This window comes from Tyto alba, unplaced genomic scaffold, assembly GCF_018691265.1.
Source record: "Tyto alba isolate M040663 unplaced genomic scaffold, T.alba_DEE_v4.0 Super-Scaffold_2, whole genome shotgun sequence".
NCBI lineage: Eukaryota > Metazoa > Chordata > Aves > Strigiformes > Tytonidae > Tyto > Tyto alba.
Window position 1 is genome coordinate 36,351,725 of NW_024881282.1, and position 69,964 is coordinate 36,421,688.

Genomic DNA, 69,964 nt, shown 5'->3' on the forward strand with positions numbered 1-69,964 from the left:
TGTCTCAAGAACCACAGAAGCATTTTCATGCCAGGGATACTTTCCTATTTGCTTTCCCCCAAGGTGGCCCCTTTCACCTTGGAGACAGTGTGGCACCTGAAACCATGGGCCACATGACCATGAGGTTAGTTGCAGCTGCAAAGTCAGGAGCAGAAGACATATTTTGCAGGTCAGAATCCCACTTGGGGGAGATTGAGGAGCTGGGGTGTATCAGAATTGGATATCAGTGTAACATCCTGGCTCAGAGATCCTGTGGTTTGGCAGAGGAGAGTGGAGGGTGTGCTGTACCCACACTTGGCCCACTGATCTGTTTTCTGATCCATCCCACTCTTAATGGATGGCTCAGGCAGAATCCTTCTGTGTGCAGGCTTGTTCACAGCTGGTGGAAACTTGCCCAAGGCATCCTTCCCTTCCATCACCAGCCTCACAGAGAATGGACATATCAGGAATGATCCAAGTCAAGGCAGGGGAGGAGTTGCAGTGGGATGGTGCAGATCTGCACCCTATCCTCCACTGATGTGAAGAGTCCCAACCTTTCCCATGCAGTAACTCTATTTTTCCCATGCAGCCCTCACATCCCCTGGAACAAAACCAGCAAGTATCTGCATCCAGTTTCTTCCATCCCTGGATTTGCTAGATTTAAGGTCTAGACCATTAAAGCAATTAGGTCTAGTTATCACAGAGAGTGTCCACACATACCTGCTGTCTGAGCACACTACACCTGTAAAAGGATGGTGCCAGGCAGTCCTGTGTGCTGGACCACTCTCAAAGTTGAGCCTTGGCTGTGGAGAGCTCTGCCAAATGGGATCACAAGTAAGAAAACAAGCATCAACCTGAGCACTTCAAATGGTCAGTCTCGACAAAGAGCTCATCAGAAGGACCTTACAGGGCTCTGTGCTAACACTAGTGCTATTCAACACACTTGTCATGATCTGGAGAGGAACGTGAACAGCAGATTAACAGTTTACTTGTTGCCCACAGTTATTCTGGAGAGACAATATAAAGCTGACTGCAAAGGGTTGCAAAAAATCTCCTGCCACTGAGTGGCTGGGCACTCACTGACAGATGAAATTCAGTGGCAGCAAATGCAAGGGAATTCCACGAGGAAGAAAACAGCCTGGCTGTACGGATACACTGAATGGCTCTAAGTCAGCTGCTGCCAGCAGAGAAAGAGATCTTGGATTCATTGCAGATAGCCTGCTGAAAAGACTCTCTCAAGGCTCTTTAGAGGTCAAAAAGCCAAACAGAAATGTTAAGAATGAGTACAGAAGAAACAAAGAACGTGATTACGCCTCTGTGTACTTCATGGTCTACTGAAAGTTTGAAAGTTGTGAGTGCTTCTGGTTACTCATTTGAAGAGCATAGAGAAACACTAGTGAGAATACAGAGGACATCGGCAATGATCAGAAGTAGTAGATAGTTTCTGGGCAAGCACAGATTGCTAATCTTGGAAAAGAGATGCCTGAAGGGGGAGTCACAAATGGTATGATGAGTATCAACAGAGAACTAACATTCATACAGACCCATATCACAAAAACTAATGGCACCTGATAAAATGGTTAGGCAACAGGTTTAAAACAAACAAGCTATGGACTTTTCCACGTAAGCATTAAGGAATAATGGAACTCATTGCCACAGACTGTTGGTGGAAGACAGTGCATGAATGGGTTGGGCACATCTATGTAGCATATTTCCTTTGATGACTGTTGAATGCAGCAGCACAGATGCTACCTTTGCATCAGAAGCGTCCTAAACAACAGGCTGATGGAAGGTGAGCAGGTGTACTATGATGTAGTTTGTTTCTCTGTTTCTTATACTTCTTTCCTTAATACCTGGTGCCTGCTAGAGAAGAGATACTGGTTCTTCAGTCTGGACTAGTAAAGGTCTTACATTTTAGTAAACCTTTTCTTAATTTTTTTTTTTTTTGCTACAGTAATTTCCCAAATTATTATCTGACAGCTGGTGAGATATTACAGGAGAAGTGGAAAGTGAACCAATGAGCTGGAGAAAACCACAAACTTCCGGATGGAGAGCTGACATCTCTTATGGACATTCCTAATGTTCTTTGCACTGGTGTTCTAGGCCATGCCATAAACAAGAAATAGAGACTTTTGAGTGAAAGTAAGCAAAGATTGTGGTCATGTTTTTAAAATGAGAAAAGCATTGGTTTTCCTATTAACTTTGCCAGGACAGTCCGTAGACATTTAGGAGGTAGAAGAGAGACATAGTCTTCCCTTACTGGATGAGCACTAAATATGTTCCAGCTGTCTGATCCAAACAGTTACACCTGTCCAAGGAGGAAATGCCAAGTTCCGTATCAGCAATGAAATTTGGGTTCTGCATATTTGCAACCACGAGTAGAACATTTGCAGAAATAACAGAATAAAATTTGTCCCCTGGGATGCCAATATTTTCAGCTTGAATAGATTCATTGCTTGGGGACAAATTTCAGTTGAGGAGAATAATTTTGCATGAATAAGCTGGAAGGAGGTATAAGCTGTCCACAGGCAATATTTGCAGAGGAAGATAACTAGCTACAAGTCTAGGACTGTGGGGTGCTGGTAAAAGAAACGTGTTGGTTGTGGCTTAGCACAGTTTCAACCAGCAAGCAGTCCTGGCCACAGTCTCTCTGGGGGCGTTTCACAATGTAAGATCCTGTCACAGCTCTGGGAGGGGGAGAATGTACTTTCTGCAAACAAAACTATGTTTTGGTTTATTTGGTGCTTTCCATTTCAAATGCCTCTATTGCTGATGTCTGCCATGTCATCTAATGATCAACCTCTACTCAAAGACTACAGCTTTTACGATGGTATGTGTCCTCAGCCATTTCATCTGTGGTTCTGTTTTTTTGTTTTTTTTTTTTTTTTTTCCTGTTCTGTTCTGGCCAATTTCTGACTCCACCTTCTCTGCTGGCCCACCCTCCTTGGTAGACAATGTTTTTCCATTTAATTTTATGAGACAAATGCAAGGCACTCTCATCCCCTCCCCCAGGCCTGGAGAAGAAAAACCCACATCTGGAGGCCATTCACAGCTGGAAGATCTCTTCTGACATTCCTTTCTTTGAAATCCAACCCATGCAACCTTCTGTCTAAATACTCTGTGCAGGCATAGCAGAAAGGGGCTTTGTGAGGGGAGTCCATGAAGAAGCCTGTGACCCCTACATCCTTTTGCAAGTGCCAGACTTCAAGATTACAGACTTTCTTCCCCACAAGGCAATTATTATTTGGGTTTGGGGCTCCCTAGTTTTGAGGTGTCCAAATACCCACTTTGAAAGCAATTCAAATGGGGGACTTTATTCTTCTGAGGTGTTAAACATACACACCAGCAGTTAAATGAATCTGTCTGAAACATTGTGTAGGTTCCAACATCCACAACTCATTTTGTTCAAAAGGTCCATCCAGTGGCCTGTGGCCTGCATTTTGTCTGTAGAGTAGTTCACCCAGGCTCCTAGTGACTTTTCCAACACCAAAGAATAAAACTTTATGTTTCTTGCATCCTCCTTGCCCACTTAGACTAAATTGCTGTAATCTGACCCCTGCTTGTCAGGAAGGTGGATAATTTGTAATTCCATTTTAAATACCTTCGAACAGAGACTTATTTGTTACCTCTGCATTTGCTTAGCCTGTGTATGCTTTCATCAATGACTGAATTACTGAGTGGTTTACAATGCTAGCAACCACACTCATCATTGTCATAAATGCCCCTGTCATGACTAATAGGACAAAGAACATTGAGCTGCTGGTCTGGTATTTTAGGCCTAGCACAGAGGAAGCAGGTGTGTCTTTTCCCTAGGAAAAAAACAAAACAAAACAAAACAAAACAAAACAAAAAAACCAAACCAAACCAAAACAAAACAAAAAAAAAAAAACAAAAAAACAAACAAACAAAAACAACAGTGAGAGGGGTGTCTTGTTTGTTTCCCAGTGGGATTCTGCCAGCTTTTATGTTCTGATAATGGCCAGCAGCTGCCTGCACCCCATAACACGTCCCTCCCCTGGGGGAGCTCACCGGTCTGGCTGCGCAATAGCCTCGGGTGTTTCATACTGTATTTGGCCTTTCGGATCAGAATGGGTCCAAGTACCTTAACTTTTGGCATGACACCAAGGTACTGTTGCACTCGTATTGTACGCCTGCTTGCCCAGAAACATCTACCTTGATGTTCTTTCTTGTATTGCAAATCTGAGCAGACTAGAGAGGCTATATTGTTCTATGTTAGCATAATTTTGGAACTGTTTGTGGCTGGCTGGTTGAAATTTTCTCTTAAAGTAAGAGAGCCTTATTCTGAGAAGAATAGATGTATGTGTATGTACATGGACCCAAGAAGTGGAGGGTTATAAAAGACCTGTATCCATTTTCTAGTTCTTAACCCCTGAAAGATTAAAGGCATCTATTCACCTTTTTGAAAGTTAATTATTGCAGGATACGATTTATGTTGTCCTGTTTTACTTCATACTACTACAGGCACTGTTCAGCTCATGTGTCTTAGCGGAGAGGGTAGTAATAAACGGCTGAACAAGAGTGACTTGAACCACAACACATTTTATAGGGACTCGACCAACCCAATTTAGCTTTCTAGGCTGCCTCGTATAATGTAATGTAATATAATGGTCTGCACATATCTGAGCCATATTCAGCCTACATTCTACCTCAGTTTGACTCACAAGTTGTAACTATTTTCCCAAGATGATTTCTGAGCGAACAGGGGTGAATAGCTCTGGAGAATAAGTGACTTTTTGTTCTTTTATCAAGCTAGAATTGTTCTTTGTGTACTACAATCACCAGAACATCTGGAATAGACAAGTATTTTGGAGAATATGGCTGCTTGTGCCTAGAGCTAAAGTGTCCCTAAGGCTTCACATGCCCAAAGGAATACCTTTGTAGCACTGGGATTAAATTTGCACTGGTATGAAAGAGAAGCACAGTGCTCAATACTCTTACTGACACTTATTCTAACAGTTTGAGGAAACAAACAACAGCATATTATTACTAATGATGATTACTGTTATCTGTTCCATGGCCATTCTGAGAAGCTATGGCCCCAATGTGCTCAGTGCTGGTCAGAAATATAATGAGCCATCACTGTCCTTAGAGGTTAATGTGATGCTGAAATACAATAGTGATGACTAATGTGGCCATCACAGAGATCTGGGTCCCTGTTTCATAGTGTAACAGTTGGCCTGAAAGGAAGACATTTTATTTTCATGTGCTCTTAAGTTTGGATACTTTGGGGAATATTTCTAGACATGCGATGCTGACCTTTCCACCTCAGCTATTCTGTTGCTGGTGACCACATGGTTGTCATCAAAAGCGATGAGACCTGGCTCTGGAGACAACCAGTCCTGTCACACCAGGATTGTAGGCTCTTCGTCTGTAGTGGGCAGCTGGAGATGGACACAGCTGCTTCTCCCACAGACTGCTTGGGAATTGTGGTTTCTTGTCACTTCTGAAAAATCTGGCTCTTGCTCCTAGCACTGCAAGCGTGTGCTTCCTTTTGACAGGGGGGTGAACCAGGGCAGGGCTGGGCTGGGACAGGCAGTTCTGAAAAGCTGGGCTTGCACACACAGTGATGAAACTTCATCTTGGAAGGATGGAGGCAAGTAGAATACGCTGCTTAAGGGAGAAGATCCAAAAGAAAAATAGCTGGAGTAATGGAAAGAGTTTGAGTGAAAGGAAATTTTCAGTTGAATATCAGGAAATCTTTGCTAGCAACTGACTTTTGTTGGTGTGTGGAATAGCTTCCCAAGGGAAACCCGGTAATGGAAGCCTAGCCTATCAGTTCTGGTCTCCAACACTGGACTGGACACAGAAGAACATGCTGTAGGCCAGGAAATGAACTTGCTTTGGCTGGGACAAAGAGTATGGGTGTGACCCTGCACCATAAAAAACCAATGTGAGTGTTGCCAGTGACCTCAGGGAACACAAGTTCCTTCTAAACAGTAATCCAGTGCTGATTTTCCATCTCTCTTCTGCTCTTGAAGGTGTTTCTTGTCAGTGCAGTGGTGGTGACAGTCACCAGGATATTCAAAACCATGCCTTTCCATTCAATTCTGCTGCTTGTTCCCTTCAGGTAGCTATTAAGGAACAGTGCAAGAATCTGTGAGACACACAGAGCATTAAGACGAGAAAGCCAGATCTACTTCTCATCAGCAGGGATGGGAGGGAGCACATCCATACCGTGCGTGAGGCCTGTAAAGCTGTTTATCTGATTAATTGAAACTCACCCCAGCCCTTGATCTGGCAGAGGCAGGGAAAGGGGAAGGAATAGATGTCTTTCTACCAGGCTTGGTCTTACTTCACTTGTTCCCTCTTCTCCCCTGGGACTCCTCTGCCCAGTAGTCCTTACAGCAGAGGCAGGTGACACTTTTTTGCTCTCCTGTGCTAATGACTGGTCCCAGTGGACATCTCTGTCTCTTGCCAGATGTATCTCCAAGAACCCATCCTCCTAGTGCTCTTTACAGTCCTTCCAAGCGTTCCCCAGTTATGCTAAGGTGTGTAGTGCTGGGGTGCACAGTGCAACATGAAAAGGGTGGAGGCAAATAACTATGGTTTTAAAAGTAAATAATTTAAGCAACAATAACCTCTCCACCCAGGTAATCACGGTGAACAAACATTCTGCATGTCAAAGGTGTTTCTGGAGATAAGGGTTAGCACAATAAGTCTCCTGCTTTCTTAGCTTTACTGCTCAGCACTTAATGCCATCTAGCTCTCCGCTGAAGGGAAAGTCTTGTCCCTCTAAGCAGTAGTGCCCCAGTAAAGGTTACCAGTCATTTTTGAAGGGGAAGTCTTTGTGCTGACAATAACCTTCCAGTGTGGCAGGTATGATGTTTTCCAAGGGGGCTGGATATAAGCCCTAAAACATTGCCCTTGATTCAGTGCAGTATTTGTCCAGGGCAAAAGACAAAAGGGACAGATAGAGAAAAAATCTTTCTGATGCCTGGGAGATTCAGCTTCATAGTTGCAAACTGCATTTTTGCTTGCAAAGCAGGCCGACGCTTTTATTTTCACTTTTTTCTTTGTTGAATTACCCATGCAATTACCACTTGCTGGAGAAAATCTGTATCCTCAGCTACCCAGCCAAGGAGAGCTCTACAAAAGAAGTCCTAGAGATTGATGCTGTAGGTTTGGCCTTGTGACCTTCCTGCTGTATATTGACAGGCCATTACCATGTTGTAATGGTTGCCTAGGAAGGTGGTGACAATTGTGCTGAGGCACAGTGACATCTGTGTCATACCAGAGGGCTGGTGAGGCTGAAACTCTGTAGTATTTGTTTTGCAACAGTGCAGTGCTTGCATCAGTGTATCCCCAAGTCATGAGTGCGGGCGTAGTGACAGGGCGACTGTCTACGTGCTCACCTAGCTTCCATCACCCAGTGCCCTGCAGTGGTTTGGTGTTAATGTCCCTGTGAACAGAAATGACCGAGCCTTGCTGTGCTCATAGAGATGACAGGTAGAGTGGCAGTTCTGTAGACCTGTACAGCTGAGCTTGGAACTGGGTTCACGAGCAATGCCTTACATACAAAACTATCCTGCCTTACATAGAAAAACATCTTTTGTAGTACAGTTATTTTTGCATTGTGACATAACGATCAAGACCTGACATGTAAGAGTCCGTGGGCTGTGATACAGAAACCTTCCTGTGGATGGCAGGGTTAGGGCCAAAGATAGCCAACACCACGTCTGTTGCATTGCTTGAAAGCTAATCAAAAGTACTTTCCAGGGGAGGATCCTGTTGTCAGCAAGTACTTCTAGTGGGGTTCCTACAGGGAAGAACTTTTAACCTGATGGTGCTGAACTTATTTATCAGGAAAATTTAATTGCTGGCATATTTGCATGTCACGTAAATAATAGTGGGGAGGGCAACAACAGCAAGGTCAGCTCTAATTGCACAGGCAGAGATGGGTCTCTGAGTGCATTTCAACAATGAAATGCCATGGCTGCCTTCTTGTAGCAAAGTGTGTACGTGGGATGTGCCAGGGAGATTGGAGGCACTACCCTGGAACACAGAGACACTATAGAGGGTATGGGCATCATGGTAAATAATTTTTAAGCTGAAAACCTCAACAGTTTAGGAAGGACATCATGCCTAAATGTATGAGTGGAATAGCAAGTGGGACAATTTCATTTTTTCAGTCCCACTAATCTCTGTGTCCAAGTGGAGCAGAAGAAGTATAACTTGGCACCCCTTAAACTCTTGTTCCCCTGAGAGCTCATGTCAGGGATCAGACTAATGTATTGTCCAGTTGGCCCACACCTGTGGGATTCTTGACCCTGTAAATGAGGTACACAGGTGAGGAAAGGAGGACTTGTGCCTTGTGCTATGCTCATAAGGGGAAGGGAAGCTTGGAAGGACCTGAAGTACAGGCATGGCTGGTGAGATCATATTGGAGAGTAGTCTTCTGTTTTCCTGTTTGTATTTTTCAAACGATGCTGAAAACTGGAAAGGACTCAAAATGTAGTTTATATAAGAGAAAGTTAAGAATTGACTTAATCACAGTCTACAAATACTTCACTTGGGAGAGAGATTTCTAATAGTAAACAACACTGGCAGAAAAGGTCTTGTCGAAATCTAGGTTACACCTACACTAGTAAATAAAGCGATCCAGGGCCAGTTCTCTGAACCTTCAGGCAAGCGGCACAGCATCCCTCTGAATGAAATTTCTTCTACCCCAAAGAAGGTAGTCTTGCCCAAATAACTTGTTGGGAGCAGTGCCCTGACCTGTGGTGTCAGACTCAGCCCTGCTGTTGTTAGGAGAGTACTAGCTGCCACAAGACAAAACCTGCCATGAAGCATGCTAACAGTTTAGAAATGCAGAAAATTTCCTGTCAGGGCTTGAGTGCATGGCCTGAACTGCTTAGGTTACTAATACAGAAGTCACCTCACTGGCTGGCAGTTGGAGGCCATCTAGAAACAGGGTGTGCACTACGAACTGTGCGGCTGGTTAGCCGGTGGGACAGTTTAGGGTCAGTAAGTTCCTTATCATTTGAAGTCCTTCAGTCCAGCTTGGATGTTATCCTAAAAAGATAGAAAAGTAAGAGAAACCATGGCCTTAGTGTGGTCAGGAGAAACCTGTGCTATGCACAGGGTCAGAACAGGTATCTGCAGTGTCCAGCAGATGCACTTGTATCCCTGATGGGTGTGATCACTACAAGGAAATCCTCTGTGAGAATATCCTAATGATTGGAAAGAGACTCATTCTCCATCATCACTGCTAGAAATCCTAAGCTCTTCGGAAAGCAGTTGATTAAATCTCTCTGCCTCCAGGATAGGAGATGGAAGCGGCACTCCCTGTGCTCCCTGCTGCTCTATTCTGTGGGAAGTCTCAGTGCCTACACATAACCTAGTAGCTGAGAGGGGCTGTGGGGGTTCAGAAAAAGAGAGAGAAGCTTTTTGGGGGTGGACACAGACATTCCAAGCCATGGCCATTTTCCAAGCAGTGATGGAATAAACTGGCTGAGATCCTGCAGACATCAAATCACTTTCCCTGGATGCACATTTTGGTTATGTGCTAGCGAGCCGGGTATCTGAGTCAGGGCCCCAGTGAAAGCCTGGGAGTGAGGAGGTGGGGAAAGAATAGTACAGGAATCTTCCCTTCAGGAAACAGAGTAAAGAAGGCCAGATTGGAGGTATGGCTCCCCTGACATCCCTGCCTCCACTCACCATGATACATCCCCAAGACAGAAATTGGTGCTGTCTGGGACACCTTGTGCCTTACTACACTTGATCTGCAACTGACAGGTCTTTTCTTTAGCAACGACAAAAAGACTTTAGTAGGTCTTCTGTCCTAGAGGTTCTCAAAGCCTCTTGAGAACCACATCTGAGTTTTTAAAAGAACAGTCTCCAAATCCTCAGTGCAGAGGTTAAACCAGCAGTAAAAATGGTTATGAAGAGTAGTGGGGAGGTTCAATCACTCTATATTTTAATTTTCAATTAATAATTATTAAATGCATTTTAATCTATGAAGAAAGGGGAACAGCAGATCTGCTCCAGCAAAGCTGTGAAGCACACATTCAAGGTCTGTAACAGACTGTGGGTGGAAAGAAACACCAGTAAATTCCAGAATGGTTTTGTTGAGAAACTTAGCAATATTGCACTTCAAATATCTCTGTCGTCCCAAACCTGGAGCATGATGATTGCAGAGGGAGGTGTTATCCTGACTGCTGTGTTAACCCAAACCAGGAGGTGTTCCAAGTCTGGAATAGTAAAACATGTGATACAGTAGGACAGACTTTCCTAGGACTGACTGAGGATTGGTCAATACAGGTTGGACTTCAGGTGCCCATAGCAGAGCCCTAGGGCATCCTTAGAATTGCAACACAGACGGATTTACCAGGAGTGGTAAAGGGCTGCAGCACAGGCCAGTGACCTGCTTTGAGTCTCACGAGAAGGGAGCGGCTGACCTGTGTCTGCATCCAGTCATGAACTGAAATGCTAGGGATTTTGAAAGTCAGGATTGCAGTGCATTTGTAAAACTGTGTGTGAGGCTTCAGGACTGATGGGAGTAATTAAGGATGTTTGTTGTGATCAGCACTAGATTAATGAAGGAGTGAAAGACCAACTCTGCAATCTTTGTTTTAATCCAACCCTCTAAAAGCTGATTTCAAACCAAAGCAAAACAGAAAATTCTTGCTTTAAAAGGAAGGAGGATGGGAGAGAAGCTTCTAATCGAATATTCTGCTAACTCAAAAATCCTTTTGTGAAAACTAGCAGGGGAGAGTCATTCAGAAAGCTAGAGCTGAGCATTCCCACTTCTTGCCCAGTGCTGAAGACTGATCATGAGTGACTGCAGCAAGCTTAAGTAGGGTCATGGCTCGCTCAAAGCCACCCTCTTTGCCATTGGCCTAACCCCTAATCCTCACCCACAGTGTCCTCAGCGTAGCTCACCTGCACATGCATCAGCCCGATGGGAGCAGCCCCTCCAACCTGTGTTCCCTCCTATTTTCTCCAGCCAGTCTTTCTAGTTTCACAGCCTCTGCAAGGCTGCAGGCTGCTTTTATTTTTCTGTCATCCAGGAAACACACCCACCTCTCTCTCTCCAGCCCCATCTTCTGCCTCGCTCAGAGATTCTGTAACTTGTGTGAAGGAATTTCAAGCAATGCAAACTACAGCCAATTTCAAAAAAAAAAAAAAAAGAAAATCATAGAAATTAGAGATGGGAAAATCTTGCTGGCTCATCCAGTCCATCTTCTCACATTCTAGCCCAGCCCAGTTCCTGCACGATTCTTGCCTACAGTACATTTTCCAATGCATTATCCAGTCTGGTTGTGTATGATTTAAGCAATGGGCATCATTTACTTCCCATGAGAGACTGTTCCACAGTCAACTACTTTTTGCTGTTTGGAAGAGGTTTCTGAAGTTTTCTTTCCATTCTGCCTGACCTAATTTCTCTAAGCTCTGCCCATTATAACACACTAGCCAAATGTTCTCCTTCCTTCACGCTCACCCTGTTCAGGTGATGGCAAATAATTCTTGTTCAGTCAAGCTGTTTAGCCACGACGCTTAATACTTAGTTGTAAAGCTCAGCAATTATAATCCATGACTACCTGAGAAAGATTAATGTTGAGACTAGCATGTTAATGGGTGTGCAGAACATAGAAGACATTGCTAGTAGCATTGCCTCTTTATTATAATAGTCACTTGACACATCTCATCACAAGGTTTGGCTTCGGTTGCTTTTGCCTTTGCCAGACTTGGAGCCAACATCTTCTAGCTCACGTCTGCTTCAGCTGTTTTATTGGGTTCTTTTTGGTTTTGTTTTTAATTTCAGTCAAAACCACTTAGCTGTTTCTGAGAACAAGGCTGGCAGGGGAATATTCTGTTTTATCCACATTTAAAAAAAAATCTTGATGACTTTTTCTTTTGAAAAAACACCCTCTGAGCAATGTCTTACTTTAAAATAAATCACAATTTTTCTGTCAGGAGCACGCCTTTTGCCATCTATGACAAAATCCCCCCTGAATTTGGCTAAATAATGATCCTTTGAGTAATTGCAGCTTGAGCCTGCTCAGAAAAAAATAATGGGGGCCAAAAGGACATTTGTTTGTTTGGTTGTTTTGGTTTTTTTTTTTTTTTTTTTTTTAACTGGGGGCCTGATGAAAATAATAGCACATGATTTAAGGCCCAGGTTACAGAGCACTTGCACAAAGGGCCCTGGCTATGGCTGCAGGGTCACCTAGCTCTGTCCTCCCCTGCCCCAGAATGGTGTCACCACCCTTGGACTCCTCCTGCCCACGCTTGGGGCCACCCTGGGGAAGTGATATCCCTGCCCTGTGTGTGGGCCCGGGGTTGCTCAGGCAAGCAGAAACCTGGCTGCAAGGAAACAGGGCAGTACAGAGAGAGAAGGAGGAGCGAGAAAACAAAAAAAAAAAAAAAAAAAAAACAAGGAAAAACCAAACCAAACCAAAACAACAACAACAACAAAAAAAACCAGCAGAAGAGCGGGAGACGCCCAAGTTCTCTGCCGGCTGTCTCCAAAATATTTCTTGCTTCCGTTTCCACCAGCGGGGCCCTCCCTTCCCCCAGGACATGTGGGGAAGCCTGGGCACCCCAGCTCCCCAGCCATGGCACACACACGTGCTGCATCTGCTCTGTGCTCATGGAGGCGACTCGTCCCGCTCCTGGCACCGCCTGCTCCCTCCAGGCCTCCAAGGGGGCCCAAACTTGTGTCACTGCTTCCCTGTCCTGACTTGTCCCCTCCCTGGTGCACAGGCAGCCTCGCTGTGCTGCCCTGCAGTGTGCAAGGGCACGGGAGGCATGAGCACTGGGGATGGAGCTTGTCAGCAGGACTGTCTGTGAAGCCACAGCTCCAAAATGCTGTGAAGGAATGGAAAGGGATTTGAAATCCTCATTAAATCTCGGAAAAAAGGAGATGCCCTCAGTCCTGGATAGTTACCGGTACATTAAAAAAAAAAAAATTAAAAGGAGGAATTATAATATCTAGCACTGTTGCTTTTGGAAGTACCCAGTGTAACATAACCCCACTGCTCAGCACTGTAAAGAAAGCTGGTTTTATTATTCCCTTTAGACCAGGATATTAGACCTTGACTCCTCTGACCTGTGCTTGCTACCATCTCTGCTCCATCAGGGAAGCCAGCCTGAGAAAGTCACTTGTGCCTTCTGGCCACCCTGGTTGCGTACTTCTTGTCATGCTGCCTTTTTATTCATGAATCCTTCCCCTCCCAGTTTTCTCTCCCCCTTTTTTTTTTCTTGCCAAAGCAAAGAGTTTTTAATAGCTAAGGAACGAAAACACCTCCCACGCCTCACCTCAAAAAAGCTAACTCTCTGTCTTACTCACTCTTTTTGATTTCCAAACCTCTCCTGCTAGCTTAGAGTCTTCCTTTGAAGCACTGCTTCCTCAAATACTAGCGCGTGAGTATACCTTTAGTAAACCGTTTAGTTCCAATGGCCTCAAGGGGACAATCCATCTGAGTAAATAATTCAGATGTGGGATGGAGACCATGGCATTTAGCAGAAATGGAATAATTTTCTGTTGTATATTGTGATTTGGTATGAATCAAGATATTACAAGGGAGTATACTGACTTCAATCTAGGATGGAGTGGTATCTTCCTTGCAGAAAAATTTAACAGTAGGCTTGAAGGTCCTCAGGGTGCCTAGGTCATATTGATGCAGGTGGATTGACTAGATAATCTTTGGAGGCTTCCTCTAGCTCGGCTTACTCTGATTCACCATAGTGAAATGGAGGAAAAGATAACTTGAAGCAAAGAACAACTGCTCTGACTTACTCATTTCCATACATGAAATCAAAGTGCAGTGTGGTTCAACTGTACTGTTTCAAATTGGTTTTGCTTTAAAACTGATATTAAACATTTCTTTGACTCCAAGATCACTTGCATGTGTGATGTACTCTTTGCACAGATTAATTTTAGATCCTCGAGTTTTGTCATTACCAAAACAGAGTGTCTCTTTCCCTACGACTTTTTGCTGATTCCAACATCTACAAGGATCAGCTGTGCTGTAAATTTATGTCTGTGAGAAAGACTATGAAGACCCAACATTATAGTTTATGGAAATAAGAACTATTTTTGAACTATCAGTCCAGCCATGGCAATGTGGAGTTCAGCACAGGTTACTCTACTCTGCTTCTGGACTGAGGTTTGTACCCTGCATTGTGTTCCATATTGCTGGAGAGAAATTGCTAGCAACACCCAATTAAAACAAGCATTGAATGTTTACTCCCCATCACTGCCACTGCTTTGACTGCAGTGTAAACGCACCATTAATGACTTGGCTGATGGGAGGGGAAAATTACTTGTCAGAGCCAAGTACTGAGCCAGGAATTTAGGCCATCAGCCAGCTTGTTAGATCACACTGTGTACCTCTAATGAAATGCATTGATTTGTGACTCTTATAATAACATTTTTAGGAAATAATTTCATTGGCTATTTATTTGTGTGTTGGAGCATTCTGATGAGGTTGGAAAACTAAAGCAGGCACTGTGCTTAGAAATCAAGAGCAAAATTTTAAGGATGAGGTTAATTAACCATTGGAATAACTTTTCTAAGTATACAATGGGTTTTCCGTCATATTCTGTTGTGTAGTTGATACTAGTTCATTGCATAAAATATGTGCTATAGTTCCAGCAGGAGCTCTGTGTATCACTAGAAATGATGGTTCTTTGGGTTCTGTTACACCTGAGATGAGCCTGTGTTGTTGTAATGGTCCCTTTTGACAATAAAAAAATCCATGAGCCTGTGACAGCCATTGAGTTTGGGTGTTTGTGATTCTGTGGAGTAACAGACTGAGATCCCATAAGTGGTAGATTTAAAACTGGCAACAGTTTTCATAAAGGGGACTACCAAATTACAAAGACGCATTCTGCAGAAGTGGATGCCCTGCCAATCCTGTGGCTGATATAATGTACCGTGATGAATTAGCGAGCTCAGAAAGAATTAACCCACCAATAAAATGACAGACTTGGTACATTTCAAAGCATCTGGTCAGATCTCATGGAATTTCTTGGCTGCTACATTTTCAGTCAGAGAGAAAGAAATAGTGAGGAGAGTCCATGATCACCTTATAGTATTTCACTGGATGCCTCAGAAGAGCAGATGGGGATAGTGAGCAGTGGATAAGGTAAGCGTTTGTCTACTTGAGGGCTTATATGGACCCTTTCTTGGACTGGGTCCTCTTTAATATCCTTATAAATCCATATAAAAAGTTGTAATTTTCTTGTCTGCTTACAGTTTATGGTTGTCTAAATTTTATAAATAACATTTTTTTCCATGTGCTCAGGTGAACACATCCTAGAGTTGCCAGAATTTAAGTATTCTGTGAAAAGCAACCCCCTTTAAATAGTCTTATGTTACCTATCCAGAAATTGAGGCATCTAGAATTTCTACTGAGTCTTCAAAGTCTGTGTTGCTGCATTTGATTTTTTTCTTTTCATGTCTACGTTCTATGTGGTCTTTGAATGGTTGATAACCATAAATATTAGAAAAAAATCCAGCCAAGTAAGACTTGTTTTGAGAAAGAAGAACAGAAGAAGAAAAAAACAAAGTAGGGGGAAAAAAAGTAGATAGGTCCAAACTGCTGGCAAGCTTGTTTGTACGTCTTTAAGATACATTTACTTATTCCAATTCCATCTTTATTTCTATTCTGCCACAGACTTGATGTCTAACAATGTAAGCTGTTCATGTTTAAAAACAGACTTCACCTTTAAATGTGCTTAGCCTAGAAAAAATATGCCTGGTGAGGTCATTTGCAGAGCAAGAGTTAATGCATCATGCAAACAGCTAAATAAAGGTTACAATCTGAGTGGAATTATTCAAAGCTCAAGGAGAAATCTGGTATTTGCTGTCTGTCACTGGGTTTGAGAAGTCTGGCTCTCTCAGTTCCACTGCCACCCGGAGATATCCTGCTTTCTGTGTGGCAGTAAGGGAGGGGACTGCAGCACTGGACCTTCTTCCTGTAAAAACAGCAAAAACAGGAGCGGTGGGAAGTGTCATGTGTGAAGAATGTGTGGAATGAAGGGTGAGTATGAGTCCGTCTTTGTCCAGATTTCAAAGAGCAATGTTATGGGTGTAAATAGCCACTCTTCCTCCTCTCTGTTCCTCTTCAGGACAGCTGAAGAGCCAATGTCAGAACAGCGTATGATCCCTGATATCCCTGAGGCGGATTGCTGCATGGAGGGCTATGAAGAGCTGTGTGCCTCTTGAGACCTGCCAGTTAAGTATCACAATTTTGGGGCCCTATCTGGTAAGGGCTCCTCACCCTTCTTCTCCACCAACATCTTTGAGAGTTGAGGGTGTCACTTTGGGGCAGGATACACCCTAAGTATGTGTGTGATACAGCCAGAATAAAAATGCATCACTTGTAAACACCCGGGCTTTTTTAGAGTTGGCAACCTCCACAGAGGTGTTGTGCTAAGATTGTGTTTTGCATTTCGTTTCCTTGTTTTGTTTCTATAAGCCAAGCACTTGGCTGATTGCACAGGAAATCAACTGCTATGGGCATTTACTTCAATGGGCAAACTTTAAACGAGTCACCAGGGACTGGCTGCTGCTGAGTTCAAAGAGAAAGAGACATCCAAAACCTCTAGCCAAGCCAAGTTATGGTGGGAAATATCAGATACAAAGAGGAGAAAACTGGAAGGCACAGTAGGGTGAAAGACAGATGCAGTCTGGTTTTCCTGTCCCTAATTGGTCAGATTAAGGTGAGGTTGGAATAGATTTAAAAAAAAACACAAAAAAACAACCAACCAACCAAACAAACAAACAAAAACAAAACAAAACAAAAACAAACAAACAAACAAACAAACAAACAAACAAACAAAAAACAAACCAAAACAAAACAAAAAAAACCCATAAAATTTTGCTAAGGGAAGTTTGTTGAACATCGGGAAACGTGCTCTGGTGGTTATGTTCTATGAACTGTGTGCAATAGTCTGGGGATGGAAACACACCAACAAAGTTAATGTGGTACTTGACAAAATATTGGAAAATGTATTAGAAAGTATAGTTCCCTGCGGGGCAGAACATGGAGCAAATGACCTGCTAAGATCCACTATTCATTCCTCCTTTTTTCTTTCCCCAACGATTTTAGAAGCCTCCCCAGGCTTAGATAACTCAAAGATAACTCAAATCTCCCATATCTCTAGTTGAAGTAAAGAAGCTGTGTTAGCAGAAGTGGAAAAAAGAGGAAGATAGAGGGGAAAAAACATAAAGGGAGGGAACATAAATTTAAACTTGGATGTTGCTTCCCCAGCACACACTGTGAGCAGTAGACTCCCAAAAGGAAGACTAGAGAAAGATTGCCATCTTCTGGAAGGATAAATATCTGCCATTATTGAGAATACTAAATCTAATATATGTATATTTTTGAAATTAAAGCATATTTCTGATAAATTTATTTTATAATCTGCATTCTTATTCATATAAATCTAATTCAATCTCATTTCATCAATATATATGCTGTGATCCCAGCTTTAGAAACTGACATAACATCCTGGTTTTTAATGAGACTCTCATCAAGTTATAAATTAGGAACTTGTTAACATTAAGCATTATCAGTAGAGAGATGGACTTTATATATTCTTGAGCCTGAAAACCAGACTTTTTTTTTTACTGAGCATTTAGAAGCCAAATTTACTTAAGTTGTCCAGATGTGGAGAGACTGAACAATGGAAAAAAATAAAAATTACCACTCTCCTTTTAAACAACATCAGTTACTACTTTACCTACTTCAGTAAATTAAGCACAGATGTGTCAGGCAGAACCTTGTTATTACTCAGAAAACTTGCAGACAGTCCATGGAGCACGGAAACATTTAGCATTGCTTTCAGTTAGCCCGTATTAGAAACTGTTATCTGTATTAGAAGGAGTTTATGTAGTGATTATGATTAAAATAGCCAGGGCTACTGACCGTTCTACTCAGGGCAGGAGGGGTCAGGAGCCCGTGGTAGCACAGCCCGTGTCCGGGGCTGTGAATTTGCCGGCTCCGTCTGCTGCCTGTGCTGTGCAGGGGCTGTCCCAGGCTGTGCTGTCACCCAGAGCTATTCGGACACTTGTCTCCCAGCCTTCGGGCTCCGGTGTTGGAAGCAGGGGGTGAGAGCAGGAACCACTGGCTTCCTCTGTCCTGGCAGAGCCGCAGGGCAGGGCAGGCCTGCAGGGAATTTGTCTGGCTCTATCCCAGGGGTGGTGGGAGCCTCACCCGCTTGGCACTGGGTGAAGCCTTTGTGGGGAAGACAGGGTGCATACCTTTGGGGTGCTCCTCTGCCTTGCATTTTGATTCAGTGTGGTGCTGCTCCATGCCGTCTAGTGACAATTCATTCTCGTGAGAGATGATGCCATTCTTACTTTTCGCTGTTCTGATACCAAATGAGGTGTATCAACACCCTCAGGTATTGTAAAAGCCTTTAAACTTTCAGGACAAGAGCTCAGAGGGGACTTTGGGTGAGTGAATCTTTCTGTCTCTCCTTACTAGCTTCTCAAATTCATCCAGTGTGAAGCTGCTGGGAGTTGGGATCCCTGGTGAACTTCGTACCTTGGTAAAAGCTGCCACTACGAGGGTCACTGACAGTCTTCCCTATTCCTTTGAGTACTGGACTTCTTTGACTTGTCACTCTTTCAAATAACTCTGTCATGGTGGTGATGCCCTGGTGCCAGTCTGTCACTCAGCAGGCTTCTCCTCAGGGGCTCCTTTTGTCACTAAAATCTCCAGTGTCCATGCGAAGAGCTGTATTGTCATCTCTTCAGGATCTGAAATCCTCGGTCCTCAGAGCAGATGCAGTCACCTAAAACTTTCCTCCCCCCGTTTCTTTCCTCTTCCCTTTCTGTGACTGGCAGGTCTGACCAGGAAGACATCCCAGGGCGGGGTGGCTTGTGGCCTTTGCCATTCTGATAAGACAGTGCACAAGAGGTGACCTGATGCCAAGGGTGATGGTAGTTTCTGAGCTAAGGTCATTCATCCCCTGAAGCATTGGCCAGAGAGCTGCCAGCTCTCTCCATCCAAGTTCCCAAACAGCCACCACATGGAGGTGGCTGGGATCTTTCCATGTTTCACAGAAACTTTCTGCAGTCAATACAGGTCACCCTTCTGCACTTAATCCCAGCCCGCAGCACCAATCTCTTCCCATATAATCTCCCAGAACATCTGTGCTGTGATTGCATTGTGGATTACAAAATTAGCATTTTCCATGAAACAGCTGCTGGCTGGAGGGATAGCATTTAATAATCACTGGGGGAGGGCCGGGGGGAGAGTGAGTGGGATGGGGGGTGTTGGGGGGGTGAGGGAGGAGGGGAGGAGACAAAGGAGAAAGGGGTTTTGAAGCCATTGTGTTTCCTGGAGGATCTAGAGATAAGCAAAACAGCAGACAAAGCGTGAGTCCTATTTCTGTATTGCTCCTCCAAATTAACAGGACTTCGAGGACTTGCTGACAAGGTAAATTCAACTTGCTTTGCTTTTGGAGCTATCTAGATACTATGGTCAGTTATTGTCAGTAAGTGCTTGGCTTTTATGGAGGGAAACTTTTCTGACAACATTCTCATGAAGGAGTAGTTCAGATTTGCTTCTTATTCCCTATGTCCTCTGCATCCTTGATCCAGTTCCTTCTTCTGACTCATTCATTTCTTATACTTTTTTGCCTTTTTCCTTATCACTTGTTCTGAAAATATATGGCCTTTCAACTACTATCACAAATCAGATGGAGAGAATATTTTTCCCACTACTAAGGATTTAAATTAGAAAAATGATTGTTGTCAATATTATGAGTGGAAAGATTTTTTTTTTTAATAAAAGCATGAGCAAACTTAAACCTGATGACAGAAAATCTTATAATCAAGCATTGATTAAAACTTTGTGTGCTGAAGGTTTCTATTTTCAGATGAAAAATCATGGTTTTGAGGAGAGCAATTTCATCTATAATTTCCTTTTCAGTCTTAAGCCAAATTTTCTACTGTAAAAACTTTCAGTGAGGAATTGGCCACCAACACTAGCCAGAAACCTTCACATAATTAACTGTTCCTAGTAGGTATCTGCTCCAAGAAAATGATGATATCCAATATGTCTTCAGATCATGGAAGACATTAGTTACGGTATCACTAAGATGCTACCATCTCCAGGGTACAGCTGCTTCATTGCTGAAAGAAGGAATTCTCTGGTGAAGAGACAAAAGAAGCAAGAGCATAAAACAATGTAGGAATTTTTCAGGGGCTGGGAAATTTTTTGCCTTCAGTGAGGGTGTTTTGGATCATACACTGTTTTCTCGGTGTGATGAGATGCTAATGAAGTCCTGCTTTCCAAGAGGAGCTTCAGCACCATCTTTATTGACCACATTTCTGAGCTTGCTGGTTAGCAGAACAAATGCTTCTAACTGCATCATTTTTTGCTGCGGTGCAGTCACAAACAATACGAAGGTCAGTCTCATATCATTTATTTATAGTAGTGTCCACAGTATGATGGGCTTTTCTCACACGTTCAACGTTGGGTGAGTCAACCAAAGTTATAAGAAGAGGACCGTCAGCAGGCAATGTCTGCACAAACTGAATCTATTCATGGGCAAATAGATTTTGAGAGTCATAAATAGGAAAGGGTGGGAGTATCTGGATGAAGTTGTGCCAAACATAGGGAGTGCCATGTGGGAAGAGGCATGCGTTGATTACATGAAAGTTGATGTGTGGGTAGATGACATCTAATCAATCCATGGAGTGATAAGTTGGGGTTCTCAGAAGTCAGTGCAGGGTTTTGCAGGAACCGTAAAATCTTAAGCTTTCCTCAGAGTGAGAAGGACTGAAGGGCCACAGGACCCTGGTACACATTGCTTTCTGAATTACTTTTTCTGATGAGATGAAACTGGTTAAGAGCATTTGTGGCAATGTTCACTCTTGAAAAACAACCCTTTGGCACTTTGTGTGAGAGCAGAGACACTGTCCTCCCACCGCCCTACCAAATTTCTGATGTGCAGAGCAGTGCTTGCTCAGGTGGGAGGTGCTGCTCTGGGGGTTGAACTCAATCTGCCAGGTCTGGATAGCTGGGTGTCCCTCCTGAGGAGGTCACTGCTTTGATGTGTGACTTTCAGTGATCCGGGAACATTTTCCTGCCTTTCTCCACTGTGAAATCAATATACTTGCTACCTCCCTACGTACAGTAATGAATTGCTTGAAAAAGTGTTTGGGGACATTTGGCAGCAAGAATTCTCATTTAGTTGGACCGAGCATTCACTGTGCCCCATCTAAAGGCAACACATGGTATTTCGGGGAAGTTGCTTAACAATTTTTCCCTCCCTTCTCTGAGATGGAGTGAATATGATGTCTCTTTCATTTTGCTCACGTGCTCACACACCCTGATGCACTCAGTCCTGCTGTGTCTACTAGGTCACCCCCTCTCCCCCAGTACAGATATTTAGTGTACTTTGAAATGGTTGAAGCTGACCTATTGCTCCACCACCCTGGCTTTCAGGAAATGGTTCTTCCATGCTGGGTGAGCTGTTGGGATGTTATGAGAAGGGCAGAGTGCTCATATCCCCTCCCCACAGGTAGGCACTGGGAAGAGCAGGGATTCATAAGTCTAGGTGGGACAAATTATTGGTGTGACAGTCCCTCCCATTTGTGTGTTGTAGATGGAGCTGCTGAAGGGATTGCCATGGCGCCGTGCTTTCCTGGCTGTCATCCTGAACCTGCTGGCTCTCAGCCTCTCCACCACTGCCTTGCTTGGCAGCTACTGGTGCACTGGGACCCAGAAAGTGCCCAAGCCTTTGTGCGGGAAGAGCAAAGCCACTGAGTGCATCGGTGTCCCCATGCTGCCTGACGCCAGTGCTAGCAATGTTTCATCCCAGGATGAGGTGCACTACAGCTGGGAGACAGGAGATGACCGCTTTGCCTTCAGATACTTCCACACAGGGATGTGGCTTTCCTGTGAAGAGAGCATGGAAGGGCCAGGTAGTGTCTTGCCCAGGCAGTCACAACTTCTTCCCTTGTATTCACTCCACAGGAGTTTGGAAATGAAAGTCAGGAGGCTGACAACGCTCGGGAGAAAAGCCTTCTTCATTTTCCTAGATGGCATTGACCCTCTGCACTGTTGTGATCATTATATTTCTGTCCTTCATTGGGATGTTCACAGAGGGGGAGCAAGGGAGGTTGGTTGTCTCTGGTGTGCCCTTTGGTCTGGAATAGTGGCTGTGAAGTTCAAGTGGTGATGGTGGTCGCAGTGACTTTGTGGTGGCAGTGACTTTTTCATGGCATCATTCATCCTGATGTGAAATGAAGTGAGCCTCATTTCCCCATACCTCCATTCCTACACACAGTTTACTTCATGCTTTCCAGGGCACATTTGTGCATGCCCCCTCAGAAATCTGAGCAGGGTGATTTTATACAGTGCTGTTGATTTATAGTTATCATGGTGAGTACTGCAATAGTTACTGTTCTCCTTAAATCACCAAACTGAGATTTTTTGTGAATTGAGCAGGAACTGGACTTTTTTTTTAAAAAAAGAAAACAAACAAACAAACAAAAAAACCCCACAAACCCTAAAGAGAGAAAGAGAAGTACTGCCTTATAGATACAGAGAAAACCTGGAGGATTTGAATCCAGAGGAACTAAAGCTAGGAGGCAAATTGATCTGAGTATTAGAGCTACAGTACTGTAATTTTTTTAGTTGTTTTTGTGATATTGTGACAGGTTTAATTTGTGATTTTTGACCATGTGAGACTGGCACTGCATACCCTGGAGTGCCAGGGGCTGGTCATGCAACCTGTACCAGACCTCTTTGGTGCTTCCCTTCACCCTTGACTTGCTCCTTCCCAGCCCCGCTGAAGTCCTTCTGCTAAAACCTGTGCCATGCCAACACAGGTGGATGCTCTGCAGTGCACAGATGCTCTTTATGGCCTGGCACACACATCAATGATCAGAACTGACCCAGAAGGTGGCCAACAGGGAGATTTGTATCTAAAGATACAGTGATGAAAGTTGGTTTCATCAGGCCCGTTCCCCTGAGCCCACCGCCCTCCCTTCTTCATCCCTCTCCAAGCACAAACATCTTACCTTCTTTAACTAAGCCACCGTTCTAGTATGGCATTTCTTATTTTCTTATCTGTTGCTGTCAGAGTTTGAAAATAAAGAACTACTGAATAAAAGCAGACAGAATGGGGGTGGGAGCAGGAAGGAATGTGCTTGAAACTCTCATGTCCAGATGAGAGGGCTGCTTTATTATGAGCATTTCCAGATATGCTGTGTAAGGAGATGTGTTTATCTGGGACTGGTTTGGGTCAGGGTGTGTTTCCATGGTGCTTATGGGAATGGGACTACATCCTTTGACAGCTTTCTCTGAAAGACTTGTCTGGCCACTGGGCAGTCCTGGAATAACCCTGCTGCCTGAAGGACTGCAGAGAGTGCATTACATCTGGATCGCAGCAGAGCACGGGGTAGAGAACATAGTCAATCTCAGTCCCTTGCTTCCTGTAAGTTAAGTATAACCCACACCCTGCTGTGGGTCTTTGGAACAAGTGCCTAGATGACAACAACAACAACAACAGAAAAAAAGAGGTTACTATGGACAAAAGGAGTTTGAGTTGAGCCGGAGAAAGCATTTCATTTTTTCAGGCTAATCTCAAAATTAGTTTAGATGAGCCATTACTGAATAACCTCACTAAAGTTCTAAGTGAAGTAGCAAACCACAAGTTAATGAGGACTGCAGATAGCACTAAACCGGGCAGCATCCTGAGATCTGTGGATGACAAGTAATACAGGAGATTGGGAGAGATTATAATTGAGGATAGAAATTAAGAAAACGAGATTCTTACATGAAAAGCAACAGGCTGATACTTCTAGGAGAAAACACTGTGCCAAGCATAGGAGAGGACCTTCGATTTGTATGAGGGTCAACAAGACTGAGTGTCGGGTCCTGCACTTGGGTCACAACAACCCCATGAAATGGTCCAGGTTTGGGGCAGAGTGGCTGGAAAGCTGCCTGGCGGGAAAGGACCCGGGGGTTTTTGTTGACAGCCATCTGAATATGAGCTGGCAGTGTGCCCTGGTGGCCAAGAAGGCCAATAGCCCCTGGCTTGTATTGGAAATAATGTGGCCAGCAGGGCTAGGGAAGTGATCATCCTCCTGTACTCAACACTGGTAAGGCTGCACCTCGAATGCTGTGTTCAGTTTTGGTCCCCTCACTGCAAGAAAAACACTGAGGTGCTGGAACACGTCCAAAGAAGGGCAACACAGCTGGTGAAGGGTCTAGCACACAAGTCTTATGAGGAGCAGCTGAGGGAACGGGGGCGTTGTTTAGTCTGGAGAAAAGGAGACCGAGAAGAGAGCTTAATCGCTCTCAGCAACTAACTGAAAGGAGTTTTGTAGCCAGGTGGGTGTCAGTGTCTTTTTCCAAGTAACAAGCAATAGGGCAAGAGGAAACAGCCTCAAGCTGTGCCAGAGATGGTTTATATTGGATACTAGGAAAAATTTCTTCACCGAAAGGGTTGTCAAGCATTGGAACAGACTGCCCAGGGAAGTGGTTGAGTCACCATCTCTGAAAGTATTTAAAAGATGTGTAGATGTGGTGCTTAGGGACATGGTTTAGTGGTAGACTCAGCAGTGCTAGGTTAACGGTTGGGCTCGATGATCTTAATGGTCTTTTCCAACCTAAACAATTCTGTGATTCTATGATATATGGTAATGCAGTATGCAGTAAGAGAGACTTACAGATATAAAGGATGGACCCTCAGCTGAGACAATAGCTTACGTCTGGCCAATATAAAAAGCCAAAGCAAATATGAACACCTTTTGTCCAAATAGCATGCCTAAAATGTGAGGATAGAAGACCATATTTCTGTGTGATTCTTTGCCACGTAAGAGGGACTCACATCTCTGTCATGCAGCATTTCACTTGGGAAGATTTTTTTTTTTTTGCTTTCTTCTTTGGGAAGCAGTGCTAGAACCACTCTGCTGAGACTGGAGTGAGTGGGAATTCACATCCTCAGAAGAAGTGGTGGGTCTGCAGTCTGTTATAAGCTACACCCTTAATAGGCCTGATGAAGAGTAATGTTGTGAATGAGTAGCAACAGATTTTTATATTCACCAGAGGCTCGTAAGATTTACAAATGGTTGAAATTTTTTTCTGGAAAAGCCACTTCTAGTTTTCCTGGCAGACATTGCCTTCCCCTACCTTGCCCCAGTGAAGGTCTGGAAAGATGGTCGGAAAGATGGTCAGAAGGAGAGCAGAGGTGAGAATATCTGATGTCTAGGTTCAGGGATAATTGGAGCTATGAAGTGAAAAGAGTGAGAGGAAGATATTTTTTTTTCCCTTATGTACCCTGCATTGTTTTGCAAACTAATACCTTTGGTTTTGTGTTTCAGAAGAGAAATGCCGTAGCTTTATTGAGCTTTCACCACCAGCAGAGAGAGGTAAGAGCAAATCCCCCATACCTCACTGCAGCTGCCCAGTGCACCTCCTTGGGATGGTGGACCTGCAACATTTTATCTGTGTGAGGACAGCAGGGTGGGTCCCCAAAGAGCCAGGAATGAAATTTTGGCCTCATGGTTGCAAAAAGAGCAAAGATTTCCTCCTAGATGTTTGTCTAAACCACTTCCATCTGTGAGGTCAGTGCTGGAAACCTTGGGCTCCCTCCCCTGTGAAGTGGGATTTGTTTCATCTAATAAATTTTCCAGTCTGAGCTTGGCATTTTGCTGTAGTCAGTGGGAAGGGGATGGATGCCACCTGAGGACAGTTCCTCCCACATATGCTACATGTTGACTCAGTGCTTCAGTTTTGGGGTCTAATGTGATGACTCCGGAAGCTGAATCACCTCTTACTTTGTGGCAAGTGATCAGGACACCTGAAAGTTACACTTTCAGGGTGAAGTCCTCATCAAATACAAAACTTCATCTGGATTAGAGAGCTCACCCCTCTTGTTACTGTCACATGTTTCAAATGATCCTGAGGATAACTTCAGTATACCTGGATATATGTGTACATATGCAATGGATATTTTACTTACTGAAAGCTTTTCACTAGTTGGTGTGGGCTTGCCCTGAGATGGAAGCTGGAGGCAAGTTGTTTCAGAGGATATTCATATGTGAAGGGAAAGGCCTGGGGTGCAGAGCCCGTGTCGGTGTTCAAGCCATGACAGCAAAGTCTGGAACAGATGCTGGGGAATCGCAACAGCCGGCAAGGAGATGAGTACTTTCAGGGAGCTAATTTTCTTTTTCTGTCTTGTTTCTCCTATTTCAAAAACACTGACAAAGACTGCTGACCTGCTTTTATAAAACAATGAGCATTCCCAGGTGAGGGGTCCAGTGGCATGCAGTGGCATCACCGTGCTGATTAACCTGGGTCACTCTTGGCACAAAAGCAGGGTAGAAAAAAATCCCATGCTTACTCTTTTGGGCAACAGTATTCACATAATTCAAATACTGCTGGTGTTACAATACCATTTTGAAGTCATGCAGATCTCCACTTTATCATGAAATTAATGACTTGACCACATTTACTGGATGACTCTTGCATTTACCACAAAATGCTCACTCCACAAGGAGTAGCAACACATTCTTCTTCTTTCTCACCTTCTTGTGCTTCATTTGCTGCCTGGGCCTCTGGCTCTGTTGTTTCCATTGTCTTCCTTATAGACTGTTTTCCTAAGAAAGGAGGTTTATGCAACCTGATTAAGTGACTTTGTAAATCTGTCTGTCCCCCCTCACACTCCTCCTACTGCTCCTTGTCTAATTGCGGCTCAACATTGACAGAAAGGCCACGTTCTGTGAGACACTGAGCTCCTAAAGATTAATTGGAAGATCACTGTGAGCTTAAGCATGACACTCATAGTGACACTGTGGTCTTAACAGCTCTAGTACCCACTTTCACCCCTTCCTGCACATAGCATCATCTTAAGATGACCTTGGCCTCCAGTGCAGCTGCTATTTTAGAGTTGGGCCAGCACTGGAGAAGGTGGTGTGACTGCTGATTGCAGGCTGGGCTGGCTGAGCTGGGTGTGTGCAGAGCAGTTCCACAGTACATAGGCAGCGTTACAAGACCAGATGACGCAGCACGTGTGGTGAGCCTGGACTCACGGGGAACATGATGCAGAGACCTGTGTGCATGTGTGGTGCCTGCAGCCTCCAGGACACTTTCAGCAGTCTGACCTCTAATTAAATAGTCTCCCTGAGGGTGCTGCGTCATGGAAGCCAGTTCCTTTAAGCAGGGATGCAGCTCATCAATTCTTGCTAAAGATCTGGGTGCCTCTATGGCACTAACAACATTGAGGAGTCAAGTCAATGCCATCTTAATGAGGGTTTTCTTCACACTCCTTTTCCTCAGCTGAATGTCTCCTCTACAGCCATTAATAGTTGCCAACAGTAGTGTTCACAGTGCTGCTTCGACAGATTAATAATTCTTCCTCAGTGAATCCTGTGCTTTTCCACAGTCCAGCATTAGAATGCCTTTTCTCATTCTCCTGCACGTCCTACTGCACAGTGAGCTCAGCTGTTGACTGTGGTATCACTTAAATTCCGACTCATACTCCCAGCATGAAAGTACCTGCACTCTGTTCAAGCAGCAGGGGTGAATGGTGAATGTTACTGCTCTAGCTGGATATCCACCCAAAGGAATGTAGTTTCATGAATGTAGCTTCATTTTAATTGAGGTTTCGGTGAGAAATATAGGCTTGCAAGGGGCTTCTTTAATTCCAGAGGCCAGGTCCCAGCCTTAGCCGTGGATGCACCATACAGCTCTTTACTTAACCAGTTGAGTCCCAGGTTAAAAGTTGTTTGCTTCCATTGTTGTGATTAGAAACCTACTCTAAAGGTCACTATGCTAATGGGTAAGAACCTTCTAAGGTCCAGCTCAGGCGTGTTTGTGGCCCACCTATGACCCCTAGGGCTTGTGCTAATACTTAACAGCTTTCCCCTGTCTTTTTCCCTTTGGTTTCCTCCTTGCTATTTATGAATAATACTGGCTTGTTTACAGAGAGCATTTTAGTTCCTCTCATCTTTTGCCATGTCAGACTAGTCAAGCCATCTTCTGTGACAGACTCTCTGTCCCCCCTCAGCATCCTTTGAGCCCTTGCTCATAGGCTGAGGGGATTGCTTCTGGGTGCTCGTTGTTTTTCTTCTCTCCCTTCTTTCCAAAGGACATCCTTTCAGGATTGGTTTGAGAAAGGGGAGTACTCTCCCTTGAACAAGCCACCCTGTATTGATGTGAGAAGTCTCTGGTTCCTGGCAGGAATCCTGTGGCTGTCACTGGGATCAGAGATGCTGTACATCAGCTTGCTGCTCATCAGCTTCATTCTCCTGATGGTGGAAATGCTGCATATTGGTAATCCAGTCTGTGGGTTGAAGCTCAATGCCTTTGCTGCTGTCTCCTCGGTGCTGTCAGGTAAGTGTGTTACTGCAGGCTTGGAACCACAGCAGCAGGAGAGCCTCCTCTCCCAGGCAAGGCTGAAGTATGCTGCTCTGGCTCTTGCTGTAACTGCTTTCTTGTCTTTTGCGTCCAGGTCTCCTTGGGATGGTGGCACACATGATGTACACTCAAGTCTTCCAGGCAACGGTTAATATGGGACCAGAGGACTGGAGACCGCACTCATGGGACTATGGCTGGGCATTCTAGTACGTGAGCTCTGAATCCTTCACCTCCCCAGCCTTTCAGGCTTCAGCCATGCTACACCCTGCCAAAACCCACCTCCTCCTTTCTCCACCTTCTGTTTCCAAAGACAGGTGTACCATGGTTCTCCTACTGCTAATCTGTCTTTGCCTCGTCCCCTGCTTTAACAAATAGTTGCTGAGTTACTTAAATGAGTAGCTACCAAGGACTGGCAAAACAATGGCATCACACCTACACAAGTGCTTTCAACCCTGCTGACTAATCATATTTGTCCCTATGCTGGTTTGTCCTGTTTGGTCTCAGCTCTTCTCTGCGTCCAGAAGCCAGCGTCACACTTGTGATGATGCTCTCAAACATGCCTTGTTTTTCTGCAGTTTAAGTAAGTTGCATGATGGTTTGGCACCTTCACTAACCAATGTCCAAAGTGCCTATTCCTGCAGCACCAAGCCTAGACACATGCTTAAAGATGTGGACACTGTAGCCAGGAAGAGCTGCTGCAAAAAGCAGGTGGCTCAGAGTTCCTTTCTCTAAAGTCTAAAGAAGCCAACCATAGCTGATATGCTGTAACTGACTTGAAAAACAATTGGATGAGCCTTGCAAGTGCCCATGGAAAGTGCAGGCTCAATTTGCAATGGTGTACTGACAGCGACCACATTGATTCTTAAGACTTAAAAACTCCAGTGCCATGTCAGCCGCAGACATCAAATGTCAGCATGGCCATCTGGTTATGCTCAAGCAGACATGCCTCATGTCCAGGAAGACATTGAGCAGCCCTGTGATACAGAGCTTGCTTCCAAGCTGTGCTGTCCTGCTGCCCTTTTTATTCTCCCTGTGTGCCTCCCTTCCCTGTGACAGGGATGACCAGTATTTAACCCACTGATCTAAAAAGAATCTTGTGGTGGGATAACCCCTAAGAACTCTAATGTTATGAGCCTTCGTCTTTCTAGTTCCTGTCCATACCTGGCAAATCAGGGTGCATCATGGTGCACGCAGCTAAATTCCTCACCCTTCTTGGCTTCTCACAGCATGTGCTATTCTTCTGTCTCTCCTGTAGCATGGCCTGGGCCTCCTTCACCTGCTGCATGGCCTCTGCTGTCACCACTCTCAACACCTACACCAAGACGGTGCTGGAGTTCAAAAAGAACCACATCAAGGGCTACAAAGGGAGCCTCAAGGATCAGCCTCAGCACCACCGGTGCTTCATACAGCAGCAAATAAGCCACTACTATGAGCCCCAAGACAAGCCCCTCCGTTCAGTCTCTGAGGGAGTCGACTTCTACTCTGAGATGCAGCAGAAAGTGCTACAGCAGGAACCAGAGCTGGAGCTGGATGAGGCCGTGGGACAGACGATCAGGGAGGATCACTGTTAGGGATGAACACACCGGGGCACAGCAGTAGGGTTTGGGAGGCACAAGAGCTCTGAACCAAACACTAGCACCACTATTAGCAAGTTCTGGTGGAGCTCTTCCTTCTTCTACAGTTTGGGGAGTGAGAATAGTTGGACACGGGGCCTGGGCAACAGCAGTGCCAACAGCAGCTGGGTGGGTCCTCCCTGATCACAGTTTGATGGGTGTCCTCAGCTGGGAAGCGTGACATTGGAGGGACATGTTGCTGGTGCCAGATGTCTCCAAGGTCTTTCAGACAGAGTTGAGGCAGATGTCCTAATCCCAACAGTATTGCACCTGGGAATAAATAGTCAGTGCCATCCAGCTGGAAAATTACAGTGCTGGGCATCTTTGGGTGGTGTCACATTGACCTTCCAGCAACCCCCCCCGGTTCAGTGCATGAGTGAAGGGCATTGGTGCTTATATTGATTGGCTGTAATCCTCTCTGAACACCCTATTTATTCTTAATTTCCAGGCCCAACCTCCTCCTCTCCTTGCCCCCAGATTAAAAATGCTGCTGGAGTAGGAAAGTGAGCTTGCTTTCAAACATCTCTTTCCTCCTCTTTCCTATCTGTGACTCCCCCCCATCCTCCCTTCTTGCTTTTTTCCCCAAAAATCCCCCATTCTGAGGTACTTTCCTGCCTGTCTCTTTCTACTGTGCTTCTTGACAACCTTTAAGAATCCTTGGCTGGGCTTTTGCTTTTTACTTTGTTTCTCTTTACCTGTCCCCTTCTCCCCATTGTAAAAATATAGCAAACAATCCCCAAATCAAGCAAACTCACCTCTCACGGGTGAAACACTGGTTCACTTGACACATGATGCTGTATACAGTATTTATTTGCTCCACTGCAGTTCACAGTTCAAATACATTTTCCCAACAATATACAGACAGACTCTTTATTCACAGTGGGGGATGTGTGTGTGCACGAGCAGGGTGAATTCACATTATGGAGGAGCTAACATTACTGCACTTGAATATGAGTTCTCTCAGGAGAATAACTACTTAGCTAGCAGTTGCTTCACCTTTCCCAGCAAGGTGGTGGCTAGACAGGAGAGAAGGGTCACTCCTGTTTAATATTCATGTTACTGGTCCTCACACTTTCAGTCCCTATTATGCAGCTGTATTTACTGACTATGTATTATAAACACTAACTCCTGTCTGGAGGAAAATGCCAGGCCTAGAACCCTTGCTACAGTTGTGCTAATATATACAGAGCTATTTACACAAAAATACCCTTAAACATATACAAACTGTTCACAGGCTCTGACGTTAAGAGAGCAGCGCCCAAGGACCAGCCTTGGAGCTTGCAGCTAATCCTGAAGGGCTATCCCGGAAGCTTTATATGGAGATGCAGGGACAGAGAAGAGAGAGGGTGATATAGTAAGGAGAGGTGTCAAGAGCCCAGGAGAGCAAATCCATGGTAGATGAGCCCATCTGGAGGAAGGGTCAAAGTCCTGCCATCACTTCACCACTCACAGGGAAGTGTGGGGAGGCTGGAAAGGCATGTACCAGCAGGAGGACAGAAGAGTCCTTTGTAATCCTCATCTCAGTCTGGCTCTGCATAATGTCAAAGGTCAGACCTAGAAAGGCATACTGGGAAAACACTTCTTATGCTGTTGCCCTGCACTGCGGGGAGCTGCTGGGGTTGTTTTTTATATGGTCATTGCTATTACAAGAAAATTCATGTAGATGCTCTGGAACTACAACACAGGAGACTGATGGCACACTCAAGAGGCACAGTTCAAAGCACTAAACATACTGTGAGCAAATGTGCCCTGGGAGTAGTCTGTTCCTCCTGGAACCGAACACAAGGCTGGGCTGGCAAGGGAATGGTAACACAGAGCCCAGAATAGGGGTAGAATGAACAGAAAAGCTTTCTAGTTCTATCTCTGTCTGAGCCTCTAAACCCTGAAGCAGTGGTGTGAGAATCTTCTCTGCTGTGACTGCTCTACCGTGATCTTTAGTGCTAGTGAGGATCTGCTGGGAATCTATCCCAAAAGGGCTGCGATGCATCTGCAGAGTGGGACTCAGTCTACTGAACTGCAATGTGATGTTACAGTGACACTTTGGCTTCAGAAAAAGCTTAGGGATGGATAGAAATAAGATGTGAAACTTTTGCCTCTACATCACCCACAAGAACCTGTCCTGAATTTGGGATTGGGGAAAGAAATATGCAAGCGCAAGGACTGGCAAATGCTGTGGGGACCATCTTTCCCTAGATCAGGTACTTCAGCTAGAGAGCTAGTTCGTTTCTGAGTTTGGGGACAGAATGGAGAAGAGGGCTGAGAGCACAGGAAAGGTTGTAGAGAAGACTAGCCCTGCAGGAGCCAGCCAGAGGCTTCTCTTCAAAAATACCAAGACTAAAGCAGGTGGTATCCTTTAGCCACACCATTTGCCTTGAGTCATTATGGCCTACTCTAGGCCTATAGCTTGTTTGACTGCCTGGAAATACTGTTTGGACATAAAAAGGAGTGTCCTAAATCTCATTCATAAATTAAGCATACAAAAAATATACATATATTGTATAAATGGATACATATATATATATACATAAAACCTGGAGTTTTTTATATATATATATGTATATAAATTCTAAATTCACATTTCTGTGTTACCTGGAAGGAAGCATGCAAGAACAGCATATGGAGGGAGAGACGCTGAACAAGGTTCCTCTGGTACAGGACAGGTCTGCCTAAGACAAACCTGCCTCCAGCAGCATTGCCCAGAGAGCTGATGAAAGGGGAATTGCTTTTAGCCCCCATTCCCTCTACACAGCAGTTTTCCTGAAGATCCACAGAGCAGCTTCCTGTATTCCCTGTACAGGCCACAGGTCCAAACAAAATCCAAGGAACCACCAGGCTAGAGCTGGAGAAGGAAAGGCAAAGAAAGACTAAAGCCAAAACCTATTATGATCCAGTTTGGTATAGAAAAGCAGTAATTCACAGGCCAGCAACTGAACCTGGACACTACCATATGGAGGACCCTTGTTTGCCTGTGTCAAAACAAATGATCTCTGTCCACCTCTCTACTCCATGAGTCTCTCAGTCCCTTACTAAGTCTTTCTAAGACTCAGTAACTCTTTCTGAGATCCCCCTTCCCTGTCCAACTGTCAAAGCACAGCTGGGTGTCTCAGTCTGCCCATCTTATGCCCAAAGGGGCTTACAGTAATTTTGCAGTCTCTTTGCATGCCACCAGTCTCTTTGCATCCCAAAGAGCACCTAACTGTGTCTGTAGGGAAGAGATCAGACAAAGGTCTGGATTTCCTAAGGGATTCTGGCACCATCTCACCTTCTGAGGAAAGTCAACAAATTTCAGCCGGGCAAGAAATCGTCTCACTTCTCCACGGCTGATTTTGGGAGTGGTTGTGTCCTTTAGCCACACCATTCGACCTTGACTCATCATGGCCCACTTCAGGCCCAGCTTGCTGACTGAGAGAAATCCTGGCTGTTTTTCAGAGGTTGCAGTTGTTGTCACAGTGATGTGAAATGCATCCTTTTGGAGATCATTAATTCCAACTGGTCCATCAGAAAAGGGCAAGAAAATATTGGTGAGGAGTAAATGAACATGTTACTTCCACAAGAAATCTTACAGTCTTTAATCGGTCAAAACATCCACTGGACCGAAGATATATTCAGTTTGACTTTACAATTGCATGTACCTTAATTAGGGAAAATGATTTTAAGTTAAAAATTTTCCATGGAAATAAATTTAGATCAGAAATGGAAGGGTTTGTTTCCAGGTGATGTTTTTGAGCTGACATAGCAGATGCACATATTTCAATAATGCAGTACACTTTCAGAGAGCTTTCCTTCCCATATCTGTTAGCAGCTACAGTTTTACTTCTGTAAGAGGGGAAACTGGTAAAGCATAGGCAAGTCAATTCACTCCAGGTACTGCAGAATGATCTGTACAGACCTCAGAAATTCCAATTTCTAATAAATCCCTCTAAAAATTATATTCTATTTGTTCTTGACTGAGCTGTGTTTTTGATACAAATCCAATCACATGTATTACTATGTAGCAGCTTTTCTACACTTCCTGGCCTACTACTGGCCTCCCTGCTGGATGAACTGATCTTTTATCCCACATCCTGCCATTCTCAAGAGGCTGGATGTTGGTTGAACTGCTTTAGAAAGAGCAAGGAAATCCAACAGCGGCTGTACAATCTTGTATTGATGTTAAATCCAGATCTACTTTTCCCTGAAATCACACATTTAAATATTTTGGATTCTCCCTTTCAAAAGGAAAGAGGAAGAAGGAGCACAGCTGCTACCCCAGAGACCAGTAGATGGCCGACAAAGGCAGAAGTCTAACTGAGGTGACAGAGAAAATTTTCATAGTGATTTTTCATGCACTGCCTTAAACCATAAATAGCTCCATGGAAAGCAAGCAATTAAAACATGCTCTCTGGTGTAAAGCATGCATGAAATCAAACTTGGACCTTTCCTTGCTTAAACATGTGCAAGAAACTTGGTGGGTCTTTTATTTGCAAAGTAGGGATTGGACAGTACCTTCCTTCAGGAGGAAGATGAATCTTACTTCCCACTGCTGGCCTGTGTGTGGCAGACCTCAGGTGCTATCTTTACAGGCACAACTACACCCCACTGTTTTTCACAGCTATCTCTCCCTCCATATTTCTTTAAGCCTAGGTAGTTTCTCCTCCATTTGTACTCACCTGCTGAAGCAATGACTTTGTCTGTTGTATTGGTGAGGTCCAAAAGGACTGTTTGAAAAACAGGATGGAGGAGATAAAGGTGGTGCAGTCCTGGGCGCTCAGGTCTGGGACCAGGTTGCTGCTGAAACAAAGGACAGACAAAAACATTGTAGCTGGCTAGCAAAGAGGAGTCTAGCTTTGCCAAAGAAATAAAGAAGTTTTCTGACACTGTGATGTCCTTACATGGATCCGAGAATCAAAAATTCTTACAGTTTTACAGAAATCAAATCCTGCAAAGTTTTTTTTTTTCTAAACCAGAATTTGCTCCACAACTTCTGTCTAGTAAGATTGAGATTTGGTTCTGTCAAAGTCAGCTTGATGGGCAAAGCTACAGTCTACAAGTTCCAGTCTCCATGCTGACTTGTGTGCCTGTGAGCAGAGAAGTAGTGGTCTGGGGCTGGGAACAAATCTGCAGGAAAAACATCTTAGTCTTGCAGAAAAAAATGAAATTCACGCAAAGTTCTGGTTTTGTGGACACAAACTTTCTGTCAACAAAGCCTTCTGGTGAAGAATGTGCACACAAAAACTCCTGTGCTCAGGCTCAGAGAAGTCAGTGTCAAAGCAAGAGGAAAAGATGTCCTTGACAGCCTTATATGGCAGGTTTAAAGTTCATTTACATTAGGAATAAAAGGCAGATACTGTATGTGCCTTTCAGAGAAACCTCAAAGTGAAGAAAAGATGCTTGCTCACCAAACTTTGTAACACAGGCTGTGCTTCATCAGCCCAGAAGAGAAAAACAGACTTCTTGTCCAAAGTCATGACTGACAGTGCATCGAGTTGTTGCTTCTGCCATGGGAGTTCCTGGTTCCAAACAGGGAGGCCGGATTTGCCATCTATCACCACCACCTCAAGGCAGGGAAGAGATTTAGCATTAATGGGTGTCCAGGTGTAGGCATACAGAGAGCCCCCTTGCAGTGGCATGGCCTGTGCTGTTCCCTTTCATGACTGTGGCCACACTCTGATGAGTGTCAGCCACAGAAATGGGAAGAGCAAGGAGCAGGGAATGATTGTCCCTTTCTACCCAACCTCCCCGACTCCCATGCTGCCACTGCCCTCCTTGCCTTCACTTGTTTTACCTTTTTATTCCCATCTCCGGTCTGTGCTTGCAGCATGAAGTCCAGAGTTTGGTCAGCACCAAAGTAACCTGGTACAGGCTGGCTGCAAATTTGGAAAAAGAAACACTCAGCCCCATGGCAGAAAAGCAGGTATTTCTGATGGAGGCAGCACAGTTGCTTTCATCTTCCATTCTGCCTCGTAAAAAGGCAGGATTTGCCATGCTAAACAAGATCTTTCATCCACTCAGAGATGTTCTGACTGTCAGGAACCATTTGTTGGTGGATCAGAAAAGTGAAAAATTATCAAGCAGTCTATGATGCTTGTTAGCCATTCTTTAAAGCCGTCTGAGTGTGGGGCATCCCTTGCTGGCCTGTGTAGACATTTGTTTATCACCCTGTGACATGACAGTATTATTCTTCCCTTAGCATGAAAACCTGCACGTTTTTGTTATGGTCATAAAAAATTACCCAGCCCTTTCAAAATGCATTGGCAGATTTGACCTCCTGCTGAAAGGGTATTTCCCAAGCTGCCTTAGCTGTGAGAAATGGCTCTTAATATATTCACCATTAATGCCAGCCCATGATTCTTTGTTTTCTTATTGTTGGCAGTTTTACAAGCCTTTTTATAACCTTCAGCAGTTTAAATGAAGTCCCCTCTCATACTCTCCCTTCTGGGTGACATAGCACTACTACTTGAATATCTCTCATTGTAACTGTTTTCTAACCATCTTGCTTGCCTTTGGCTTTCTGAGTCTTATCTCTGTCTTCCTTAAATTCATCACAGCTACACACAATGTTCTAAATAAGCACAAACAATTCCTCAAAATTCACAGAATCAGAGGTTTTATGGTAAGGCAGGATCATCAGAGTATGTCCTCCCTCCTCTTGTTTATGACAGATTGCTGTATTTCACTCAATTAACCAAGTATCAGTAGGCTGACTTTGACTAGATCTACTAGCCATGAGGCTTGATACAGAAACACAAACATGAGATGAATTCATCACTTCTCATGACAGACAGTTCTAATGATTAATCTCACCCAAAGAAACATGACTACATTTTCATTTTCTTGAACATGAACGCTCTTTGCTCCAAGGCACTTGTTCTCGCTATGGCTAGATTAAAATGCCTGTTACCTCCTATTACTTACACATGCTTATGAACTCACCTTTCAGGCTTCTCTTTGATCATATAAACCCTCTAATTTAAATCTTCCATGCCAAAGCATTTTTTCCAGCCCTTTTCTCCATTTTTTTCCAGCTTTCCCTTTAAAATGTGCATACCAAAATGGCTCCTGAACAGCCATGCCACGGTACAGCAGTACATCAAACAACAAACACTTTGATGTATTTACTACATCAAACAACATAATTTGCTTTACAGACACCTTTGGCAACCAGAACCAATGCTTTCAAGGCAGTAACAAGGGACACTCCTATAGCTTGAAAGCTCTCCAGTAGGAAAAGGAAGTAGTAGGTAGTTCTATCCTATGGGCACAAACTTAAAACCTCTCCTAAGGTGCCTCTTCTCATGTCCCTTATGGGTTACAGTCAGCAGCAGATACTGCAAACGGAATGTAGACAGACATACGTATTTTAGATGCTACCAATCAACAGAGAAATCCCCTAAGCACTTTCTCAAATGAATCAGAAGGCTAGTAATTATTCTTGCCCAACAGTAATCCCCACAGCAACCTGCTATTAATCCTCTCTCATCTGAAACATCCATTTATAACACAATTTTCAACTGCTTACTCAATTTCATGGTCTCTGAACTTCACCCTTGTTTTATGACTACTGATTCTTCTTTATGGTTTTCCAGGGATCTTATCAAAAGATACCTGGAAATGCAGCACATCTGCAGCATCCAGGTTGTTTTTCTTGACGACTGTTCTGAAAGGGCTGGACTCAGTCTGCCTGGCTGGACTGATGTGCTTGAGGCAGGTTTACCCAGCAAAAAGGGAGCTCTCAGCTGGCTCTGTAAGCTTTGTCTGATGCTGAATTTGTCCCCCAGCCTGTGCTGCTTAAGCAGAACTTCTCTAAGTCCTAAAAAAAATACCCTCTTAAATGCATGTCCACAACGTATTCAGTCTACCAGATTTCATCTCTCTTAACTCCGAGAAAACAGGCAGTCTAGGACTTCAGCACAGTGGCTTTGAATAAGAATTGCTTTCATTATTTTTCAATGCCTATCCGGCAGCTTCTGTACACATGTTGTACTCTGTCCCTTGGGAGGTCACAGAACCACAAGAAACAGGGCTGGAGTGCAGCAACCTGGAATGCTAGTTGCCCAGAGAGGTTGTGGAGTCTTCATCCTTAGAGATATTTAAAACCTGACAGCACACAGCCCTGAGCGAGCAACTTGCTCTAGCTGAGCCTACCTGAGCAGGTAGATTGGACTAGGAAGTCTCCAGAGGTGCTTTCCAACCACAACCATACTGCAATTCTATGAATGGAACACGTTAAGCAGTTTTCAACTCTTCTTGATTTGAACCCATAAAATTTTCCAATCCATTAGTGGGTCCATTTAGAAATTTCTTCTGTATTACTGATTTTACTGCACCCATAAACTGGCTTTGCTTAGTCAAGACACACTTATCCTTTAAATTAGACCCCAGACACATCCAGAAGTCTGCAGACTCTGGGCCCCGAACACTTAATCTCCTTTCCTCATAGCACAATCAATTAGATATAAGCCATTCCTAACATCACCCATCAGCCCTCAAGATTGTGGACATTATCTGAATATCAAACCTAGCTAAACACCGATTTTTTTTTTGCTTAATGAAGTTCCAGTGCCTTCTTCCTATAGATGCTCTTGACAGTCAGGTAACATTGAGCTGAGAGCTGCTTTCTTTCCTCTAGATAGCAGAGCAAGCATTTTGTTTCCCACTAATTTCCCTCAACTGTGCCCAACTGACCTTTACAAATATTTAATACTGGGCAAGATGGAATTGCTGGTTATTATCAACCCATGAGACCTGGCAAATTACTTAATTTCCATGTGTGAAATTAGAGCATGAGCAGTATTATTTTAAGGATTATATTCAGTATAGATGGTGTGCTGCCTGCCATGAGCGTGCTCATTTTCAGCTTTCAAAGAACATTAAGATCTGTGGGCCATACTCAGGCACCTCCTCTAAATACTTAATATCACTAATACAACCGCTCCTCTCCACTGAGCTGGCAAGTGGCAGCCCTGGACAGTAGATGGGCTGAATCACACACCAGTAATTCCCTGAATTCCAGTGCCACAACATTCCCCTGGCATCAGTGCTGGATACCTGAATTAAGCCCCTTATTTGTTATCACTCCCAAGCACGCAGCTCAGGTTTTCAGCCTTCTGTTCCTTGCTCCCCCTGCCTTCCTCACTTCCTCAACAATGCATCTGCATACCTCCACTTCTTAGATTTCTCTGCAGACTTGGAGAATTCTTCTCAATTGCTTAATAAGCAGCATATATGCTTACAAGTGAAAGGCAGGAAATGATACAGGAAGAAATAGGACAGAAAAACATTTCCAGTATGTAACCTGCTGATGTTCTGCAGTTCCAGGGTCCAGAGGGGCTCCAGGTCTTGTCCCCGCAGTAGGATCAAACCTTCTTTGGTTGTGATGAGCAGGTTGCTGCAGTTTGTGTCAGGTGTCTTCATCATCTGCAGGAAGTCAACACCCCCACTGGGACAAATGGAAAGCAGAGAGGAGATTCTGAGGCTTGTATCTGCACATCTCAGCACTAGCTGCCTGTCCACATGTCAATCCATCCAACATAAGATTTGAACTACTCTTGGAGAAGCCCGTCTTTTTCCCAGGGTCAGATCTTAGCTTCCTTTGGGGATTCCTCAGTTAAGTGGGCTAAATTCAGGTGTGGGGTCTTCTGAACATCTTGATTTTGGGGGTTCACATTTGTTCCTTCCCTTTATTCCTATCCAGGCTGACCTTGATCACAATTTGGCAATAAAGAAGGACCTGAGAAATCCAGGCCCACAATGCTGTACACAGACTGAGCTTCCCAAAGGGACTCCATTAGCTGGGAACAACTTTTTTTTTTTTAACTCCAGGTATGCACAGTGGGTGAAAGAAAGGAACAAGCAGCAGGAGAAGCAAAGGACTCCCTTTTATCATACTCTGAACTTTTTTTTGCTAGCACAACCACAGGAAAGGGAGAGAACAATGGGTTCCTGAAGTACTGTTATCAACTGGACAATGAAAAGGACAATACTGAGGTGGAAGGGACCAACTCTAGGCACTAAGAGGTGCCTACCCTCCCCTTCCCCTACTAGCCAAAGCAAGATGACAAGTCCATCTCCTACCTATAAATGTCAATGAGTTCTGACAAGTTGACAGATCTGCGCTTTTCCCACTCTGGCTCCTCTTGCTGTAGCATTGCAGGAAAGCTGTCCCGGTTTCTGGCTTGGGTAAAGATATCTCTCAGGGCAACTGCTTGAACATTGCCTGCCAGGAAGAGTAAAGATGAAGAGTCCTGCCTGCAAAAGTTAACTGCCTAGTAGCATGGAAGGTCCTTGAGAAGGTCCACTGAAGTTGTGGTAGAAGGCAAAGAAACGCCCAGAGCTGGAACTTCCCTGGCACGATGTGCCTTTGGGAATCTCCCAAGGTATTGCAGTTTGGCAGATATTGGTGCTTCTGCACTTTTCCACACCATGGCGGTGAGACATGTTCACATGTCCTCTACTCCTAGCTTTTACAGCAGAAGGCATGGAAAAAATATCCCAGGGACACTCTGGGCCAAATTAGGTATTAATATTTTCTCAGTAAGGTGAAGTTCTGGAGAGACAAGATGCATCTTACCAAAGCCAAACAGGATGTAGATAGCTCCTCGGCTGGTGATGTGGACTTGGGGTCCAATCACTTTCCCTTCTCCATTGGTGTTGTACTTCACAGGCCCACCCAAAGCAGTCCCAGTCTTTCCTGACACCAAGATGAAAAACACATCAGGCTGCAAAGAGACAGATGCAGAGATTTAGCAGTGCTTTCATGCACCTGTGCTCTCAGAATCTTTCCCAGTCCCTACAGCATGAAGCTCCATTGCTCTTTCCCTCCCACAGCAAGGTCTAGCTAGTGGTCCCTTTCTCTTTGCTCACTCTAGCTTCCTGAGCGCCTTACATGCATGCTTTTCTCTTGACTGCAAATGCATCAAAGACAGAAGGGACTTCAAAAACCTGAATTCCTCCAACAATAATAATGCTAAAACTGTGGGGTGAAATGAGCATAGAGGAAATGTGCATGTGAATTAATCACGGAAGCATTTATTTATTTTGGATAACCTGAATGCTCCTTTCTCCAGAGTTCTATCTCAACATGGCTCCCTACACTGCTGCTAAGTACCCACTTCAAACCAAGACTTAACTGAACAGAAAGAGGTAATTCTCAAGTCTCAGCCAGGGGTAAATAATGACCTTTCTGCTCATTCCCAATTGACAAGAAATGCAGGTAGCGTCATTATTGCTTAATCTCACTGCTCTGACCCACTGAAAGAAAAAGGGTGCTTTTCAGGCAAATCTAAGGGAATGAAAATTAGGGGCTCTGGCAGCTCCTGTAACAGCCTTTCCACACTATGCTCCCTGTTGTTCTTCTAGATAGTCAAGGTTCTTTCAAACCTTGAGCAGGGATATGCTGTACCTCTGTCTCTCTGAGAGCCAGAACAACAATATCCCTAATCCCATCTCCATCTACATCCGGAAGAGTTGCAGCCGGTGCAGCCAGGATCCCACTTGAAAGGTGGATGGAGTTCAGTGTCCAGATGGTCTTGCCTGCAGGAAGAACATGATGAAAAAGATCTGCAGCACCTGGGGAACCAGTGGGTATCCCCAGAGGGTTCCACAAAACCTTCTTGAAGGAGGGAACAAGAGGTTGTGTCCCCCAATCTCTGAGAAGAGGAAAGACAAGGCTACAAAATGGGGCAAGTTGCAGTGGGAAGCAAAGCTCTTCCCCCAGCATTTCTTCAGATTGCCTTTGAGTTATGCCTCAAGTCCTGCTGAGCTCCCTTCTTAGCATCTCTATAGAAAGACCTGAGCCCAAAACAATTCCTGAGATAGCAGAGAATATTTGAGGTTCACTCTTGGAAGGAGAACCTAAATGAGAGTGCTGCTCTGCAGGACAGCACTTGTTTTGCTCAGCCAGCAGTAAAGCCTGTAGGTAGATGCCAGGAAAGGGAACAGATGGGCTGTTCTGATATTCAAAGTGCAAATCTGTGTCTCAGTTAAACTCCCAGCAGCAAATAGCCACTCCAGCATGGCATGCTCACTCCACCTCAGGGTGTAAGCATGTTAGCAGGCGTGATGTCAAATGGTTCAGCAGTCCAGCATGGACCCAGCTGGAAACTCAGTGAAACCTGATTTGCAAATTGGCAAATAAACACCTAAAAAAGGTAAAATGAAATTCAATGCTTTCACTTTTCCATGATTCTTTTGCCAACACTTCTGCTTTTTCAATCAGAGTTTAAAAATGCTTTTCTGCTGCTGCAGTACAGGATAGGGTTTTCCCCTGCATGACAAGGGAAACCAGAGGCCATACCTGCAAACATTTGCACACATTAGTAACACTACTACTGCTTGTAAGGGAGATAGCCTATGGTCCTGACCATGCAAATGCTGTGTAAGTAATCTGGTCCCTAGAAGCATTTGAAAGGTAAGTGCTGCTGCTCATTGACTGGATCTGTCACTTAAACCCAAGGTTTCCTGTATGTTTCCATTCTCTGTTTTGATTCTAAAACCATCCATATAGCTACCTATGAATATTTCTGCCAGTGAATTAGTGGTAGATCAAACAGCAATCAGAATGGAGGTGTACATGATCAAGAGATTAAAAATGCAATATTCATTCACATCTAATCAATTCTTCTACGGGCCTAATTTCTCTGGAAGGTTTCCTGGCTGTAGCCCGTGTCCTTATATAACTTCTCCAAGAATGGTGTTCAGCTTTTCAGTGCTGTTAGGTAGGTGCTGAGTTATACTAACAGCTCAATCTTAATAAGAACAGACCTTACATATCCTTTTTGTCATGGGGATGCTACAGGATAAGATTAACATTTGAAATGTTCTGAGATGGTAGGATGATGATGCTGCCACAGAGCAGCAATGGTCTGGATTCTCTTATCCTGTGTAACTAGAAACTCATTAGTGTTACAGCCACCATGACTTTCGAGCACTGAATCATTCATGTTTATTAGTCCTTTAAAGAAAACAAAGGCAGTAGTGTATTTCTAATACACTGGTAATTGACTCTACCTGTGGAGGCACTGAGAAGGCTGAGGAATTTTGATGTTCCTGTAACAAGGCAGACGGGTTCTGCAGGTGCCCCCAGTGACAGCCCTTTGCACTGCACGCTCCGAGTCTCCTCTGGAAGCTGGATGGACCACAGACTGCTGCCATTCATACCAGAAAGGGCCACCACAGTTACAGAGGGCCTAGAGACACCTGGAAGAGGCATGAAAGAAAGAGTGAAATCCCTTGGCATCAGAGGCTATGTCCATGCTGCCTTTGGTCTTTGTGCTTGAGTTCCAGCTCTAGCTCCTAAAACTGAGTGGCTCGAGCCAGCCACATCCACACTGCCTGAAAGAAAGGTCAAATCCCACCCCATGGCTGAGTCTCTGCCTGCAGAGCTTAGCACCGATTGCCACACAAGTTGGGCTGTCAGCCAGCAGCGCAGACAATCATGAAGGCTGGTCCTGAGCTCACAGCAAGAAACGTGATCAGCTGGGCACAGAGGAACCAAGATCCTGGGGACCATTGTGATGACTTCCTGATGTGAAATGTACTGCTGTCAAACCAGACTGATCATTCTGATCCCCCTCTACCTCATGACAACAGCTACCACCAAGGGGAAACCTTAAGTACCTTCCAAGGCAGAAGCTACCTCATGTGAAACTCCTGGGTTGTTTATAATTCTGGAGCAGCAGAAGGTGATTGGCAATCTGAAAGCTTTTCCTTTGTTTTCCAAATGAGTTTTATTATTGTGAAAAACAGACTGAATGCAACTAATTGGTATAACTCAGGGGTATTTTCCTAACTCACCAGTTAGCACAAAATAATTGTAAAAAAAAAAAATGCTCTATGCTGTTTCAACTGATTGTTGGCTCTGACTCCAAATGTGAGCAACTTATAGCTCAGCCTGCCCTCAGACATAATTGTGGTTACTGTAATTACCACCTGGTATGCTTATATCACAATTTAAGATGAACTCTCATATATTTCAAAATAACAACAGCCTCAGCCAACTCCTGTCTAACTAGCAAAACAACACGTGATCTGACTACACAAAGGGCATATCTGGGCCACTGGCTAAAAGCAAGTCTGAGCCCACTCTCTAAATCAAACTCACTCTCTTCTCAAACTGAAAATCATTTGGCTTATGCTAAGGTGTTGCATCAGCCCAACTTCTCTTCATTGGGTTGCCAGGTACCAAGAACAACTCCTGAACGCAGCTCACAGCTGTTGTGTGTACAAACTGAAGAAATAGCTAACAATGTCATAGCTTACTCCATCAGGTACCTATGCCAGGCTTATCTCTACTTGACAATGTGTGAATACTCTGAGCACAAGCTACAGGAGGGTTGATGTCCAGCTGTGTGGGTTTAGGATTGTGATGGGCTTACATCTGCTTTAGTGTCTGCTTTCTGTCTTCCAGCATAGCTATATCCCAGGATGCAGCTAGGTATGACTAGTTCCATTCAGAGGATGCTGAGAAACGTACATATGTCTGCGATGAAAGATAAATACAATGCCACAGCAAAATATAGAATGCAAGGACAACCTCTACTAACTGGATACAGCCTTTATGGCAACAGTATCTCCTTCCCTCACTTTCTTTTTTAGCTTACTCTACAGTTTTTTCTATACTCATAGGTTTCTTTCTATAAGACTTGCTGTGAAATACCACAGGCCTTGCTTGGGCTATGGAGAAGCAGCATTTTCCTAGCCTCTAACTATATTGTTATTACTCTACTCTTTGAAGAGCCAAGGCATTTTGCTCTCACAAGAGTTCTTTTTAGGCTGTGCAATATATGCTTGCTCCCTGAATACGTCTCTGAGACTGAACAGATTCCCATAATCTCAGGTGATGCCAGGCTGGACAGACTCAGTACAGCAGGCAGCTGGGAACCTCCAGGACTTCAGAAGCCCAGTGCAATAGGATGTCACTGGACTTGGCAGTGTCCAGTATCAGCAGGCTGCTGTTGTTACATGAGGGGTGTGAGGGTTAACAGAGAAAGCAAAAGCAGCCAGGAGGAGGAAGCAGGGCAATACCTGCTAAACAGCCAGGCACAGTAGCTTCCCCACCATCAGCCAGTCTATTATCCATGAATTAACAATGATTTGGAGGCTGGCAAGTATATAGTGACCTGGAGAAAAAGGCAGCAAGATGAGGGTGTTTCCTGCAATGCCAACCTACAGTTGCTCTAAAGAAATCCATAATGTTCCCTGTTGGCAAGCAACTGGCTACTTCAGAACCGAAGTGCTTCAATAGTCAGCTCTGCCATCACTGTTCCTGTCACCAACTATCCTTTGTAATGTCCAGGACCCTGAACTACAGACCAGGAGAGTCAAGACTACCACTGAATCTCATTTGTGACCTTTGTCAAGCCACTTCCCTTCTCTGTGCTTCCATCTCTGTGTCTGTAAAATGGACATAGTTAGACTGAGCTCTTTTGTGAAGGGCTCTGAGAGATAACATGAGGGGGGGAAAAAACCCACCTTATTTCCAATTGCTATTTGTAAAGCAGTGCTTTCTGATCACTTTATCTCTGCCCCCAAACCAAGTGTGCATAAACACAGGACAAAGAGATGGACCTGCCTGAAGATGAGATAAGAGGAAACAGATGACGTTGACCCAACAGGTATGGGAGCACAGGCTTGCAAAGAAAATTACGAGCGGCATGACAAAGCACAAGCACCAGACATTTTAAAGAACTCTGAAAAGAGCAATGCAGTGGATTTGCAGTGGCAGGAACTCTTCTTGTACGTAAGACAAACATACAAAGGTCGATACTGACATGTACAGAAAGAGGAATGGATAGGAGCTGCAGTGCTTACCCATGACGCTAGCATTCATTAAGGCAGTGAAGACAATGAGGATGTCAGGGAGCCCATCACCGTTCACATCACACAGCTCCAGTGGGGATAACACACCACCTGCAACAGTCACAGAGAATCACCACACTGTTGTCAAAAAGGCCATCCAGCCCATTTTCCACACTGGGAGAGGAGGGTTGGTCCAGAAAAGAGACTCACAGAGTCTTCTAGGGAATTACAACTGCCAGGCAGCTCATACCACGGCATGATTTTTCATTGCATGGAAAGGCAGAAATGTAGGTTCTGGGTCAGAGAAAGGAAAGGGAAAAATGGAGGAGCTATCAGAAGATTTCTGCTTCCTACTTCACTTTCTGAGGTGATGTGGGAGCCACATATCTTATGAAAGGTTTAGATTTGGAAGTCAGGGGCAGAAAGCAAGAAGGGAGAGACATATCTAGACCTGGCAGAAATTATTTCACAAACCACTTACTCTACTGCAGAAATCAGAACAGGAGATACTTTAGAAATGTTACCAGTGGCCTGTATAGGATGACAAAAGATCCTGAATGTTGATTTATGGATTCAAGTAGGACAAGAAGACAAAAGAGATAAGGTTAGTCAAGCCAGTTAGAAGACACTAAGACTTCTATCCCTCTCCTCCTGAACACATCCACACACTTCAGTGTGGAGGTGCTGGTGAAACCCAGGACATAGAGAGGGAGGCACTCTGTTTTAAAGTGGGCTGGGCCACCTCTATCTGAACAGAGCACACCATCCGGACAAAAAGACAGGATGGGACAAGAGTCAAAATGTTTTTTGGTGTTGACAGAAAGAAGATTTTGTGGCACTGCTATCTACTGATGCCAGATTTCACAGGCCTCAGCTTGAAGAGTGAGCAGGACACAGCCGCCCGTCTATTACCTCGGAGCATCTGCTGTGGTGAGGAAGGGCCTCTGCTCCGACCTGGCTCTCCCAGATAGGTCTCTCCCGCTGATGCCCAGCCTGGGAGCTGCCACCTCCCCCATGCCAGATGCTGTTCCTGGGGCTTTCTCACCTGCTCCCTGACCTAGGTTGCGGTTCCAGGTGTTATGCAAGTCTCTAGGGGGACAGGGAATTAGAAATGCGCACACCAACACAAGAATCATCGAGATCACCACAGTGAGCAAAAAGATCGCTGTGCGCAGGTATGGCATGAGGGAGGGAGCAGCCTTCTGCTCCAAATTCCCAGCCGTCTCTGCAGGATAACCCTCAGGCGCGCTCTCTGACGTGTGCTGCTTTGTCATCCCAACCTCCACATCAGAGTCAGGGTCCTGCACCTCCTCAGGGGGGCTCTTCCCATTCTTGACCCCCCCGTTCTTCTGGATGTTGAGTACCAGGTCATCTTCACTTTCATCACTGTCAGCCTGAGTGAGGGGATCATATTCCCCAAGGTCCGGGCTCTTCTTTCCTGAGGGAAGAGATGAAGAGAGACAATAAAGCATGAGTTCCTCGCTTTTGCAGGATCTCAGTGGAGAGTAATACAGAAGGGATGACAGCACAGTGAGAGGTGTGGGAAAACAAAACAGGGTCTGTCCATGTTTGAGTAGCAGCTGCAGAAGCAAACATGCTGACAGTTTACTTCCCCAAGATAAAGGTGTATATATATAATATCTATATACATATATAAACACACACACATATGTATATCTATATATATGGAATACATGGCTGATTTACTTCTAATACTTTCCTGTTTGGTAATGAGACACACTGACATGAAGTCATGCTTAATGCTCTGAATTCCTAAATCGCAGCACTTTCTTGACTTCCGACTCTGAACTCCTTTAGCATTTGACAGCCCCTACTCCTAACACACCCCTTCTCCACTTGTAGTCTGTGTTCTCTGAGGGGGCCTCCCTCTGCAACTAATTTTTCCACTTCACCCCTCTGGTCCAAGCAGCACTGCTGCTTTCTAGTGTGCCATATCTACTGTCCTGCTTCGTGAGGGATAGAAGGGACAGAGCACTGTGCACAGTGCTGGAGTGCGACTTGCTGAAGATGAGGAAAAGTGACTTTGCCCTTTTGGGCAAGTAACATGCTGGTCTCTGAAGGGACCAGGGCTGCCCCTCTAAGACACTACCTTCTCTGCACGGCTCAGCACTGTGAGAGAGACTGCTCCAGCCCCTGCAGCAGGAAACCAAAGTGCTCCTGCTCTGTTCCTGCTGCCACCAGACCCGACAGCCTGTGCTTGGCCTTGCCGAGATAGATAACTTAGTGCTGATGCCTTCAGGTGGCAATACAAGAAAGTAGTTTAGCTTTAGGTATCTCCCCCACAGATGCCTGCCACATGGACAACTTCTCCCCCAAGCCCTAGACAGCCACAGGGACTGTGACAAGGGCAGGTGCAGAGCCCAGTCCTTCATACTGGCGTAAGGCCAGGGCCATCTGGTTACGGGGGCAGCCAAGATCAGGCAGACTCACTGCCCTGAGCTACGAGTGGAGGATCACGTCTCAGGGAAGCTGCCCTGTGCCACCAGGCTGGGAACGGAGCCATGGCCACTGCTCGGATGACTGCAGGGTTTCAGTCTATTTCTCTCTCTCTCCTATTCCAAGGTGGGACTTTGCTATCCCAGATATCTGCCTCATTTCCCTTGCCTAAAGCTGACCCGAGACAGGAGCCAACTTGTGCTCAAAGATGCCTGAAGCAATACATGCAAGGCATAAATAATAAGCAAAAATACAAAAGCTGTAACCACTTTCAGACGCTGAAATGATGGGGAGGCTTTGCAGAGAGGAAATTTAAGGGCTTTCATGATTATTCTTCATGCATAAGATAATATGCCTTCTGTTTTTCCTGTTAAAGGCAGACTCACATACTGTAGTATCTAGTTAGTGCAACACACCTGTTTTGTAACACCTAGAATCTATTTTGCAGTATATGCATCTCATTTCTTTCTCATTTCTCACCCCATGAAAGGACCTTCGTTTCCCCTTCCTGTACCACTTATAAATGGCATTCAGTGTCAATTTTAGGAGTTAAGAAAAACTGTCAATCCCATTAAAGTCCAAATGCCCCACACAAAGAGGAGCAGCCAGGAGAACCCACCCACACCGAACAGAGGGAAATAAAGATATCCAACGAGATCACATATCTAAATCAGACCCTTCCTTTTTGAACTAGGGCCTTCTATCAAAGACTTATGTCAAAACAATCTGGTGCACATACACACTCCGGAAAGCTGTTCCTTGTGGAGTTAGAGCACCCAGCTAAAATCTACTACATTCCTATGGGGTGGCCCTGTGTAGCCCTGTGAGACACTGCATCGTTTCACATTGATCTCTTAAACATGTGTTCAAAGTGTGGGCTTAGCAGGAAGTCTTGATAACCTTCGCTCCATCCTGTGAGCAGCACAGAAGGCCACCAACCTCGGCTGTACACAGCCTTCTGCTCAGAGATTGCAGCAACAGCGCAGTGTGAATTTCCCAGATGTCTATACAGTAGGTTGTGCAGACAAGTTGCTGAAAGAGTACTCAGCAAAAACAAATTCCAGAGAGGATTTGCTAGCAGCATATTTGCAGTGTCTCATTACAGATCCAGATGTGCCAGTTCAAGCCAGGTCAGAGTGGTATAAAAAGCAAATGCTGCTGGCCCAAAAGTAAATGGTATTTAGCCTGGGAAGTCAAAGTTGGACAGTTATGTTAACCAGACCACTCCCAGTTTTGAAAACTTGTGTGCTTTGAGTAAAACAATTCAACAGCATACTTACACCTCAGACATACTGTGATTTGCTTAATCATTTTAATTCCAGACAATCAACCCAGAAGACTGAAACCTGCCTTGGGGCAACTAAAAGCATTGATAGGAACGAGCTTTATCTAGAACAGTTTTGTTCTGGATCTCTAGGAGACAGAGACGACCTCAAAACTATGGCTCACCCACTCCTTGAACTGGCAGGGACTGAGATGTTGGCAATAATCTCTAACAGGTACACCTCTCCTGCTGAGAACCACTGATCAGAGGCTAGAAAACAGCTACTACACAGTAACGACTTAAAGTTTTGGGTGATTTTCATAGGAGAGGATCTATTGAGCTATAGGAGAGCTATAAATCAGAGAGCTGCTCAGTCTTATTTCATGTCTAAGCCTGACCAGGATGCAGAAAAGTCAGGCATAAAAAGTGCTGAATTTTTTTTTTTTTTTTAAGCCAAAAGGAGGGAATACACTGCCCTTTAACAAAGGCTGTTAGAGCACTCACCTAGCTCATGGGAAATCCAATTGCATATCTTATCTCAGAGGATTCAAACATTCATCTCCCTCTGTTCAGAGAGCGCCCTAACAATTCTGTAGATGTTTTGGGAATGTGGCTGGAAGGCTGGTGAGGGAAGACATGCTCAGCCTGGCCTCTTGAGGCTGTTCTGTGGTGCAGAGAATATGTAACTCATGATTCACCCGACTGGAGAGAGAGCAGAAGGAACACCAGCCTTCATTTGAGTTTTAGGTCACTTGCTGTGGGAAGGAGGGATGCCACACCTGGCTTCTACTAATCACTCCCAAATGATTTTTTCGACAGAAAAGCATAAATAGAGACATAAACAGCAATACAGGATGTGTGAAAACATAAGCAGTCTCACACTTTTTAGAGAATTACGATATATTGATGAGTGCTCTACAAGTCAAATTCTTTCCTTTCTGGTCAACAAGAAGGCTCAGGCTGGGGGAAGACAGTTTGTCCATCAAGAGAAAGCTAAAACTGCTTCTGCTGCAAGCGATCAGCTGTCATAAAATCCAATACTCCCATGTAATTTTCAACTTTACATCGTGGAAGTAGAAATGCTAAGACCCAAGAGAAAGCTAAAACTGCCTCTGCTGCAAGTGATCAGCTGTCAGAAAATCCAATACTCCCATGTAATTTTCAACTTTACATCGTGGAAGTAGAAATGCTAAGACCCAACTCAGCCTCCTCATCAAACTCTCACCCTTTCTCCTGAAATGATAACCATTGTGTAACCTTCATGATAAATTAGTCCCTGCACTAAAGAAAACAGACTCCAGACCTACCTTGAGCAGTTCTGCAACCTTGTGTATGTAACAGACCTGTATAACTCACACCTTGCTATATGTTGTTTGCATAGCAACTCTAAGTGTATATAAACCTTGCATCCACTTTACAGGGACTGAGTTCATATCAGCAAAGTCAGTTACCTTGCTGTGCTGTTTTCCTTCTTACAAGTATAGTAAATAAACTGCTTCTGTTCTGACACACTCTAAATTGTAGTCCATTTTTTTCCACAGTACCAGTGATAAAACAGAGGTTCCCAGTCAGTGGCCTATGGTTACAATCAATCTGAGGAACTGTTGCTTGTGGTATGTGGCTAAATTAGTGGTCATGTTGCCCTGGATTTTTTTTTTTTTTTTTTTTTTTTTTTTTCAGAAAAAGCAAATACTGAACAGGGAGGTTTTCAAAGGCAGAAGAGACAGAAAATGTCCCAAACTTACCAACTTTCAAGGGCAGTTGGACTCTCAACTGCACATTATGACTCTGAAAATCCCCTGTACATTTGCCTAATAGTATTTTTTGCACAGGCAGCTCTTGCAACTACTGCAGTGAAGAATGTGACCTCTCAAAGAAGAAAAGATTAATCATGTGATCATAATTTGGAAAGGAGGCATCTGTGAGGTGATCTGTGTTGGAATCAGATCCCACTCATAATGAAATACCCATTTCTAGTGCTGATGATTTGAAAGATATTAATTGTAATATTTTTTGATTTTGACTTACTGGAAAGGCTTTTCTTTGCACTCACTTTGGAATGAAAAGAGCAGATCTTAGATTTTACATGAGTACAATTTCCAGTGCGGTATTCCAATGATGACATACTAGTTCCAGTATCCTTTGTACTCACTTCATGTTCTGTTTATTTTTCTTTTTTTCCCAGCTGGCAGTTGGCAGGCACCAATCAATCACTGGGTAGTGCAGACATACCTCTAAGGTCGTGGGGAGATAAGTTACCACATATTAATGTAATTAATTTAATGAGATGCAGCAGGAAAAAAACAGCTATCACAATAGGCTTTCTGCTTTCTCATTGCTTTTGAAAGCTGCATTTTTCAAGAGTTAGACATAAAAACAAGGTATGATATATACAATTTAACCTAAGGACTAATGCAAGAACCGTTTCCTTAACTCCAGTTGCAAGGCCTGTGCTCTTTTTCAAATTGGTGTGTCCTAACAGCAGGTATCAAATAGATCACGCTGGTTCCAGAGGTCCCAAAAGAGATCTGTACTTGTTATTGTACAGTTCCCCAGTGGTCACATACCAATAAACAAACTCTTACCCACCAGTTCACACTTTTCCTAAATAAACTTCATGTGAAATGTGTTCCTTCCCATTTAGACAAACATATATATATATATAAGTAGGAAGAAACTGATTTGCAAACAAAACTTCGAGTGAGATCTAACAGGCACTACCTAAAATAATTACTCCTGGCATAGGTTACTAAAACCTGGTGGGAAGGGCCCTAGAGACATTACTGTGATCTTTATGGACTGACAGAGGAAGAAAGTACAACCTGCCCATGGAGCGCAGCTTCACAGACTGGGGCACTGCAGGACCATAGTGGTGTGGGGTGCTGGGGAGCAGCCCTCCCCCCAGCAGTGCACAACTGGGCCCTGTTTCCATCCCATGGCTGTCCCAAAGGCAAGGTCAGGAGGGGCAACTGTTGTGGAAGGCGGCAAAGCTGAGCCATCTGAGCATGCTGACTAGATCCAAGCAAGATGTCAGCAGCACGTGGCAACAACGGGATACGACTGTGAGGCTTTAAGAGCACAGGAATATATATAAAATTATAGAGGCTGTTAACATGTTTTAAAAGGCTTTAAGAACTTTATTTAATTGCATAAAGGTAGCCATTGTTGATAAAGCAGAATTTACAGCTTTAGCATTGCTTTATTTGTTGATTGGAGAAATAAGAAGACTCAAAAAACCCCAGAACCAGTTTGAGACAGAAAAAGAAGACATAATAACCACAAACTTAAACCACAGCTGCAGAAACAGGAAAAGAACGAAGTTGCCTAGAGATGAGAGAGGACCCAGTAAGATGACCTCAGACTCGAATCTTAGTATTGGACCAAAACGTATGTGCAAGGCACATGAAGAGCATGTGAGGGGCAGGTGCGGTGCACAGATTGTAAGGGTGTAATTGCCCAGGTGATTTTTGTTGGGGGTTCCTCATCGGAAGCACCCAGCTAAAAGCTGTGCAAATTTGCATGTCACAGACAGAATAAATTACACTTTTATTCTGAAGGCCTTGATTTAGAGACCTGGCTTTAAGAAACCTAGGACCTAACCTAAGGACAAAAACTTCTTTAAAAAAACAAGGCACTTCCCCATTGGGTTAATGCAGCCAGGTGCACTGGCATCATCTCCAGTCCATCCAACACCAACTAGCACAATCTCATGATCTGGTTTCGCAATGTATTTTCACCCCCTTTTAATCTCCTCTCTGAAAAGAATGGTTGTTGGACAGCTGCTCCCTGCCTTATCTTTGAAAGATCTGGTTCCCTGACACAATAGTCCCTTATGCTTGAATGTCCTTTCATCTCCTCGAAGATCTCTGGCTAGAAGGTATGCAGCGGTGGTAGGCAGACTTTAAACATTTACCTGGGTAACTGCAGTGGCAGTTATCGAACTCCTGGCCTGGCTTTCGGGGGTAAAACCCGACAGGAGGGGATCGGAGGGGGACTATCGCGGTGGTGGCGGCCGTCTTAAGCCCTGTTCCCACTCCTGCGCGGCCTGGGGGACCCGGCGCCTCCTCCCACGCAGCCCCGGCCCGGCTCCTCACAGGCCCACCCCCCCACACACACAAACACACACCCACCCTGAGAGCCCCGAGCCGCTGTCCCGCCCCCCGCAACCCTCCCTCCGCCACGGCACCCGGGCAGAGGCCGCCGGCCCCCACGCGCCCCCCCCCCGCACCACCTGCGCCCCACGGGCTGCCGGGCCTCGCCCCACATCTCCAGGGTAAGGAACCCCACCGCCTGCAGGCAACGGCAACCGCGCCTCGCCGCCGCCGACCGCAGACTCGGACATGACTGCCGCGGCGTGGCGTGGCGCGGCGCGGCCCGGGACTCCCTTCTTCCCTCCCGTGGGTGCAGACCCCTTACCCGGCAGCTTCAGCGCCCGTGACAGCACCGTAGCCATGCTGGAGATGCGCAGTGCGCATGCGCGCCACCCCTCCCCGCTCCGCGCCTTCCCGCGGCCTGCTGGGAATTGTAGTTCTGCGGCGGGGGAGCCCCTCCCCAAGATGGCGGTGAGCCTACGGGCGCTTCGCTCCTCGCCCCCAGCCGCCCGTCCCCGCCGGGCTGACCCTGCCAGCAGCCGCAGGCCTCTGGGTTGGATGGCACCAGGGCCTTCACCCGGGAGGTGCCACGCTCCCGCAAAGATGGCTGCGCGCCAGCTATAAATTTTGGATTCCAACCGAAGCTCTTAACTGTTTCTGTCGCCCTTCATTTCCTCCCTGATGTTTTACAGGGGCTGGGACCCGCAGGGCAGTGGGGGCTGCTGGCAGCAAGCCGTGACCAAGGGCAGCCCAGATGTGTATGGCCTGCAGGACTGTGCTGGGCACAGACACATGCAAAAATGCGCTTGTTGTCCTAAGTGGTTTACACAGAAAGTGCCAGTCCTTAATTCTTGGTATAAATACATGCCTTCATTTTCAAAAAGTTTTTGGTTGGAAGAAATCTTATTTGTTGATTTTGCTTTATTGTAGTGTGGTGGGTTTTTTTGCCTAATTACAAAAGGCCGCTGGGGTGTTTTCCAAAGCTGTCCTTGATCTTCACCACAGTCTTCCGAGGTAAGCGAACAAGTGAACTCTTCCTTTCCCACGATGGGGAAGTTGAGCAAGGAGAGTTTTGTGGCTTCCCCAAAGCCACAAGGCTCCAGCTTCCTGATTCCCAGGCCCGTGCACCGGCCATCTAACACCACCACTTCTTCAAGTCATGATTTGTGTGGGAACTTGAGGCTGACTCCTTTGTCACAGAAGAAGAGAAAGGAGTATTGGCTAAATATATCAAAAGAGAGTCAGATTGGCTAAAGAACACATCATGTTTCCTCAGCATCTGCTGCTGCTTTCCCCTGTTTCAGGCGCTGTTCCTGCCAATAATGTACTTACCCTTTCCTGTCCAGGTCTGTCCTGAAACTCTTTAAATAAGAACAATAAAGAAGGAGCAGAAGAGAGACACCAAGTGGTCTAGCTGGTGAAGAGAATTTTTTTTTAGTTAGGAACAGGAAAAAGAGTAGTTCTGATCCAAAGCCCTTTGGTACCAGAAGGATTTTTTCCATTGATGTCATCAGGCTTCAGATCAGGACCTTCCTGAGAACAGCAGTTGTGGGGGCAGTCCCAGGTGGCAAAGTCTGGAGAAGCCATCAGAGTCATATTTTTCTTTCCAGGTCTTTCTGAATACAAAGTCCTGTTTCATATACCATTTCCCCTCCTCTACTTTTTGATTTAAGGGCAGTGACAATTCTGTATCTATGTAAATATTTACATAAGAGACCCTGGATCCTTTTCAAGTCTCAGCAAAGCGTGTGATATAGAGGAACAAGAGCTGTCCAACAGAGTGGCTCTTTCTAAGAAAATTCTTCTGGCACCAATTAGAGTTGGGAGCAAAGGTATAGCAGAAAACAGCCAGAAGCAGGAACTGGAAAATCTGGTGTCCTCATTTGTGATCTTCTAACATCTGGCACACACACATACACTGCAAAAGTCCATAGTTTACAATGCTTGTACATTTGCGGTACAGCATAGCCCACTTAATTTCATGCACCCCCACAAAAATGGCCCTGGGATCTCTGTGAGGCTAATGGATAGCAAGTGATTTGAGGAACATGTGCCTAAGAAAAGTGTTCAGAGGGTGTAATGATTTGCGAAGCATGAGAAATGAAGTTTTCCTTCTTTACATTGTCAATGTAGGCTGATTTGCATATAAATTGGACCTGTCAAGTGTACTAATATCAATCAAAAAGCTGTGAAAATAAAACTGAAGTTGCAAATAAATCATTCATTTATGTGAATGTTGCTGTTCATTTATTTTTTCCAAAGCAGTTTGAAAAAGCCAGATTCTGAAAAATGAGATACTTGGGGTTAAGCTTGGAAGGCTGAGAGCTTTGGGTTGGCAATGTGGTCGTTTAGAAAAATGCTACAAGCCAATAGGCATGAAAATATGCACCCACCAGCCCTTTATCAGTGTTAAGCCTGTGCAAGCCCTCTCTGCCCACACTGACACCTGCTGCCCTGTGTAGGGTAAAGACGCTGCCTGAGGTAAATTTGCTGTGCCCTGCTGGGTGCCTGATTTCTGACCTGACCCGTGCCCTTTGAAATGCCACTGTGCTGGAGTCGCTCTACAGGTACGCAATATTCACCTGACCTACACAAATTGTAGTGATATCCAGGGTCCACCTAACAGGGCCAACACAGAAGACTTTGCACTTGGCTCAAAAAAATGGCTCGAAAACGCCATAAGAAACGTTTTCAGTGTTATCTCTTTCAGTAGCTTCTTGCTGTCACTCCACACAAAAGGAGAGGGGTGACGTCCTTGAACCACAGCAGGAACATAATCTGTGGGGACAGCTGCCTTGTCCAGAAATCCAGAAATGTACTCTAGCCCAGCACACAGGTTGCGTCTCTCTTCTTTTTCCCATCCTTTCTTTCTTTCTGGGGCAGGCCATGCATAATGCCCCTCCTCCCCTCCGATAAAGTGTGTTCAGTTCTCTTCTGCTTTAGCCACTGGACTATCCCACACTGAAAAGTGCTGCCTTTTTTGTACAGTGATTCCCCTTCTACAGCTGCCGATCACTTAGCAAAGGATGGAGCTAAGGCAAACAAATGGAGAAAGAGGCTTGGGCTGGGCTGCAGCCAGGCAGTGTTAACTGGTGAGGTCTCACACCCCACTGCCTTGCTTCTTGACAACTTTCTGCCAGAAATTACAGCCTTTTCCAGCCTGCCTGCACAAGAACCTCTGGTTGCTCCTTGATACTGGAAGGCCCCACATTAAACACTGCTGTTGAAGGTCCTCAAGCTAGAGCAAGTCATTCCGGCAGAGCTGCACAATGGAGTGATTGCACATGCAGTTCTGCCCAAAGATGAGAGGAGCAATCGCCTCCTGAGGCGCTGCTGGGACAGGAACTATTCTCAGCTGTCCCTTCCTCCAAGTGTCCAGAGGGAAGAAATAACCTGCAACTTTCCACTCCTATGAGCGCTAATCTAATGCTTTTACCTATTGTTCTCGTCCCACCCTTCTCCTTTGCATGGCTACATGGACAGGGCCAGAAGCACCATCCTCCTTTCTCCTGTGCCTGTCGGAGTCCCTCCATGACAGAGGACTCACACAAGAACAGATACTGCAATAAACAGGAAATGCTTGGTCAAACAATAAAATAAAATGCAATCAAGTGGTGAAAGCTAACATGAATAAACAATAAAAGCAAGTAAAACCAGGAAAAATGGTAACATTTCTAGTAGGTGCCAAACACTCCGAGTTCCTACAGCAGGCCCACTTCAGGCAGTTTTAAGTAGCACAGATGATCGTAGATGTTTTAATGAACCCAAGCAGTAAAACTAATGCCAGCCCTGTGTTCACGCCAGCACAAGAAGAGGCCAAAACATGATCAGAGTTGTGCAAAGGTTTCAGCTCTGCAGCCCTGGGGTTGTATGGTGTGCCCACGTGCCATCACAGGGGCAGGCACAGGGTGTGTTAGTTTTGAGGGGCTTAATGCGGGGGGCTGCCACAACCAAACTTCTGCTGGGTCCATCTCTAGAGGTTCTCCCAGTCTCAGTGTTGTTCTGCCAGTGCTGGGAGTCCTGTGGCTGAGAGCCTGGAGGGAAGTGCCCAGTGGTGTGTGAACTGGAAAGGCAATAAATTAAGAGAGGGTAGATACTTAAGGGGATATGATATGCACACAGGAATTCAGCATCTGCTGCAAAACCCTGCAAACTTCCCAGTACCAAGCATATATCTTGATGTGCCCTTGGGACCTACCCTCTTCCCTCTAACCAGCTGGGTCTGAAAACACCAAGTTGATGCATGCTATGAAATGCAGTGTAGTCTCTCAGTGCCAGACCTTGTTATTCTTTGTGGCTTCCTCTGACAACCTTGCCACCCTGCGTGAGCTCATGGTGATGCCACGAATAGGTCTGAGTCCTGCTGCAGGCGTCTGCCTGGTGCAGTGACATGCAGACCTCCCAGCTGAGCAAGGAAGCATCACTCAGCAGAGACATTTTGCTCACTGATTTGCAGCAGTCCACAGCAGGTATGAAATGGTACCAGGAGAAGAGAGCAACGATTCACAGGTCTCAGCACTTGCCTTGATCTGATGTGAGAGAGAAGTGGCTGCAGTTGCATGGGCAAGACCTCAGAACACCCTGCAGGGCACAGGGGTTTACAGTGCGGGTTTGAGCCCCTTTCACCCTCAACTTGCTAAATCTGCACCTGCCTGATGGCTGCAGGCTGAACCAGGGGCTGGGGAAATAAGAACAAATGTTTCTGCAGACACTGTTCTTGCCAGGAGGATTTTGCTGACTTGGAGCTATTGTGTGCCCTGAGAGACCCACAGACAAACCTGTGCAATAGCCTGTTTGCATATCACAAGCAAGCTTCATGCTGAAGCTACTCAAGTTTAGAAAACTGTAAGCAGCAGTCGTCACACAGGAGAGCAGATCAAACACCTTGCCGTTGCTTACAACACAGTCACAGAAATGTGGCTAAAAAAAAAAGGGAGTTTCTTGTTAGTTGGTTGTATTAAAGTTCCCAGTCTCTGTTTAGTGTGGTACAGTGATGGCACGTGGACATTGAGTATCCCTACCTGAATGCAGCCACGGTGGTGACAGCGGGCTGGGTAGTGCTCCTTTCACACCACTGGCCGTGTGGATGGTAGCAGGCAGGAGACAGGGAAAGGTATTGCTACAGCTCCCTTCTGCCCTGCCTCCCCCACTAATCCCCAGGGAGACCCAGGAAATGGGGAATTTCTGTTATACACACTCCTGCAGAGCATGAGACCAGGACATCGGGCACACAAAGCGACCCTTCACCAGCACATGTTGGATTTGGACTGGGGTTTTGGGAGTGTGTTGCAGCGCCTGCGTGGGTTTCTCGACCAGGTTCACTCAGTGGTGTCTCTATGCCATGCTGTGGAGGGGTTCTTGCTTGGAGCATTCCTCCATCCAGCGACCCCATCCCACGCTGACTGTCAGCAGTTTGTTTCCTCTTCGCAGGGAGTTACAACGGCAGCGTGACAGCACTGTGTTTGCAGCCTGCTGAATGGGGAACAGCTGGAGACAGATGATTGTCTGGGTTATTTGCCTGTTGCCTGGACATTTTGTTTGCTTGTTTGAGCCCTGAAAAAATAGGTTTTCAGTTTCTCCGGAGGCTGGTCTGTGTTAAGCCTGTATATTGTGGGCTGCTTTTGAAAACTGGTGTTTTATAACTTTGCAAATGAGTGTCCTGCTGCTTCAGTGGCAAGGCTCCATAAACAAGGCAGTCTTCTCAGAAATTTCCCTGCCACACAGCCAGCGGGACAGGGGGAGTGGCATATCCAAATCCACACACTTCTGGTGTCAAAGAAGCAGATACCCCTTAATGTGGTCCCAGTTGGACCTCTCTCGAGTGGATTTAAGTGGATGACTAAATGATAGTGATGGCTGATGTTTATGGACTGTGCTTAGAAGGATGCCACTCTCCCAATCAGCTCCTCACCTGGGGTAAACCAGCATCACTGTTGCAGTCATAATACTGCATTAGCAACTGCTCTGTCTGTAACACTTACACATGTTCTCTGGCTCCCTACTTCTGAGTGTTTGTTTTTATTCTGAGCAGCTGAACAGTCCTTCGCCTTGTGAGAAAAGCATCTTTTTTATCACTGCTGAGTGCAGACGTTTTGGCTCTGGAAAACTGAGTTAAATAAGAATAGGCTGGTCAGGAAACAGAGAGGGTGTTGTTGCCAGCTGATATTGAAGAAGCAATATCAGGAAGAATGCAGATTTGGCCAAGACACTTGCAAGCAGTGCCATGGGTCTAGTCATGAGCCTGGATGTGCAGCAATTGTGCAGTTTCAGGCTGTGGCGGCTACACATCCTCTCAAATCACAGCAAAATGTCAGTCTGACACAGACACAGGACCAGAGTTGGGGGTCCATCTCCTTCTTCACAAAAACCATCACTTTAACACTTAGTGTTTCTTTAGAAATCTCTTTATTGAGTAGTGACCAGACCTGAGCCTGTTTGATCTGGCATGCATGGACATGGGGGAGGGGGGCAGGAATAAAAAAAATAACAACACTGCAGCCGATTCATCCCTCCTTGTTTATTCCACCAGAAATAGATTTGGCAGAGTGCATCAGGAATGAACTAATCATCAGAGAATTAATTGGCATGTTTGTTAAAAGGCAGGAACAACACGGTGTACAAATTCATGGCTGGATGGCTGGAGGGTTCAAGCAGCCAGAGAGAAGCGCTGCATAGTGGAAACTGTGACTAGTAAGAGAAGTCGTACAGCTGTGCCGGAGAGCCAGCGGTTGAGAGCTGCCCAAAAGAACCAGGGCAAAAATACACGGGTGTCCTTGCAGACAGAGCTGCTTTCAAGAGGGGCTCCATCGCCCAGGCTTTCCTTCCCATAAGGCTCCCACGTGTGGGGGGTGATGGCTAGCTTGCAGGAGTGGGAGGGAGGGGTAGGAGAGCTACAGCTGGAGAAGGCTCCACGGAAAGACTGTGAAAACACAGAAAGCGGGGAAATGAAGAGGGACACGTCACTCATTGCAAGCTGAAATGCAGAGGGGGTGGTGAGGAGAAGAGGAGCAGGGAGACAGAGATTTGGAAACCTCGTCACAGAAGGACTGGCCTCAAGAGCACAGGTAATGCTTGTATGCAATTCTCTGCCTTTCTTCCCCAGAATGGTTTGTTTCTTCCTCTGGAGGAGACACGTCCATGCACCTCAGAAAGATCTTGTTGGGTTGAGGGACCACAAAATAACCTGTGGGAAGAGCCAGGAGAAGAGGGTACATGAGCAGACTGACAGGGACTTGGAGGTTGGAGGATTGGTACCTACATTACCAGAGAACAGGGGTGTGCAGAGTGAAAGGAGAATGAAGAAAGGAAGAGTGAGTGAATCCTTAGAGACAGCCAGACAGGGAGACATGGAAAGTGTAAGGTCTGTGAGTGCCTACCCAGGGAGAGAGAGAAAGCTTCTTAAGAGGGAGCACCAAGCTCTAGATGAGAGAGAGGTGGAGATAAGTCATATCCTGAAAAAGCAGGTATGCCTGGAGAAGAGGCAAAAGGTATATATTACCTCCTCAGAACTAACAGTACTTTACTAATGTTATGATTTGCAGTAGATGTGTGCTTTGCACTTGGATGGCTTTTTAAAATTCTTCTTTAGCATCAGTATGCCTGCCTGCTGGCAACAGCATCACCCTAGCTGTCTGTCATCAGGGCCGTCAATCAGATCACTTTGTTTAGCAGGATGGTCAGGCTGTTTGAGGGATTCAGGTGCTCTTTGCTTTCACACAACATCCAGGTAGAAAATGAGCAGTGTAACTCTTAATTATATGCAAACCCGCTATTTAACTCAAATATGTTGCCAAACTTGAAAAACTCAAGATACTGCTATTTCTATATAACCCAAAGCTGGATGTGTTTGTGTACCAACATACAGCATTATACCCACACACATATAAACCAAAGAATAATACATTACAGTGGATTTTTAACAAGGGCTTTTGAAACTGGTCATATTCTAGCTGTACCACTCTGGCTGGGTTAATATTGTAGGATCCAATTTTTTAAATTGCTTTTGGCATTTTTCTTGATCTTTCTACTATTACATAATACTACAAGCATATGCTAATGTTTATATTACCCTGATTTTTTTTTTTACTTGGAGAGCTAACAAATGCCATCCGCTTTGCAAGTAGAGCTTGCAAATTCTTTGACTGTTCTGGATTCACAGTCTTGGCAGCTTTCTCCTCTAAAAGGTCAGAGTCTTTTCAGGATTCCAACCTGAGAGCTTTGGCAGAACTGGCATTAACTAAGAAATTGTGTGCAGCTACTATATGTTTTTTTAATGTGAAGCTGGTTGACTTACAGTACCTAAACCTTCTTTGACTTCATACATAGAACATTTTAGTTGCGTGTGTGTAAGTAATATAACCTTAAAATATTCATAAAAAAATCTTAATAATCTTAAAAATATTCTTTAAATAATATTCTTAAAAACATTATTAAAGATGGAGAAATTCCAAATGTCTGCAAAATTACCTTCATTATCTACTGAGATCTTTTACAAAATTGAGACTCTTAAACTTACTTTGATGTTTAATTATCCATTACCATTGCAGTGAGAGCTACATTTTGTGTATTTATGATTTACCTGAGATCAAACTCCCTGATAAATTTCAAAGTATATTTTATTTCTCTGCAAATAACCCAAAACCCAGTATCACTCTTCAGCTTTAATTTGAAAGTACCTCAAAAGAAACTTAGGAAAATTATAAGCGGAGAATGGGTCTCAAATGAAAACCACAAAGCTAATTCACTTGCAGTCCAATATTGCAGGAAAAAATTCCTTTGTTTTAGGTATCACTACAGTAGTTGCTAACTCTAATCAACAAAATCCTCCTCTCAAAGCAAGCATGGGCTTGAGCAAACACACTGGGATGCTCATGCATGGCATCAGGCGAGTATATGTATTTAGGGCAGTCAGAAGTGTGGGGAAGGGTTTGAAGCCCTCTTGATATACAAGGGGCAAGCAAGCTCTGAATCGTAATGCAACAACTCACATGTCTGCAAAAGGAGCAGTGTGTTCTCCTCAGGCTTCAGGGGAGAGAGGGCTCTCTGAAATGAAGCTATGTTTGGCAGCAGGGGAGGATAACCTAGGCAATTCCCCCATATCCTAGCAGGCAGCACAACCCACAAGCAGCAATGAACTTCAGTCATCACACTTGACCTCAGTGTGCCGAAGTCTGGGTCAGGTACCAGTGAAATCTCAGTGCTCTGTTGTCATTCCCTGCTGCATGTAATGAAAGATGCGCGCTGGAACCGGAGTGTACTGGAGCAGCAAGAAACAGAAAAGGTGAACGGGAGAGGGACAGACATGGGAGTTCAAATCCTGGCAGCACTCCTTTACTCCTTTGCTTTGGGGCAGGGATTCAGGCTTGCATGGCACACATGGCACAACTGCTGGTCCCGGCAGAGGTGTGCTTGGGTTACTGAGGTAGCAGAGCTCTTTTATCATGTTGGAGCAAAGAACTGAGAGGTTAAAAGAAGGGAAGAAGGAAAAAAAAAAAAAAAAAAAAAAAAAAAAAGTGTAATAATGAGACAAATATGTCTGTCTTCATTGCTTGCAGATGAAGGGACTGTCCCATGAATCACTAAGCATCCCCTGCTCCAAGGGCAGAATATGATGTAATTTTCTGACAGAGAGCATGCCTTATTATTGTAATTAATAGTAACAAAACCAAAACTGCTATGTTGTTATTGTTATTCTCTGGATATAGGAAAGAGCTTTCATACAAGGATGTAAGCGAGTTTTCCCTGCTTGTCAATCCATGTTCTACCCTGACAGTATTTTCCAGTGCAACTCTGCAACGGATCTGAAGACATACTTGCAGCAGACTTGGGATCTGGTTCCTATTACAGATGACCCTGAAGACTTTTTCTGCTAGAAACCTTGTTAGTGAATATCCATTTGCCTTCTACAATTCCATCTAAGAGCGGAAAGATTGCTCAATTTCTGTGTAAGTGGCTGAGATATGGGAATCTATTTCAAAGATGATTATAACCTGATGTTTACTATGATAATAAATTACAATAGGCTCTCAGGAATGCAGGGAGCAAAGCTACAAAGAAACTTGTCTGTGAGGGGCCCTGCAAATAGAGCGTGTGGGTCTTGTGATTCATTTGGACACCTGATGTTTTAAAAAGCTTGAGATCAAGTAGGGTGAATTTTCAGTATCAGATGTAGGTGGAATGTATCACCACCCTTCTTTTAACAAATACAGAAAGATCAAAGTATACCAGCCCTCGGGTATTGAAACAGGTGGGAGGTAGAAAGGGTAAGGAATGGACAGTCTCTTCATAAAGTTTTAAAACAGAGCTAGGAAGCCACACTGCCTCCTTGATGTTGGCAGCATTTTCAAATAATTTGCAATTAGAGACGCTGGCGTCTGGTAAGTCCTTTCCCATCAGAGAAGATTAAAAAGGCATGCACAGTGCATAATCATCAAAAGAAAGAGGGAAAAAAAAAAAGGTCTAGAGGCTGGAGTATTTCTCTGGAAAAGCAGAGAGGCAGAGGAGCAGTGGTGTCAATGCAAATAGTTTCAAGAAGGTCCATGAAGACCTTTTCATTCTGTGCCTTGGTGATATCATCAAAACTTGCTAGAGATCTTAATTTTGGCAGCTCTGAGTGGGGGGAAGAAGAGGTGTATGTATGTGCGAGATAGGAAGAAGGCAATTAATTTTTTTCCTTTAAATGAATAGTGCAATTAGAAGAAGAATACCGAGTACAAAATACATCCTGACAGGTGGAAAGTAATATTTTGAAAGTAGCATGACATTTTCCATCAGTATGGCTATATTCATACTGCTATTTTAGATAGATGGAAGAATAAATGCAGTTGCAATTAAAGTACACTAGTGATTGAATGTAAGAAAGGCACAAAGTAAAATAATTTATTTACTTACTGCTTTATCTGCTACAGCTTCTAGGAGGTTTTGAGGTGGCTGAATTCTTCCCAGATGGTTAGGAGATGAGGATTATATGATATTCAAAACGTAATTTGATGTCCTCATATTTTGCAGTGAGGTCTTAGACTTTTGATGCATGTACCTGAACCGGCAAATAATTTGGATAATTTGGATGTGCCTACTTCTCACATGAGCCCCTCCATCACTGTGACTACAGATGACTGATATCATCACTAAAAGCCATGAACCTGGCAACGCATTCTTTCTGTTTGCTATATGCAATATATGCATAGTTGATATTTCCAGCCAGTTTCTACTAGAACAGCTGTTCATGACATTAAAAAAAAAAAAATCAGATTCAACAGTGAGGGACTACTTAATTAAGACAAAATAACAAATTAGCATCAGTAAACTGTGGAGAGACTGATCTATCCTCTTAAATTTAGAGATGGTACTTGTCCAGGAGGGCCTGTAGGTTTGGGCTGACTTCCATTGGCTCTGGAATGATAGTAAACTTGAAAGAAGACAAGGAGCTTAGGTAAATGCTTACATCAGTTCATATACCTGTCCTGCCTACTCTGCAGATTTGCTCAGGAGGAACTGACCCCCTGACACCAGGGCAAGATGGAGACAGTGCATAGGGGGTGGGGTTGCCTTTGAGGCTCCATCAGTGGGCAACATCCCAGTTATTGCTACTGGTTAGTGGATCAGATCAAAAAGAACATTGGTTTTTATTCTGGCCTCTATTAAATTCTTGATAAAACACTTCACTGGTTTGTATCTTGCTTTCCCTAATTGCAAAGTGGGGATGCAGCTATTTCTGTACCTTGTAGTACCTCCTCCTGCCATTGATAGCATTTATAGCTATAAGATGCTATCCCATCACAGCTACATATGAAGCAAAGCTACTTTCCTAGCTGCTGCCAGTTGATGAAGCATCTCTATACCACTCAGTGGCTTGAAAAAAAAGTAAGCAGGTTTGTACTTGTGAAAAAGAAAATTCTTCTTTGCTTCTGTAAAAGCTAGGCTGACCAATTTCAACAACATTTTAAAGAAATACATCATCAGAGAGAAATTTGGTGGTGGGGTGACAGGTGGGAGGTGGAGAAAGAGAGAGAGAGTGAAATAAAGCAGTTAACAAGATTTTTTGTCTCCACAGAGCAGGGGGAAGTCAAGATCCTATGAACAGCCATCATGGTGACTCTTTTCCTCTTCTTCATCCTCTTGCCCTGCAGTAAATCCCAGGAGGACTTTCTTGACCAGCATCAGAAATGGGACTACAGAGAAGGCGGTAAGAGGTGGTAGTGATGGTGGGTCAGCCTGAGAGACATTCAGTAACTCAGAGCTGAAGATTCGCCTATTTTGCCTTTGGAGTGAGACACACAGTGCTCATTCATGAGTGCTCTTTCTTGATTCCTGGGTAACTGATGAGATTTCTGAAGAGAAAAATTATTTTAGAAATAATCAGCTGGGGTATCCAGTGACAGCAGAAAACTTGGGCACCTGGAGGCAGAGATTTACCCTGTGAGAGAGAGTTATCTGCTTTTTAATTTAGATCCTCTATATGTTTAATATTTGGCATTTCATTGCAACTCAGTTCAAGTGATGGGAAGTGGAATCGAACTCAGACCACTGACTCATATTTTCTTGTTTTGTCACATTTGTCTTCCTCTCTTCCATGGATGTCCTGCTAACCTAGCTGACAAGGTCAACATAGAAGGCATTAACAGCATTACTCAAACACTTGAGAAATGGGGAAATGGCATCTTCTGGCAAATGAAGCACACCCTGCTGAACAACCCAAACGCTTTACTACCTGAGTTCTCCAGGTAATTCTCTTCATCTGGATGTGGGATTCAGTCATCTCCTGGGTATCCTTCCATGAGCGGGATTCATCTTCTTTAAGATGAACTTTCAGATTGCTCAGCTGTGGGAAGATGAATCCCACTGTCTTGGTATCTGTTGTGCTAGTAGCTCTGATTACTCTAGTAAACTGAATAATCTGCTCACTATTTATTGTGAAATATTCTCAATTGCCATGATTGTATTGTAAGAATTATCCTAAAGAACAAGTAGGCTGTCCTGGGCACCTCACTCCTGTGAGAACAGGCAGGAAAAATGAATTGTGCTACAAATCCACATATGGACTTGGCCACAGGGCAGGGAGAAGAAGCTGATTTGGCCTGTCATGTTTTTTATTTCATTTTCTAACATCCAGATCTGACAAAGCGATTCACTAGTCCATGTCATTGTATTTTCCCTTTTGCATTGCAGGAAATATTAATGATTGAGCACACTCACAAAATTTACTTCAATCTCATATTTCCAGAAACAGAGTGGAAAAGGCAAGGAAAGAAAGAGAGAAGAAGGGAATACTGGGAATTAACTAGAAACCTAATATCACTTAAATCAGAATTGTTCATGAAGCAAGTGGTCCTCTTCCATAACTCAGCTTTCCCTTCAGGAAAAAAAAAAACAACAAAAAAAAAAAACAAAAAAACAAACCCATCCGCAACTGCTAGGCACTGAATCAGTTGAAGAGGAAAGGCTAGAAGAATAAAATAGCACTAGTCTGGAGATGACACAGTATCTGTACAAATTAGGGCTTCAGGAGGATATAGTTGATAGATTATATGTTGCCATTTGGCATCAAGTGGATTTCTCCCTGGCTGCCTGGTGGCTGTTGTTATTAGCACAGAATTCATCACAACTTTCACACTGCCAGTACTGAAATTCATTGGTGCCTAAGATTATCAGGGCCAATATTAAGTCATGCATTTGGAAAACTCTAACTTTAGTCCAGGAAAATGTAAGGCGACTATTCAGCCGTATTTCCTGCATAGGACTTTGAATTAAGAGTTTGCTGGCAAGGACACAGGCTGGTCCATTAGAAATGTTGAGGACTGATGGTAACTCATGGGAACCACTGGCCCAGCCTCCATGTCTGCCGTGGGTTAACAGCAAGGCTAATTAATACTAACTAATATCGAGTAAGATTAGAATAAGTATTAGAGCTTTGTAACACCCACAGGGAGACTGAGAGAAAGCCCTCCATGGGAAGGGACAGGGTTACCCCCAAGCACATCAGTGCAGCCCGCACCTTGCCATGTCTTGATGTCAAACCTGGCTCTTCCTCTCCCTCAGCTCAGGCAGAGGCACAGCCTGGAGTGACACGGGGACTGTGCATTCACAGCTGCACCATGGCATGCAGCAGTCTGCCCTTCATTGGGATGTCCTTATAGGTGATCCCACGCATTGCTGCTCTCTTCTTCTCTACCCCTGCTGGTTCCAGCCAAGCAGGATGATTTTCAGCTGCCCCCTTAAAGCAGGAGTGCTCTGAAGTGCTTCTGGGAGCTCATAAACCAGCTGTCATTCAGCACCAAGCCAGCTGTGCTTTGGTGGTAGTGGAAAGACCATGTTGCCCATGCTGGTCCTGAAGCTCGTGATGTCCTGGGTTCAGATGGGGGCATCTCAGGTGAATTCCCACCACCCAAGGGGCAAGGTGTCCTTATAAGCATCTCTTAATGGCTGCTTGCAAGTCTTTCATCATGAAGGGCCCTTACACACCGAGAAACACAAGGCCATGCTAAATTATTTTGCACGCTCAGTAACACTCCCTGCACTGAGTTATTCTCCTCTATTGCTTTCTCTGTAGTCTCCGCCCTGTCTCTGCAGCTGTGGACAATCTTGTGAGGGAAGTCCAGTCGATGAGGAAAAGGTTAGAAGAACTGAATGAACGCCTCGATGTCATTAGCAAAATCATCCTTCCCATCCGACTGAACTCTCTGCAGAGCCAGAGGCGTGGAAATACTCAGCTGCGGAGACTTCCGAGTAATAGAAGAAGGTTGTATGCACGCAGGCGACCTCAGAGGAGTTAATTTTCTACTGGAAAAAAAGGGAAATCTTTATTTTTTTCATCTGCTTAAGCCTTTCTCAAAGGGATGCTGCTAGAGAGAATAAAGTAAAGGACATACAAGTCAGCTTTAGTGAGACCAGAACTTCTGCATACTGTTGATGCCTTTCAAACCTAGGTCAGTAGGTAAAATCTGACCCTGTTCTTCAGTGATGGCTGTTTTGTGTCCCAAGCAAAATGAGTTGGCAAGCTCAGTCTACTTGAGTGTGAATACCTTTAGGCTATACAGTCATTCTTTCTGCTTACCAGAGGAAGCTCTTTCTATAAAGATCAGGTGAATTTCTCTCTCTGTCCTATTTTCACAGCACTCCATCTGAAACAGCTGGGGAATTTGATCTTCAAAAGTGCTGAATGCCTGATGAATGCAGACAAATAGATTAGTGCCTGGCTTTTACAGCTGGGCAAGGAGGGAGAGAGGAAGCTATGTTTCAAAATACAGCCTTCACCTATTCTCCATCAGTGCAAAGAATGCCCTGTTCACATGTTCAGAGGGTGGGTCGGATTGGATCACCTTGGTCTGTGCATCATGTTTCAAGACTGAAGATGTGTCAGGTTATAGGGACCAAATTTGAACATCCACTTTCTGCAAAAAGCTTTTTTTTTAGCTACCTGGAGCTGGGCACTCAGAACCTTGTTATTCAGCAGATATGTTCAGAACTTCTAGCACTCTGAAAGACATGGCAGTGACTTCTGCCAAGAACCTTGGAAACAAGGGTATGTTTTTTTAAAACTATTTAGATACCTAATGGCATAGATAGTTGTCTAGAAGGATTTTCCAAAATAGCTTAAGAGACAGTTCAGTCCCCCAAATCACAGATAGTAATTCAATTGGTATCTAATTTGCAGAGTATCTCCCCCATATGGAAGTGCTGACGTCCAGACATTTCCCAACATCCTTTAGCACAATTAAGATCTGTAGAAAAAGAACAATTACGTACCCCAAGGGCTTTGGTTCTTTAGGGAGTACCCAGAAAACCCTGCCTTCAGCTTGTCTTTCCCTGTAGCTTCCTGACAATAAAACTGGTGATAAAAAACAGTTCAGAAATCAAATTATGCACTGAACAGTGTAGAGTGGACTTGCCCTTCAGGTATCTAAAGGTAAATCCAAAACAGAAATTCCCAGTGTTGATCCAGTGTTGCAGCCAACTGTGTACCTGAAATCTGTTGAAACATAGGCAGGAGAGTCAGAGAGGAAAATAAACTATTATTTTAAATCTCTTGATGAAGCAATTTATGAGAACAAAAATAAAGAATGGATTGTGTCTAAATGGTTGCGGGGAAGGCTGACATGACTTCTTTTGCAAACACTCTCCAGTCACAAACAGTGAGGACTAGCTATTTCAGGATTCCCAAGGCCTGAGCTTATCGGAAGAAGTTCAGTGACACTACAATAACCTCCAGAGGGAAAGGGGAAAAACTAGTTTCATGTGAAATCTTTCAGAATGAACTGTAAGAAGTAACACAGTCAGCATTTTGGCTGCAACCTGGGAGTTGAGTTGGGGGACATAGGAGGAGTATATGAGACAGTCTGATAAATATTTCCTGGATGTAAATTCTCTTGAGTTCAGGTTTTCAGAAAATAACAGAAGTCTTCACTTGTAATGTCTCTCCTTGGATTT

The 69,964-nt window shown here is 44.6% G+C and overlaps 3 protein-coding genes across 11 annotated transcripts; 2 read left to right on the plus strand and 1 right to left on the minus strand.

The window, feature by feature from the left end:
• Positions 1-14,973: 14,973 nt before the first annotated feature.
• On the plus strand, positions 14,974-30,808 carry GSG1 (germ cell associated 1). 6 transcript variants are annotated; one of them, XM_032988351.2, is made up of 7 exons: positions 14,974-15,092; positions 16,078-16,184; positions 21,574-21,892; positions 25,301-25,348; positions 28,161-28,313; positions 28,432-28,543; positions 29,593-30,808. In XM_032988351.2, exons 2-7 carry the CDS (start codon positions 16,152-16,154, stop codon positions 29,906-29,908), a joined length of 981 nt encoding a protein of 326 aa, XP_032844242.1. In that variant the 5' UTR covers positions 14,974-15,092; positions 16,078-16,151; the 3' UTR covers positions 29,909-30,808. The 6 variants fall into 6 exon arrangements, with proteins under 6 accessions (XP_032844242.1, XP_032844243.1, XP_032844248.1 ...); XM_032988352.2 differs by lacking the exon at positions 14,974-15,092 and adding an exon at positions 15,829-15,989; XM_032988357.2 differs by lacking the exons at positions 14,974-15,092; positions 28,161-28,313 and adding an exon at positions 15,829-15,989.
• On the minus strand, positions 30,743-53,929 carry FAM234B (family with sequence similarity 234 member B). Of its 2 annotated transcripts, none has more exons than XM_032988350.2 (13): positions 53,865-53,929; positions 46,773-47,165; positions 45,740-45,838; positions 42,938-43,126; positions 41,331-41,461; positions 40,500-40,647; positions 40,004-40,145; positions 39,225-39,368; positions 35,715-35,796; positions 35,329-35,484; positions 34,600-34,717; positions 33,213-33,439; positions 30,743-32,789 (listed from the first exon to the last, which is right to left on the minus strand). In XM_032988350.2, exons 1-13 carry the CDS (start codon positions 53,899-53,901, stop codon positions 32,784-32,786), a joined length of 1,872 nt encoding a protein of 623 aa, XP_032844241.1. In that variant the 5' UTR covers positions 53,902-53,929; the 3' UTR covers positions 30,743-32,783. The 2 variants fall into 2 exon arrangements, with proteins under 2 accessions (XP_032844241.1, XP_032844240.1); XM_032988349.2 differs by having other exon boundaries at positions 34,600-34,720.
• A 6,293-nt stretch (positions 53,930-60,222) lies between these two features.
• Positions 60,223-69,626, plus strand: LOC104365658. 3 transcript variants are annotated; one of them, XM_032988346.2, is made up of 5 exons: positions 60,223-60,603; positions 63,312-63,483; positions 65,592-65,723; positions 66,132-66,261; positions 68,088-69,626. In XM_032988346.2, the coding sequence occupies exons 3-5, from the start codon at positions 65,627-65,629 to the stop codon at positions 68,308-68,310; spliced, it is 450 nt and encodes a 149-aa protein (XP_032844237.1). In that variant the 5' UTR covers positions 60,223-60,603; positions 63,312-63,483; positions 65,592-65,626; the 3' UTR covers positions 68,311-69,626. The 3 variants fall into 3 exon arrangements, with proteins under 3 accessions (XP_032844237.1, XP_032844238.1, XP_032844239.1); XM_032988347.2 differs by having other exon boundaries at positions 65,597-65,723; XM_032988348.2 differs by having other exon boundaries at positions 63,322-63,483.
• The last annotated feature ends 338 nt before the right edge of the window (positions 69,627-69,964 follow it).

Excerpts from the sequence above, each read along its gene's own strand:
- GSG1 (XM_032988351.2), top strand. The coding sequence starts at position 16,152 with ATGAAGAGCTGTGTGCCTCTTGAGACCTGCCAG. Across the intron at positions 16,185-21,573 it reads TGCCTCTTGAGACCTGCCAG|ATGGAGCTGCTGAAGGGATT; the intron begins TTAAGTATCACA and ends TGTGTGTTGTAG. Across the intron at positions 28,314-28,431 it reads TGTCTCCTCGGTGCTGTCAG|GTCTCCTTGGGATGGTGGCA; the intron begins GTAAGTGTGTTA and ends TTTTGCGTCCAG.
- FAM234B (XM_032988349.2), bottom strand. The coding sequence starts at position 53,901 with ATGGCTACGGTGCTGTCACGGGCGCTGAAGCTGCCGG. Across the intron at positions 47,166-53,864 it reads ACGGGCGCTGAAGCTGCCGG|GAAAGAAGAGCCCGGACCTT; the intron begins GTAAGGGGTCTG and ends CTCTTCCCTCAG. Across the intron at positions 35,485-35,714 it reads CCGGAGATGGGAATAAAAAG|GTGGTGGTGATAGATGGCAA; the intron begins GTAAAACAAGTG and ends CCCTGCCTTGAG.
- LOC104365658 (XM_032988346.2), top strand. The coding sequence starts at position 65,627 with ATGGTGACTCTTTTCCTCTTCTTCATCCTCTTGCCCTGCAGTAAATCC. Across the intron at positions 65,724-66,131 it reads ATGGGACTACAGAGAAGGCG|CTGACAAGGTCAACATAGAA; the intron begins GTAAGAGGTGGT and ends CTGCTAACCTAG. Across the intron at positions 66,262-68,087 it reads TTACTACCTGAGTTCTCCAG|TCTCCGCCCTGTCTCTGCAG; the intron begins GTAATTCTCTTC and ends CTTTCTCTGTAG.